Genomic DNA, 72,089 nt, shown 5'->3' on the forward strand with positions numbered 1-72,089 from the left:
CACTACTACTACTACTGCACAGCTGCTGCTGCTGTTACTTCTACTACTACTACTATTACTAGTACTACTACTACTAACCCCTTTCAGTATGTGACGAATATTGTTATTTTACTCTTACCACCTCCTGAAGATGTTATTCAATTTCGTCGTGGGACTCGCCAATCTGCTAGGGGGTGGTTCCCTCAGGCATGTCTCAGCATTTAATGTTTTTTTGTCTGCATGCGAAAACTCGAATTAACGCCTTTACTACGACGGCGTAATATTTTAGCTTAATTTTTTTGTATCTCCCGAGAACTTTATAAAACTCTGGAATAATGTCTAAAAGTACAGGGGTTTAGGAAGGCTGTATCAAGCTTCTCCAGTTCGAAAATAATCTCTAAAGGTAATTAAAGCAGTCGAGATACCCTAATTATAATAATAATAAAATACTACTACTAATACCACTACTACTACTACTACTACTACTAATAATAATAATAATAACACCGGTAATGATATTAATATTAAAATAATAATAATAATAGAAATAATAATAATAATAATAATAATAATAATAATAATAAATAATAATAATAATAATAATAATAATAATAATGAAAACATTGAACTGAAGGGTCTAATCCGGGTCGCCATAAATTATTAACAAGACAACTCATAAATTACTTGTCCACTGATACAGGTGTACTGAACCCATTATTCTCCACTGTGTAATCAATTTAATTCAGGTAATGAGTTGACCTGTCTGACATACACCTGTGCATTATGTTCAACATGCAAGATCAAGGCCCGTGCTCTCGTCGTGTAAGGACACTCCCTATCAGCTACTCCTTAGCGACTTATTTTCCATACTGCATATTAACATCCTCTTTTTTTTGCTTTTTATATCTTATTAATGTCGATATAGATTGCATGAATAACAAAGGAGAATATAGTAACGGTGAAGAATCAGAAATAAACCGCTAAGGAAGAGGTGATATTAAGTCTCCTAACCGCACGACACTACGATGTACCAAGTGGGAGAGTACATGAGGGAGGTGGATTCGTTCATAGGTTCGCTGCTGAGAAGGGACAGACAAATTTTAATATACAGTATTTTTAAGACATTCCCAGAGAATGTGGGTTAACGGGTCTTATGTAGAAATATATTGTGTCGGCAAATTGCGCCCCAGTAAAAACTCAGCTGGCAGTATCTGTTGTGTTGCGGGGACGGCTTAGTGTGTATATGGGGGCGTGGGTGAGGAAGTGGGTGTAGGAAATGAAAAGATGATGTACAATAGACACCGATAATGCAAACTGAGCCATGCCCGCAACACACAAAATCTTGCCAGACAGTGTGGAAATGTTATATATGGGCTGCCCTGTATACCTGCATGGATTAGGACCATCGCAGTCTCCTGTGCCAAGAATAATACGAGGCTTAAAATCGTATTCTGAGTGGTTTTGGAGATTTTCGCAGCACCTCCTTTGCAGTGATTTATTCTGCTCATTACAACAGCTCATGATCCACTTTTATGCCGCTGCTGCAAATTATGTCGATATTAGAGCGACATAAATAGCACGAGAGAGTTGAAGTGCTGTATGCAAAATTATAAGAGAGAGAGAGAGAGAGAGAGAGAGGGGGGGGGAAGAAATATTTACCAGTGTCAGTATTTATACCATTCCACTGCACTAAAGCAATCCCCTCTCACCACCACAATTACAAGTACCAATTCAGTCAGCAGTAAAGGCTCCCACCGCTGCATGATAACCACTTTTCAAAGGCAGCAGCAGAGGGAAACGGCGGGCAGCAGGAGGAGGGGGAGGGTCAAAGCAGGAAGGGGGGAAGCAGCAGGAGTACAAACAGAGCTGTAGTTGAAGGAAAGGGGTGGCAGCAGGAAGGGGTGGCAGTAACAGTAGGAGGTGAGAGCAGGAGGGAGGTGGCAACAGCAGGAGGGGCGGCACCTGGAAGAGGACTACAGCAGGAGGATAGGGGATGGTAGTGGCAGTAGGGGGGTGAAGCAGCAGGAGGGGGTGAAGCAGCAGGAGGGGGTGACAATAACAGGAGAGAGAGCAGCAGTAGGAGGGGGGGGATCAACAGCAGGAAGGGGGTGGCAGCAGAGAAGGGAGCAGTAGCAGGAGTGGAGGGGCGGCCGGAGGGGAGACTATAATTAAAGAACAGAGATCGTATTTATAATGGATCCTAAGCAATTGCTGCGGTAGGCAAAGGTCCATGGATGTTACACTATCATAAATTATCGTACTTTATCATAATTTTTCACCTAATTATTCACCCATGTTTAGTTATGAGGTGTTTGGTAGCTGCACGAGTTACGATAAGGTTAAAAGAAACGATCTTAAGCACAAACTGAACTTAAAAAGAGTTTATACATATGGCTTGACTCCCAGGCGCTTCTGAACACACAACGTGGGACGCGTCTAGATACCTCTCACCTCCGAAAATTGCCATAATCATTTTGTTTTCACCTGTCAGTTCTGGGCCACTCCCAGAGCTTCAATTCCATGTCGAGATTGCATGAAATTGATGAACCTCAGCTATGACGTAGTAATGAGTCTCTTCCATTAACAGTCAATTAAATCCCCAAATTCTAACCACACATGCCCATCAACTGAGCTGAAACGGGATTAGGGATCTACGTCAGGTCAGAGAAATGTATTATAGGAAGGAATCATCTACCAAGCGTTAAAATTGTAAGTGTTAAACAGCAGTACCCTAACTGTTCATAACTCTGTGGAAAATTATCGTCTAGAAATCTGTAGGTAATCAATAGTTAACAGACTCTTCAACTCAGCCTACCAGGGTTTGTTAGCACACCAGAAAAATACAATTACTTCTCGCAGCAGAAAATAACCAGTAAAATATAACCCGCCATGTAGTTAAGTCCACCTCGTTGGAGTTAAATACTAGGACTGTTATATACAATAACTTTCACAACACACACACACACACACACACACACACACAGGAAATACTTCACCTGGTGGCTCTAAGTGGCTCTAAGTATGCGACACGGCAGGGGGCGCGACACTAAATATTTCAGCCCATACCAGCACCTCAATTAAGCGTCACATAAAACATAGCAGTAGTCTCGGTGATTAAATTCCCCAGCTAAGTTTGATGGCTCTCCACGTCATTCAGAAGGGAAGCTAATGGGGTGAGAGGCACGTAGCTAGTCTAGTAGCAAATATGGCTAGATAATTACACTGCTCTGATCAATCTCTCCCGCTCTAATTACACTGTCCTGTTGAATCTCTAGCTCTTATTATATTAATCTGTGTAATGTCTCTCCACGTCCTGCACTGCTCAGTTCAGTCTCTCTCGCACTTTTTACAATGCTCTGTTCAGTCTCTCTCGCACTTAATACACTGTTCTGTTAAATCTCTCTCGCACTTATTGCACTGCTCTTTTCTGTCTCTCTTGCGTTTAATTGCCTCTGATGGTGGAACAATCTTAACAGTCAAGATTAGTGGAAACCGGCGACAGTGTCAATCAGTTGACAAATAAGGAACTAAATAAAAGGACATAAGAGAGAGTTGATATAACTTGAGGGACAACACACCGGTATATTCTTTTTAATATAAGAAGGCCTAAAATTATCATCTCTCCATCTTGAATCCTGAGTGGGTAAGAACAGAATAACACTTGAATATAATGTTAGTCAAGAAGTATTGCGGAAAGGATGTATGTTTTCGGCCTCTGAGAAACGTGAAATAAACTGCAAAAGGACGGAATATTTGGATAAGTTTGTGTGAAAGAGCTATACAGTAGTTAGGAAGCTACAAACTCTTGATAACGAATAATAACGCATGAATAACCTGATGACTGGACATGACCGGATGAATAAATGCATAGATGATTACACGATTGCGCATATATCTGGACACAGGAATGAATGAGGATGAGGCGGGAAATCGAAGAAGAATGTTTATAAAGGATCTCAACCGATATTTACGATAAGCAAGTGTCCATAGAGGATGATCTTTTTCAGTGGCCATTTTATTTTATCGTTTATTCACCTTAGTTTGGTCCATACACGAAATCCGAAATGACTGTGGTTTGTAATTTAAGACTCTCGACGACTCATTCTCTCTCTCTCTCTCTCTCTCTCTGCATCACCTCATCAGCACAGCATGAAGGACGGTCTATCGAACTGGTATCTGGCGGTAATTAACCCCATAAATGCGAGATACCATTCCTTAGTTAATAAAAAAAAAATCCTTTGACGAGAGAGAGAGAGAGAGAGAGAGAGAGAGAGAGAGAGAGAGAGAGGAGATTAATAGTTCTCAAAGGGCTAATGGTGATTAAGGTAGTTCTCAAAGGGCTAATGGTGATTAAGGTAACTCATTCAGTATATGAGGCCATCCTAAGCTCAACAAAATGTGGACATATAAATGAAAAAAAAAGTAATAAAAAAGAGTATTATTTCGAAAATATTATTGATGACTGCTTAACCCCTTCTGTGTGAAAGACCACTCGAATTAAAGCATTACTTGGGAGCAAAAATAAATAAATAAATAAATAATGATAAATAACTAGTCATGAAGTTGATAATACAACAGTGAACTACTTTAATAATGCCTAAGAAATAAAATAAGCGTAGGAGCACTGACTTCGCTAGAATAGGCTGATAAGTATAGCATATATCCGTTATGTCTGAGCTTTTCACCGCGAAGGTGCCGTATTTTAGTTGATTCTTGCTTCCTTATGATTTTCAAGTTAAGAAAGAACTCTCGTACTGAAAGGTTTATTGAACTATATACATCTAGCCTTTCCAGTTCTAAAAGTCTGTAACCAAAAAAAATCGTCTGGAGAAAGCAATACGGTATTAAAATTACTGAAAAGTCAAAGGTAAAGAAACCCCACGTGCTCAGGCACTATGATTTCACTCGGAGAATAATCTTTTAAAGGCCAATTAGTTTTTACTGAATCTGTTCCGCTGCCAGTAATAAAGTTTCTGGCAAATTAAAGAACTTTTATTTAATTTCCATGCTTGCCAGAGTATGCATAAATTCTACCCAGCTCTTTATGCTGTTCGTCAGGCCATTATACCAACAAAAGAATCTGTATGTATTCTGCATTGTTCCTCAGGTCAATATGGGAACACGGGAGATTCTTTGTATCTTCGCGTTATAGTGTGTTTGGTCAAGAAGCAGGCACAGGAGTCTGTATATTCTGCGTCGGGTCGAGACGTAGACACAGGAGTCTCTGTACGTTGTTCCTGAAGTCAAAGTAAGCGAACAAGAGTCTACATATTCCGCTTTGATATAAGGTCTAAAATACAAGAATAGGGGTTTACATATCCCACTTTGTTAATGAGGCCAAAATATGAGAATGAGAGTTTACATATTTCTCTTTGTTCATCATCCTAAAAATACTCGCACGTGAAAAACAGCCTACATATTTCCCTTTGTTCATCAGGCCAAAATACGCGAACAAGAGTTAACGTATTCTGCTGTGTTCACGAGACCAAAAATACGAGAACAAGAGTCTCCATAAATTCCGTGTTGCTGGTCGGGGCGCAAGATACGAACACAATGTATTCACGACTCACGCGCTACCCCGGGCATGACTCGAGCCTGGGACGGTATAAAGTAAAGCCCAATTCCGCAGCATCACGTTAGCTTTTGTCCCACCCCGAGAGATAAGGGGGTCGGAGGGGGCCCTGAATACACCTCGCCGAAGCAGGTAATGGCCCGGCTTCTGTTCTAGCGTGGGAAGCCGTGTAATCATATAATTAAACGTCAGGCTTTCCAGATATGCCAACATCACGAGGGTTGGAGAGCGGAGATTCGCAAAATAACTTCAGGTACTTTTTCCCCCTCCTAACTACTATTAATTTTACGCAGGGAGAACAGGAGACATTCGCCATTACTTACACTTCCTGGAACTTTTTTTTTTTTTCTCGTATCAGGCATTTTTATTTTGTTTTAAGATACTGGCGGATTCTGCAATCATCTCTCTATGTACTTCCGAGGGGCTGAGAGTCGCAAAATAACTACCAGTACTAATATTTTTCCTTCTCCTGGATAATGTGCTTTTCGCAAGTAGAACATAAAGAACGGGAAGACTATTCTCATCTTTTTTTTTAATGCCTGCAAAAGAAACTTACCGAACTGAAAGAGTATTTGTCATCTACGTCCTGATGCCAAGAGTGAAAAAAATGAAAATACAGGCGGATGCACTCTCCTTTCCGTGCACTTCCTGTAGACACAAACCTTGGCTACGAAAAGAATTTCTTTTATCCACTTCAAGGTGCCAAGGTGGGAACATGAGGGACAGATGGTTTCTCTACTCGCTTTTCCTTGTCTTTGCAGCAGAAAAAAATTTTTTGCTATGAGAGGGAACTGATTAGAAGTCTGAATTTACGTCCTGATGCCGAAGGTGGGCACTCGAGAGATGTTCTCGGGGAGTATTTATAATTGAGCGTATCCAAGTTTTGCAATAAGCGAGTTTTTATAAATGGAAATTATCGAAAACCATTGTGTGTGTGTGTGTGTGTGTGTGCTATATATATATAGTACATATTATATATATATATATATATATATATATATATATATATATATATATATATATATATATATAGTACATATTATATATATATATATATATATATATATATATATATATACTCTGGTTGTGAAGTGTATAAGAATTTTGTGAAACAAAAAAAAAATCAAACAAAAAACAAACAAACACACAAAAAAAAAAGGTCAGTCAGTCTTACCCACAACTTAATGTTCAAGAAAGACTGCATCTCGGCCATGGTAATGGTCGGGTTAAGGGATGACAGTGGCCGAGAGAGGCAACTCCTATGAGTGGCTTCCTTGGGTCTCAAAACTCAATCCACTGGGAGGGGCAGGATGGTGGGGGCTGGAAAGTGGAAGGTGATAACTGGAATATGGGTTGGCAGGTGGGGCTGGAAGGACGAGCTGAAAGGTGAAGTTGGCAGGTGAGGTTTGAAGCTGGGGTGGACGGTGGACCTGGAAGGTGGAGTTGGCAGACGAGGTAGGAAAGTTGATTGGAATGTCAATTGGATGGTTAGTTGGAAGTTGGGGCTGCAAAGTTCAGTTGGAAGGTGAGACTGGAAACCGGGGACAAGAAGGATCTGCAAGTGGAGGCTGGAAGATGAAGAAGGAAGGTAGGGGTAGGAGGCTGGCGATGGAGAAGATGATTAGAAGATGGAGGCAGGAAGATGGGGTTAGAGTATGATGTATACTGGAAGGGAGGGGCGGGAAGGGAGGCATCAACGTGGAAGGGGTGGGGGGACGTGCAGGAAAAGGGGGACTGGGACGTAGTCAGTTACCCTGGCCTAAGAAGTCAATTCCCTGCAAAGAGGTGCCAATCATCTTCGCAGGGCGTGATATAACCTCTGATTCAATTACCTTGGTATATCGCTAAAAAGTAAAAATATAATCGCGCTAATATAATTTCACGGCAATTAGCTTTCGGTATGAACCACAAAAAATAAGCCAAAGTATCTGACCGGCAGTTCTCTCTTGTTTCGGATAAATATCTTTGTGACCTAAAATTAACACAACCGGGATAATTGTACGGCACTTAACTTTTACTGTGAAGCAATAGAAAATACATCAAGAAACTAACATAGTATTCATCTTGTTCTGCAGATACTTTTAATGTAAACTACACTGTATCCTAAAAAAAAAAAAAAAATCAACCATCATTTTACGGTGATTAGATCTCAAGTCTAACCAATAAAAAATGCGACACGATATTTTTTCGGCAATTCTAACCTGCTGCAGAAATACTCACTATCAGTTAAAATACACACGTTACGCTAACATAAAAAATATTTACACGAGAGCGATTTCACGGGTATAAGGTTTCACTATGAACTTTAAAATACACAGATATAATTCTCGTCAATTCTCTCACGTGTTTAAGTATTTGCCTGTAAATTAAAACAAACATTACAAGGAAGCAAGTTTAGATTTTTTTTTTTGTTTTTTTTGCTCCGCTGGTATTTCATTACTGACCAGAAAAGCTAATTACACCAAACCATTAAGCCTGTAATTATTTTCAGACCCCCAAAACAGGAGAATAAGAACAAGCGTTAAAGGTCACAGCCAATAAATGAAAGTTGCAAGAAAAAAATCGATTAATAAGAAAACGCTTAACTGGTCCACGGTGCAACTAGCAAAACTTTCTTTACTGACCTTTCCAGAGTAGCGACGACATTTTTATTTTATTCCTGCTTCCCCCAGACATATTAAATCCTCTATGGAGAGATTTTTCGTACAGGGGATTAGAGCTAGACTTTATTATTTTTTTTTCACTACTATGGTCAGTTAGCTTTTACCTGACGGAAGTGGGTTACTCCTGTGGCTTGAATACTATGTTATGGTTATAGAAACAGTTGTTAGTCTTAGTTACTAGTTAAAACAATCCTCGATTCTAACTACACTTGACCATCAATCGAGTTCAGAGAGGTTAGGAATATTTGTTAGGATTGAACACAGACGCTGTAGATGTCTTTCCTGAACTGAATACAATCGCCTGACGGAGCAAGGGATGGTACCGTAATAAATAAATGTAAACAGAGAGAGAGAGAGAGAGAGAGAGAGAGAGAGAGAGAGACAGACAGACAGACAGACGCTATCGTTATTAACTCTTTCAATTCAATGAAGCACATTTAAGTTATTTTTCCTATCTATATACCTGTATGAGTTTATTCCGCTTGGGAAAGACTTTTGGAACTGCAAGGGTTCAATATAGCCTTAACTATCCCATTCAGTAGGCTACTAGTTTGCCAAATTACATCGAATAATCTGTGTAGTAGCCATAATAAAAGAGAGGGAAAAAAAAAAAATTGGACTGATGGAGTTAAAAAGATTAATGATGAATGCTACTCATCCCTTTACTATGGACGGCCTCCCTTAACTAATTAAATATCTCCTGTCAGAAGAAAAAATAACTTAGTTAAGTTGCAATCGTACTGAAGGGGTAAAAGGATGACCTCTTAGTGACTTCCCAAGCTTCTGTAGGGCAATGAAAGTGGCGGCAGGTTTCACTGCCTTATAAGCCAACAACAGCAACACAAACTGATTCGCTTTACAGCAGATCTAATACGAACGCTTCATGATATTAGTAAGAGATAACGTTGAGGGTTTAATTATTTTAACTACTTGGGTCTGCGAGGTGGATCCCTGAATTTCTAAAGATGACAATTAAATGACTGTACAGCGTCATTTGATAATGTATTTTTCTATTTTATCCTTGCTCTCTCCAGGCGATTCTGTTCAGCTACGGAGAGTGCCACAATAATGAGCGGGTTAATAAAGGCTTGAAAAGTGTCCCCGAAGCGGAATCAAAACTGACAGGAATGGCAACTTTCTTATGAGGATGTCACCATACTAGGGGGGAAAGGGGGTTAACAACAAAATTAATTTTTGCTATGTCCTAATCTTTTCCTAAAATACGAACCGCAATAACTGATTTTACATCCAGCTTCCCAACTGTACTGCTGGATGACCTGTGACAAGGAAGAAACAAACTTTGTCCAACAGTCTAACCTGCTCGAAAATCACGATGAGACAATGGACGCACAGCCCAATTTTCTTGACCACCCTGTTGACCGTTCTCACACTTCTGTGCTTCCTACGCTTATTTCAGAATCTCTAGATAATGATGATGATGATGATGATGATCTGGGTCTGGTATTTTCATCTGGATATCACAGTTCATCGTCATGGTTCTTTTATTCAAGTTTCGCCGTTGGACAGTACAGTATACACATTTCCTCCCTCCCCCTCTCTCCCTCCTCCTGGTGTAATTCCCACGTTCCCTAGTATTATTAAAACGATAACGCTGTCGGCTCAATTACGCTGTATATCAGCGTCTGGAATGTTCACCTGGGAGCCATAACGTTTAGTCAAGGCTCTCTTCTTTTCATTTTCAACATCGTCTTAGTTTTCCCTTCATAACTTTTTTTCTCTCCTTTTCCCCCTTCCTAGTTAGAGAGAAGCGCCCTTGGCACATATTTATAAAAGGTTTCAATGACTCTTCAGGATGTATAATTCTCTATAAGTTAACTGCTATCACAGATCATTTAATTTTTCGTATTCTGTCACTTGAACACTCACTATGGTTCGGTCGTGAAGTATTTGTAAATCGTCACTGTACTATTAATTCTGGTTTGACTGTAAAGGGTGTGAAAACTGTAACGGTAAAGACAAACGTGCCTACATTCAATCTTATACATAACTTATACTTGGGAGACTTTGTAAACACAGGTCCCTGAGGTGAAGTGTCTGTAATTCGGCACTTAATTATTCATTTTGGTTTGAGTGTAAAGTGTATAATGGATGTTATAATGGATGTATTAGTAAAGACAAACATAAAGCAATCTTATACACAACTTAAGCTTGTGAGACTTTACAAATACGGAGCCTTGACGTTTATCTCGACCCACCGAAGCTGATGGAGTCGTGGGCCCCGCTTCTCTCCCGCCGGCGTCATTTCTCCAGCCGAGTGGAAAAGCCAATTACCATAACGGCGGGGCTGGGGAGCTGGAGGAGGCCTTAGAGTGGACAAAAAATGCCAACACCGACATTTTGGTCCAAGTACAAGCCATCTACTCTGGGTCTTCGCTTCATGTTAGGCAATTTTAGCATTAGGATTAGACTGTAAATCGTCGGAAATGCGAGATCAGACAGTTTACGCAGGCTCTTCCACTAAAATTTAATGACAGCCTATATTCACCCTGGACATAGACCTAAAGGACTGAACATAAACAGCATGAAGAGGAATAGAAAATGAAAATAAAAGATATAAATGGAAAACATAAGAAAATTGCCTTACTTTTTTCTAGGAACACACCATCGGCTGCTATTGACACATCTCACTTGAAGGGGGACATTGCGGGAAGGACTGGTATATATACATTTATCCACCTGCACTTATTTTATCTTTATAATTTTCGTAATATCTGAATTATACTTGATATAGATTTGATGGTAAGATATAATATTCACTTAAATAGTATATTATCTGCCTGATCCCATTCAATTCTGAGTACAAAAGTGTAGTCTCACCTTTTGTTTGGGAGTGCAGTTTCATGAAACTTTTCCACGCACACACACACACACACACACACACACACACACACACACACACACACACACACACACGCACGCACACTTAACCCTAAGCTTGAGAAAATTTAATATGTGTGTGATAAGGAGTTTTTAATCCCGTCGTTAACGCAGCCTTGGTTATGGACGCATTTCTATGTCTTATTTTCCCCAATGAAGCGATTTCATTCGGCGACAGTAATCAGTCAAAGGATGAAGGTTATATTAGGAGGTCACTCTTAAGCTGCATAAATTCGACAGGCTGTAGCAATAATAGAATAAATATGGTGTCCTCATACTGAAAGAGTACGGGAAATTGTTCCTAGCTGTTTCACTGTCGTATAAGTAATTATATATTTCAAGCCAACCATAGTGTCCCTTTTAACTCGGCGGAGAGACTCAAATGCGGCGTTCATTCGGGAACGAATCCTCCTCTGTCTTCCCTGCACCTCTGCCACAGAGAATCGGTTTATTTCGAGGGATCTCCCTGCAGGTGAGGTTGCTCGCTTGCGATTGATGGGTCTGCTCGGCCAGATAAACCAGAGTTAATCAACAACAACAACTTCACTTAAACCAAATTATTTTTTTTTTTCTACAATGGGAAATTCTTATTGGTTACCTAACGTTTGACAGGGAAATATTTAACATTTTTCTATATTCGCAATGTTTTAATCAACGTGGAAAAATCAGTCACCACGAAAGTGGTTTAAGACTAAGTTAATCTTTGTGCTGCGAATCATGTACATACCGTAACTATCTTTGCTCCCTGTACACCATTTTATGTATCCCATAGAAATCTTTCGCAACCAAAGCGTTACCGGGAAAAACTGTATTATTCCTATTAGTGCTATAGACGCATTTTGTTATTTTATTTTCCTTACCGTCACAAGGTTTAATATATGGTAGTTGAGGGAAATTCTTATTAATCAAGAGGTAGGTTAAAATATATAATTTACAGCTCTTTACTGCCCTCGATGCTCTTCGTTCTTTTCTCGTTGTCAGATTTTAAAAACTGAAAAAAAATCTTACCATTCGAGTGGTTCGTACCAAAGTATGATTAGTGTTTCCTCGTTTCATAATGCCTTGGTTCCTACAGCCTTATTCCTTCCAGTCTCTGTGCATCTGGATCCAAAATGTCGGTGATGTGAGTGTACAAGCGTGTGTAGCCTGGGTAGGGTTGAGAGGTGAGGTGCTCCCCCCACCCCACTTTACCCACTCTATTCTCGCCCACTGTGTGTTTTGGCCACGCCTGCTGGTCACGCTCGCTCACCCGCCCACTCACCCATCCAAACGCCTTCCCACTTACTTTCCCACCACCCACACACTCCCATATCCACTCATCCTCATTTCACTCACCCACACAAGCACCTACAGAACCATTTTCCCACCACCCTCTCAACCACCCACCTACCTACCCGTCAACCCACAAACCCATTTTCCCACCACCCACTCACCACCAAATCCACCCATCCACTGTCTCTACAATCCACGCTTCCTCCCATTTTCCAGCCTAGTTGACTATTTTCCGGGCCAACTCATTTTTTTTTTTCAACTCCTATCCACACTTGCCAACCACACTAATTTCCTCATTTACCCACCACCCATTCTCTCGCTCTACCCATCCACCCTCTCATACCTCAACTCACTTCTTAACCCTCTGCCTACTTTCAATCTGCTCTCCCATCCTTCCACCCACCCACTCTCTCTCATACCCCATACTCCCTCTCTTTCGCCTACCCACTCTCTCTCTTCCTCCACCCATCCTCACATTCCGTCCACACCCCATCCATATCTTACTGTTGCTCTCTCTCTCTCTCTCTCTCTCTTTCTCAGTGCCTCTCTTTCCACCCCACGTCCCGCCCTCGTAACTCGCCATCTCCGTCACCATCAGCATCACCCCTGCCCGAGTTGTAGGCTGCCCGGCTGTCTCGCATTTACCCCGGCACATGTCCCCCCAGGTACCGCTTCGACACCTGCCCCGGCGCTAACGAACCCCAATAACGACGTACTGGCCGGCAGACCCAATACGTCAAGTTATATTGTCCGTGGCGGGAGGTGCAACGATGGGTGAATGAGAATGTACTAAGATGAGAATTAACACACGGAGTCGAAAAAAAGAATGCAGGAACTTGAGAAACAGAATGAAATTAATGCGATCTAATACGTCATGTTATTATATTCCCAGGCATTAAGTATGAGGGTGGACGAATATGGGCTGTGTAAAATGAAAGTTAATGCCCTAAGATGAAAACGAGCGCATTCAGGCCAAAGACGTCAATTAATAAATGCTACCATCAACCTAACCTTAATTTCCACCACACATGAGGTAGGAATAAGAATACACGATGCCGAATGAAAAAGCAGTCAATTAAAAAAAAAAAAAAAAAAAAAAAAAGTCACAAACTTGAATAAAAATGTACTTGGAATGAGATCTAACAAGTCAGGTTATTTTGTACGAGGCAGATAACGACGCTAATTGAAGACTGTGCTGTCAGACGATAATTAACCCACAAAGGTACAGAACGCACTCTTGACACGGAAGGAAGTATGATATCGAATTTAAACTTACTAATACATCTGGTTATTTTATATCTAGTGCGCATAAGGAAGCCGAAGAGGAAAGTGCTTAGTCAGATGTGCATATCAGCCAAAAAAGAATACTCTGAAAATAAAGCAGAAAGCACGTTATCGTCATTTCATAGCCAAACTGAATAAGTAGATACCAAAGCAATATTTCTCGTAACATAATACAAAGCCTAATAATAGCGTATCATGGCTATAAAGGCATACAATACGAGAGTAATCAGTAAATCAAGTTAACCTCTAAATAAATTCTACTTTATTCTTTTTTTTTTTTTCGGACGATTTTATTCGGTTAAAGAGAGACTTTGCAAGCGGAAGGCGTTAGATACAGCCTTTATCAACCTCTTTATTAACATACGAGTATGTCTCCATTATGCCGGATACAGCCTCCTGGAAGCCGCAAGAATAAAACTAGAAATCTCGAATTCTTCTGCGGATAGTCACCAGTCTCCACCTACTGTTTCTTACATTGACCTTGACCCCACTGGTGAGATTTGGATTTTTTTCTATCAGCAGTGACCCATACCAGGACAAATAACCTGGGCCATTTAGATTCTTTGCACAGGTTGTACTGAAATCTCCAGTATAAACAACCACCTTATCTCGTTCACAATATAATTCTGATATGGCTTTCTGACATGACCTTCCACTGCACGTAAAAGATTTGGATTTTTTTTTCTATCAGCAATGGCCCATGCCGGGATACATAACCTGGGCCCTTTTGATTCCTCACGCACTACCTGATTCTTCTGGAAACGTTGCAAGACTTCGAGGCGGGAATAATAATAAGGGTACCAGCGAAAACAATAGTCTCCACCTCAGCAATAGGTGGAGACTAATTACATCATCGTACTGTCCATCTATAGCCAGACTCCTTAATCCCGCAAGGGACAGCCTCAGATGAATCACCTCCATGTCACCCTACTCTCCGCTATCTGGCTGCTCTCTTTCCAGCCCATACCTCCCTTACTCATGTATTTCTCCATCCCTTCCCTCCCTTTCATCCTGTCCTCCCCTCTCCCTCCCCCACCACCTCATTCAAATTTACTCTCCTTGTCAGTCTCATTCAGCACCCTCTCCTCATGACCAAGCAATCTTAAGATGCTTGTAATGCTTTCCATCACATCGACATCAACCCCACAACGCTCCTTGACTTCCTCATATGCCAGCCTGCCTCTCAAAGTAACTCCACATGACTTGCGACCTAATATGAACAATAATACTTTCCATGGTACAGCTGCTCTCAACACATTCTTTTTACACTGTCCCAGAAATCTGCCTAAACCCAATGAGATCCTGTCAGACTAACCTGTAATACCGAAGCAGGCTGGAGTGGGTGTTACCTGTATTTGGTTTCACTGTTTCAGAACCCACCTTGTGTTAAAGGATTACTGATCGCATCTGTACATACGAGATCCAGTGTGGTCTTGATTTCACGGTGCAGCTAATTAATTAGGTGGATGGGTTGCAATGCTATATATCTGAGAACGCACAAGCCTCGACACCTCTAAGCAATGCTATGAAAGAGTTACTGCACTGGAGAAGTAAATAAAGGTCATATCTCTCCGTCTAGAAAGGTGTCTAAGCAAGAATATAATATTGGTTGAGACAATAAAAAAACTCCCGGTGCGATGATACAGTTTTCATGAAATTCATTGCTTCCCCCAGACAATGTTATTTTGAACTACAGAACGGCTCTCATACCGAAATGGTTAATACAGGTTATGCCTATCATCTCCAATTAGAAAAGTGTCTCCTAAGCTAAAATAAGCTGTCTGGAGACAGCAATAATATAGGTTGAGTATTTCAGTACGATTGGGTATTTGTTTAAACCTGAAACAAGACGATTTTCTTTAGATAAAGGAAAAACGGGAACTGGACTAGTACCACAACTGATCTTTGGCTGCAGTGGCACATACAGGTATTTTATCCAAGTAACTAGTAGACGATTCCGTGTAACCCAAAGAAATCCTGTCAGTAAAAGAGATTAGAATTGAACAATAAGCCCGCATTATTTTGAAACCCCAGACAAAACTCAAGCTTCCAAGCAGTGATAAAATTTTACTTATACTTCTCCTTAACAAAAATAAAAAATCCAGCTGAGGGAAATAACTCTAGATACCTATTATTGTTGAAAGAGATCCCGAGAACAATGTGAAGCCAAACATTCCCTTATCACTTCACACAATCTCTAGACTGGGCCTTTGGGGGATAAAAAGACGGGAAGGAGAAAAGGGAAAAAGCGCATTCTTGTGACCGAACCAACCCTGGGCCGTATTCTCTTTGACATAAGGCTTCGCAACACCTCCTCCTCGAAGACTTATTCTGCCTGACACCCACCAATATCCTCCAGCATGTATATGATGCGACGTGCAAACTCTGTCGATATAAAACAAGATACAAATACAAGATATTATCCAAGTGAAATAAGTAAAATAATTCGCCCGAGAAGAGGTACCACGAAGCCTCCTTCTATATGAGTGTGAATATTTCTACAGTGCTTTTACTATAACCTGGCCCAGATTTTTATATCCTTTTGCAGTTTATTTAACGTAGCTCAGGGGCACAGTAAGACCATAATACAGCCCAACATCATTATCACAATGCTTGCCTAGCACCATACTGTAAAGTTAATCTGTTCTTACAACTCGGCATTCAAGGTGGAGAGATGGCAATTTTAGGGCAGGTTTGTGTAAAAATGAGTATATCTGTCCTCAGCCCAAATTAATTTTGGCCCAAAACTGACTGGCGACCTGCGCTGGGTTCTTGTGTATCTCGACTTCATTGTCACGACCACTTGGAGCTGCCCATTCCAAGTACAGTACAGCCATGAGCAGAAGTTCACTGACAATGCCCCTCCAGTATTGTGTCCTGCTTCAATATTTCACACTCTTTCCCACACAACAGAGAGTATCATTCCATCTTATAGTCTTTTGTTGTGTACTTTATTTATTTTTTTATGTAGTCTTTCGTTGTGTACTTAACATCTGTCACATCTCTAAGTGGAGAATAAATAGGAGCCGAAGTCTTTCTTCATTCCATTTTTTTTTTTTTTTTAAAGCAAATAGGCCTTCATGGTTCCTCGCTTCATTACCTCCAAGCAATGACCAAATAACAACTGTAGTCTCTCTCTCTCTCTCTCTCTCTCTCTCTCTCTCTCTCTCTCTCTCTCTCTCTCTCACAAGCAGGCCTCCACATCTTCTCTCAAGCCCGACGTACAACAATCATCATCCATTTCTCCTGCACTGTGGTTACCTGAGACTACGACAGGTAATTAGGCTCTTGATGTGGACGGAATGAGATTACCTGTAGTGACTGTCATGAAGGATGCGAACCCCGGGCCCCGTGGTTATTGTAATGTGTCCAAGGAAGGATCAGGGTGCTATCTATATCGTCGTCTCGCACACACTTGCTAACTTTATAATATTACAACTCTGTGAATTTCGTATTAGATCTGTTTTCTTTTTCGTTCTGTCACTCATGCTTCCATCACACTCATAGGTTCAAGGTGCTATCAGAGCCTCTCACTCACTCACATTCACACTATCCCTATATTCACAGCATCCTTATACACATTATTCTCATACTCAGTACATCGTTATACGTACACTATCCTCACATTCGCATCACCCTGTCACTCGCATTCACACCAAGCTATCTCTGACACTGAATTTCTATTTCTACAAGTATACCACGCACATTATATCCCATTTCCATCATCTTTCCCTCCACTATTTCCCAGTCACACTAGTTTGTTGTTCACGTTCATTTATTCATTCATTGTAAGTGGTAATTCACAGTTCACATAGTAATTCATTCATGTAATACGACATTGTGTATTTAACCTACACCACACACACTTTCACACTATTGTCCATAATTCACACCTATTTCGCACCCACGGACCCACTAGTACACTACCTACTCGCTTCGGCTGTTCACTAATACTGAGATGCGGCCTTCCCACTGACAGTAACTAGATTAATATACAACAAGGCACACAGAACAAAATTTGTGTTCATTGCTCTGGGAAAGTGCTAAACTCGGGAACATACTTCTAACACCAGTCGCGATTAATACCAGTTTCTGCTTGATACCAGTCGCCTATTCCTACCAGTTCCCCCAAATCACCAATTTCCCTTCCAAACCAGTTCCCCGCAAATAGCAATTATTATTATTCATAAAGTCTCCTATTCTCCCATTCCCACAATTTTCCACATCACCATCCCCAACATTACAAGTCTCCACCACCACCAGTGCCCCACTCCCATCGATTTTTCACTTGGTATAATTTTTAGCCACATCACTCCACCAGCTCCATTTTTCTCACTCCTAAGCTTAAAAAAGAAAAAAAAAATCCATCCCACCTTTCTTTCGTATCATTTTACCTAAGCCAGTCTCCTTGCTGCACTGCTTTCCCTCACAGAAAAATCGCCTACACAGCCCAACTCTTCGCGTAGACCAATCACTCACTCGCCACTTATCAGGTGTCCTTTGCACATACTGTCACCAATCTGCCAACAACCACCTTTGGCCTATCGCTCCATCAGTTCCATTAGCCTACACTACACGCCAAGCCTCTCTTCCTGCTGAATACTCTTGTCCTCCCTATTTGTTCATTTAATGTTATCACACTACGCAAAACTTGTATTCACTTTCTGCCCATGCGCTGATTATTTCTTAAGTAAAATTTCAAACACACGCTCAATAACTTAAAACCAAATCTTATATAGTTGTATGATAAGGCAATAAAATAGAAGACAGCATTTTCTCGAAGTACTTTTAGATATTCTACTGAATTTCAGAATAGGCTATATAAACAAGAATCCTCGGCAGTCGTAAAGCACAGAAAAAAATTGGATGTGGTCATTCTCATGGAAATTAAACTAATTTGCATTCGCCAGATAAAGTAATGTCCGATAACCAAGCTACTGTCAAAGGTAGCCTAAGTGGTTCACCTTTGTGATCATCAGTACTGTTCGCTTATGCCACTTAGTTTTATTCTACTGTCTCCCTTGTTCAGCTTACGCCAGTTCTTATGGATGCTCAAACTCGTCTAGTACGTGTTGCATCATGCTTCTGATCTCCTCAAGCTGTTCTTGGAGACTCAAAACCTCTGAACTGTACGCAGCTCACTTCAACTTATATCACATTCCTATGAGCTTCCAACTTTTTCCTCTCTCCTTGTCTACGTTTAATCACATCACACTAATTCCCCTGGACTCTTCTGCCTCCACCATTTCTATACCCAGTTGAATTCTGCTCCTTCGTCACTAATGTATGTGCTCTCTCAACCAATACTCGTACAAAATTGCTCGGCCTATTTCTCCTCTCTCCTTGTCTACGTCTAATCACATCACACTAATTCCTCTGGACTCTAACCTTCTGCTTCCACCATTTCTATACCCAAATGAATTCTGCTCCTTGGACACTAATGTATGTGCTCTCTCAACCGATACAATATGTTCGTCCTACTGCTTACTTTTCGCGCACTACTAACATCTTTTTAACAACCAAATATACTTTCTAATCACCTGTTAACTTCTTTATTTGGTCTAAACCACTTCTAGCTACTCCAACTAGCGTCCAAACCTCCTTACACCAAGTCACGTCCAGCCACAGACACTGGTAAAAAGCGACACAAATTCCTCTCACTCATACCCATCCACCTCCAAGCCTCTTTTCGACCTCTCCTTGGCCAGACCATTACCAAAGGGAAGTGACAAAAAGGCTCAAGGTAAGAACAGTTAATTCAGTGATGGGCAAGAAACGCTATTTTTAGTGTGCGACGGAGATCTTTATCTGGGGGACACCGACGCGTTCGGTAGGTGGGGGGAATTTCTGAGGACTTGTCAAGGTGAACGTTAAGCCCTCGTATGGTCATTGTCGGGGCAGTAAAAACAAGGAAGCAAGGCCACTCCACCTCTCTACGTATTGGCCAGAAGGAGGAAGAGGGGGGCCACGGGGAGAAGTAGAAAAAATTATCTTGATTCATTATACATTTTAGAACTCCAATACTCAGCCTGGAATACTGAATTGGTACATAAAGCAGGCAGTGATTAAGGCGCCCTTGGCTTATAATGATATGCAGCATCAGAGTTTAAGATAATAATGGCGATTGTAATGGCAGGCTGGGGATACTAGGGGGTCACTGGGGGACTAGGAGGAAGGAGGGAGGGGCCTAATGAGGGAGATGGGTGCTGATAATAGAGAGGGAGATGAGGGAGAGAGAGGAGATGTTAAGGGGCTGGTATGGTAGGGGAGAGGGGAAGGAGGAAGAGAGAGGGGTGTGTAGGGGGCTGGTATGCGAGAGGGAAGGGAGGGAGGCAGGTAGGGGGCAGGGGGAGTTAGTAAGGGAGAAAAGGGCAGAGGAGATAGAAGGGGGCTGGTGAGGGGAAGGAGGGAGAGGGTATGCAGGGAGCATGTATGGGAAAGGGAGGGGAGGAAAACGGAGTAGGGTATGGGAAGGGCTAGAGGAGAGGGGAGGGAGAGAGAAGACAGGGTGACTGGTAAGAAAAGAGCGAGTGTGCAAAGTACAGCGGAGTACAAAGGAAAAAACACAAAAGACCTACTGGTCATACTGGGGATGCTTGTTACAAAGATAAGAAAAAGGGGATGGTAAGGGAGGGAAGGACAGGAGGAAGAAAGCGGAGCGGTAAGAGAATCTATCTATCTATCTATATACCTAGGCTGCTTCCCCCAAGGAAAGGGAGGTAGCCGAGACAGGACGACTCACTCTCCATTTACTCATCCATTCAAACACATTCATTCGCATCTTAGCCCCAAAGGGGAGAACGGACAGATCCTCACCGCATCACACCGCACAAGGGTCAACTGCGCAATGCAATCAGTGACATCCGCAGCAGGGCCCGACAGCAGAACTGGTTTACCCCTGCTACATCATAACAGACCCATCCCCTTACCCGCACCTGACCTGACTAGCTGATCAGACCAAATGCGGGAGAATATCCCCTCAGGGCTGCGTCATCACTTATTCATTCACAATTTCTCTCCATTTATTTCTGTCACGCACAGCCACTCTTCCTTGCTCGACAGACATCCCTCTCGCATCCAGCGCTCTCTTCACACTGTCCATCCATCCTATTCGTGGTCTCCCTCTCAGCCTTACACCTCTCACATCAGATCTAGTTATCTTTTTCACCAATCGTTCATTATCCATTCTCTCCATATGCCCAAACCATTGCAACACCCTCTGCTCAGCTCTACCAGCCATCTCCCGAACAACTCCAGTTCTCCTTCGCACTTCATCATTTCGCACTCGATCCATACGCGTCACTCCACACATACTCCTCAGACATCTCATCTCCATTACATTCAAACTTTTCCTCTCTGCTACACCCACATTCCATGTTTCAGCCCCATATAATGCAGTCGGTACCACAACACCCTCATACAGCCTTCTCTTTACAGAGAGAAGAGTAGAGGATGGAGAGAGGGGTAGAAAAAGGAGATAGGAGAGAGAGAAGAGACGAAGTAGGAAAGAGGGGTCAAGGGGAACTGTAACTGAAGAGGGGACTAATAAAGGAGTGAAAGGGAGGAGGCAAGGGGGAGGAGGGCCTACTTAAGTGTGTTTAAAGAAGACCTTAAGTTAGGATTCTGACAAGTCCAGCCCGCCCCGCAAATACCAACTTTTATGAAGCCCCCCGCCGCCCCCCTGTGTTCCTCGGGCCATTTATGACTCTCCATGCTCCCTCCTTATGTCTTCATCGCTCGCCTGTGTCGTGGGAAGGTCTCTCTCTCTCTCTCTCTCTCTCTCTCTCTCTCTCTCTCTCTCTCTCTCTCTCTCTCTCTTTTGAGTGCTCTTGTGTATAGTCTACATGCACGTGTGTGTGTGTGTGTGTGTGTGTGTGTGTGTGTGTGTGTGTGTGTGTGTGTGTGTGTGTGTGTGTGTGTGTGTGTGTGTGTGTGTGTGTGTGTGTGTGTGTGTGTGTGTGTGAGAGCCTACATTTGAATTTTATATCTTTCCTTTGGCTGTCGATAAGCGGCTATCATCATCATTAGAATCTGAAATTAGTGCAAACAAGTGCAAAATACGAAATATCAATAAACGCACAGTCACGTACAGAGTTAATTCCTAACCCCTTCAGCCGGCGGACGACATGTTAATTATATCCCTGCTACTGCCACTCGAAAAACACGCACCATAAACCCTCTTACGGTCGGGACAACTCTCATATAAGTGCTAGCGGGCAACATAATACCGAGATAAGAGTGCATTACAGGCATGAGATGATTAACGCACTCTAACCATCCCAGCAATGACGTCTTATACATTTTCTATTTTATTGTTATCTCCAGGTAATTAAGTTTAAGTGAGATTTTTTTTCGATCCTCAAGGGGTTCGGTACTGCCTTCACTATGCGCTGTAATACTAGATCCTTCTGAGTAATAAACAGAGTGGTCCAAAAATAACGCTCCACTAGAAACTCCTCTGGTGGTACTGTAAGTGTTGCGGGGATGACTCAGCCTGCTCGCGTGGACAAGTGTGCGGCAGTGGGAGTAGGAAATAATTAAATGATGCGGCATACACTAATAACCGCGACTAAGGCGTCCCCGCAACACACGTGAAATCATCCTGCAGGGTGGAAGAGGAGCTTTATGCATGTAGGCTATGTGGAACCCCCTGCGATCTTCGAATGTGATCAACCTGTACCCCATAGTTCAGAGTGCAGTAGTAGTAGTACGGTAATCGTTGTTGCAGCCCCAGACTCTCCTGCCATGTGAACCCAATGGACTGCAGCCTTGAGCTGTTCTCCTCCTGCAGTCCACCATCCTCCTTTGAGGGGATAGGGAGGGAGTTTTGGGGCCTGTGTCTAACCAGGCAGCTCCAATGCCCAGTTATATCAGTGCCACCATATGAAGGCGTTCCTCTCCAGCATACCATACAGAGCGAAATAAGCAACAATACACCGAGGCCACACACGCTTTATCTTCAAAACTGTCGAAAAAATCATGTTTCCATTCCACTTCTCGATTCAGGCTTTACGTAGACGACAGTCTGGGGTGCCTTAGTAGCTTAGTTTTGGGTACTGTATTGTAATTTTCTTCTGCTTCCTGACCTCTGAATAAAGTTTCTCTCTCTCTCTCTCTCTCTCTCTCTCTCTCTCTCTCTCTCTCTCTCTCTCTCTCGGTGTTATGGGACCGCCAAGTATGAAATCCTTAGTCCTGTACTTTCCCTACACACCAAGAGATGGGGTTCCTGCACGCCATCTCTCTCACAGACATACCATAGGTGACTCCATGGTGGACGCTCCATAGGTAACTCCTGTCCACATCAACAGATGATTAAGCTGTATTTTCCATATTTCTGGGTAAACAGAAGCATAACACCGTTCAGCAAGCAATTGAATTTATGTCCAAGAAATTTTCACACGACGATTTTTTCTGTTTTAAAAGTGATTATGTTAATACAACGAAAATTATCGATGTCGATAATTTGAACTTCCTTGTAGCCTAAACTCGCAAGTAATCAATTAAAAAACTATATTTACACCAGATCACTGTCCACTACTACTGTCTTCTAATTCACGATCCGTGCCAAATAATTATCGTTCTTGTCCCCCAACTAACTGTCAAACCCCCGCTATGACTTCACCTTTATACATTTACAATCGCTTTAGTCACTGCTACCTACCGCTTACCTTGAGAGTGGGGATTCATTTAATTATAGACTACGGTTTACTGATGCCATTAGGGGTATTTCTGTGTCATGTTGGTGGGTTTATGTAAGGGAACCGAAATTATTCGACTTATTGAGCACAATTATGTCTAACATCTCGCCTTGATACACAGGGATCAAACTTATAACTAGCTTGCGAGGGGAGATGTACAGTCGGCATCAAAAGTCCTGTCACCTCTCTCTCTCTCTCTCCCTCTCTCTCTCTCTACGGGATTCGGAAATCACTGTGGTGAATCAGCAGTAACCAACACTGATGACTGGCCCTCTGTGGGTTGCTGCTGATTCACCACAATGATTTTCAAAGTCCGTTGAATGAGAAGTAGGAGAGGTGGCATTATTTTTGTTACTGACTGTACAGAGCAAATTCTATCAATTTTTCAACTTCAAAAGAATGCGAACTAAACTATACCTACGGTTATAATGAACAGTTTTATGGAAGGTACAGCATGTGGAATGGAAATGGGAATTTCGAAAGCCTGAATTATAAGTGCATCGATATGCCTGTATATTTTAACTGCCACTCTGTTGGTTGCTGTTGCACTTTATTTCTTCTAATTTCTGCATTCTATCCACCCTGATAATGTTAAACTAGGATAAGTAACGATGAAATAAATATATCAAATACCAAGTACGTTATGTCTGTAAGTCACTTTGGCCACGTTATTGGACTGGTCACACGCATTTTTCATTTACATAGCGTCCTGTTACTGGTATATGTATCACAATACCGGATACTTTCAGACACAGCCTCAAACAAAATAAAAAAATTATAATAGCCGTGTATATCAATGCAGTTTTCATGCACAGTCAGCATAATACCGGTACATAACAGAGGCGCAGGATCTCTTCTTGGCTATCAAATTCTCTCAACCACTGTACCCATCACAATAAAAATCCCAGTTCAACTAAGCACTCGTGTACTCACCATCACCAGCACCGCCCATCTGAGCCGACCCTTCACTTCTTGCACCTGTGGGAGAGAAGAAAAACACACACATAATAAACGAGATCATAAGTTTAAGTCCGTCTGCTCCGGGTCTTTTCGTCGGATCCTCCTTGTGTCGTGTACAAATCAGAAGGGACGCTGTCTGGATGATTGGACTTGATGTGGGTCGACGAGAAAGGCTGATGAAAAAGTGAGACTGTGCAGGTGCGACAATGAGACGATGTACTAGAAATGAAAAGAGGGTGTAAGGTGGTGAAGGAAAGTAGGGGGCGAAAAGGGTGAGGAAGAAGAAATTAAGGAGGGTGGGAGATACAGCGAAAATGAGTGGAATGTGTTAAAAAAAAAAAATACAATACTCGCACTCAACAAACTGGTTTACGGCCCGAACATCTGACTTTGCCTTGTGACCTCTGACCGACTGTTATCAAAATCTAATTACTTCCAGCTGCCCGACCCTTAACTTTTCCATCAGCTTTGATCCCAAGTTGATCAAAACTGTCTGAGCTGGCCCTGATCTTTGGCCTACTGTTCTCAAAGTCAGATCACTTCGTCCTTGGCTGACCGTCGATCTCTACCATATTTAGTCTGAATCATGTAAAAACTGTTCGAGTTATGGAGATGAATATCTAACCCTGACTTATGACACTGATCTTTGATGGAATGTCCACAATATCGAATCCCTTCATCACTGCTTTATCCTGAACCCTCCCACAAAGGTTGGTCTAAATCGGATCTAAACTGAGTATGATAACTTTGCCATGTTATCGTATCCTTTGACTTTTCCCTGGGATTTTGACTTGCGACTATTTTTTAAATCGAATTCCGGTCGTCTCGCCTTACTCTCAATCCTTCCACACAGATGGATCTAAACAGGATAAAGCCCGTTTAAGATGACCTTGTCACGTGACCATGATCAACTCCTTGGCTGAATCTTAACCCTTCCACCAAGTTGGATTCGAATAAGACCATCACTAGTTTAGTTATTTTATTCACACATAGAAAGTTACTTTATTCACACATAGAAACACGAGTCTAGTTTTGACTTTGCCTGTGACCTTGACTTTTAACCAAGTCTTTACAAATTTGACTTCTTCAATCTTGCCTTACCAACAGCTCTTGTTAGGTCAACCCTTGACCTAGCCCTGTGGCTCTGACTTTTGTCGCATTGCTCGTTGGCTGACCCCTACTTCTTCCACCATGTCTGGATAAAATCTGATATAAACTTCACAGGTTATTTTCTTCACACACACACACACACACACACACACACACACACACACACACACACACACACACACAATGCAGACCCAAACAATGCTCCTCTCTCGCTTCACGAGCTCTAGGGTAAAATGGCAAGAAAATATGTGGGACTGTGAAAAGAAATGCAGGATTGGAGATAAACGTAAAAAAGCTGGTGATTAGAGAAGTGGAAGCAGTCAGAAAAGGTCAAAATAGAGTACATGGGAAGGAACAAACAAAAGGAACATATAAGGCTTAAAAAAAAAAAAAAAAAAAAAAAAAAAAAACTGACAGGAAAGGAAAGACGAGGGAAAATGATGTAGCGGTAAAGAAATGAGCCTGAATCTCTCTCTCTCTCTCTCTCTGAGGATCCCAAATAGATTGCTATAGTACAGTAGAGTAGATGAAAATTAATGTAATGACAGTAATGACAATAATAACAATACCAGTCATAATGATGATGATGATGATGATAACAGTAATACGTAAGCACCTTTCACCTTTCACCGAGCAATGCCTGACGGTAAAGAAATAATGAAGGAGAGCACAGACGCAGACCAAGTGATGGCGAAGGGGAGAAACAGGGGAGGGGGAAAGAGAAAGCCGAGGGACGGAGGGAGGGAGGAGATAGGGAGGTCTGTTGTGGCGACTATTTGGAGCAGCAAAAAGTGCCTTAATGCTGTTGTTGAGGGGAGGGAGCAAGCTGGGAAGTGGAGAGAGGGGTTAGGGTGACGGAGACTGGGAAGGGGGAGGAGCTAAGTGAGAGGGGAGCGGGTGGGGAGAGGAGCTGGGGAGCGGGAAGGGGGAATGAGGAAGTGAACAGATGGGAGGAAGTACTGGAGAGGACGGGATATGGGAAAGGGATGGGGGGAGGAGAAGAAAGATGAGAGTGGGAAGTGAACGGGAATTGGGAGGAGGACTGAAGAGTGGAGAGAATAGAGGACGGGGGGGAAGGAGGCAGACGAAGGAAGATATGAATGTGCAGGATAGGGGATGTGAAGGAGAGCAAGCGGGAGGAGGGGGAGGGGAAGGAAATAGAGGGAAGGAATGACTGAGAAAATAGTTGATGGAGAGCAAGAAGAGGAGAAGGAAATGAGCTGGGGGTGGGAGGGAGGGGAGAGGAGAGGTGGCAGAGGGGAGGGGAGGAGACTGGATGGGATATGGATGGAGATTGAGTGTGAGGCTCATGGACAGTCAGACAGACGAGAGGAAAGACGGGGTTTACGAGGCTATTACCAGGATGGAATACACTCACTGATGATGTGATAATTAAGTGGAGGCTGTGGTGTTTGGCGTCACGAGAGAGAGAGAGAGAGAGAGAGAGAGAGAGGTGGGGAAGCGGGGTAGTGTCGAACACAAATCACTATGACTGACAAGGAAATTACCAAATATTACGGGGCTTGCCTTCAACCACGACATCGTCAGAAGGGAGGAGGAGAGAGAAGGTCTACATGGCAAGGAAGTGACTTTTAGGGTCAGTAATAGGCAGCAGAACTTATGCCGACATTCGTGGGCAGTATTATGTGGGGAAGAGACTGTACATAAAAACACAAACTTAAATGGCACAGAGCGCACTTAAATACTCGTAGGTCTCTGTTGAAGTTGAAGGTATAATTGGGAAAAGAATTGTGTAAACGTTAAGGAAGGCCTGGAATTGTTTCGATGTCTTGGATGTGAGCCGTTTAATACCCTTATAGTACCGCCACAACAGCACATCAACAACAATTAACGAAGACAATAAGTACTAAAATTAAAAAAAAAAAAAAAAAGTGAAAAGAAACTGCGAAAGGGGGGAGAGAGTTTAATTATGCAAATACTGAATTTATTCCAGCAACTGCCAGACAGTATTAAGAAAAAAGTAAATGGAAAATGGGACGAGGAGAGAGGAGAATGGGCGTTCAACTAAGCGAAAAATAAAAATATGAAAGATGAAAGGAGACTGGGACGGTAGGAGAGGGGGGAAGGGAGTTCAACTATGCAAACACTGAATACTTCACCATATGGCACTAAGCAATACAACCTAACCTTTACCCTTGTACCTCCCCGCCCATTAACTCCCAGGACAAGACGTATCACCGCCATATCAACACGACTCTGATTAACCATATTTATATTCACCTCGTCGACGACACACAACCGGCCGCTAATATACGTGTACCCAGGGCCATAAAATCATATACAGACCAAATACACCTCAGATACCTCGAGAGGAAGTCGAGTGCTTGGTGTCAAAAGTAATTCATAGTCATGGGGGCGCTGGCTGGAAGGTATATGTGTTGAGGGTAAATAGAGAAGGACATCTGTTGCTGCTAAGAGGTCGCTAGGGGTCACTTAACCATGCACTGTCACCTCTCTTGCCCCCTTGCCTCTTTGATACCCCCCCTCTCATACATCCTCAACTATTATACACCTTCATCTCTCATGCACCCTCACCTCTTACGCACCCCTACCTCTCAAGAACCCTCCCCTCAAACATCATCCCTTCATATACATCATCCCCTCATTAACATTACCCCATCATACGCATCCTCCCTTCATATACATCTTCCCCTAACAAACATCCTCACTTCATATACATTCTTCCCTCATATACATCCTCTCCTCAGATTACATCCCCTCCTCATTTACATCCTCCTCTCACATATATATCCTCTACGCATAAACATCCTTACCTCAAATACATCCTTACGTAATATACATCTTCACCTTTTATATAAACCCTCACCTTTCATAATGCGCTCTTACCTTCATGCATCCTAACTCACCCGTTGTCTTCATACTCCCTGCCCCCAACCTCTCCCATCCATCCCTTACTCCCACACCCTCTTACTCATTCGTTTACACCCTTCTCACCCTCTCCCACCCATCCCTTACTCCTACACCCTATTTCTCCTTCGTTTACACCCTCTGCCCTCTCACCTCCTCTCTCAACCTCTGCCATCAAACCATACTCACTCTTTGCTCTCACAAAATCTCAGTCACCCTTACCCGGTACAGCTTCTTTCTTTCACTCCTCATACAACCATTACCCCTTGTATCATCTTACTCTCATCCCTCATACCTTCTCATTCATCGTTTCCTTTCACACACCTTCTCATTCATTAGTTGCGTTCACATCCTCTCACTCACCCTATACTCTCACACTACATCTCTTACTGCCTCTTACTGTCCCCCTTCTCAATCTCTCATTCACCCTTTGTTTTCCTGGACCTTCTCACTCACTCTCTGCTTTATCACCCCTTCACTCACTCTCATCCCTCTCAATCACTATCTTGCCATCTCACAGTCACACTCATCCTCTGTCCCTTCATCCAGCCTTTGTTATTAGATCTTCTTATCTAATCCTTTGCTCTCATACCCTCTCCCTCAAATCCTCCCTTCACATCCGCTCAGTCTCTGCCTTCTCACCCCTTCACTATCTCTATTCCTTCACATCCACCCACCATCTGCCATCTCACCCTCTCACTCACCCTATCCTCTAACCCTCTCACAATTTCAACCTCTTTTGTCTCACCTTCATTCACTTCTTCCTTCACTTCCCCCACACATTCTGTTTGTATGCTCTCTCTCTCTCTCTCTCTCTCTCAATACTCGCCTGTGCCTCTTCATCCACATGCCAACCCTTGCCCCACTGCTTCCATATTCACCCTCTACCCTCACACCCTCTCATTCACTCTGTTCCCCCATAATTTCTAACTAACGTACTGCCTTCCTTTTCTTTCTCTTGTTCTGTTTTCTCACGCTTTGCTCTTATGCCCTTTACACATACACACTACACACTCACTCTGCTCTCATTCACCCACCCACCCTGTGTTCACACACTCACAACACACTTACTTTGCTCTCATATACTCATTTGCCTTGTCTTCACATATACTACAAATCTCACTGGTCCCAAATACTCACTCGCCTTCCGTCTTCACACACACTCATTACACACTCACTCCGCTCTCATACACTCACTCTGCCTTAATAGCCTCACTCGTCAGTTGTCTTCACGCACGCACTCACTCATCTGCCATTCACACACCCCACACTTTACCACTACAACCATACCTTCTCATTTACCTTCAACCTTTACTCTCCCTCATCTTGCCCTGTTTGCTCATCTCATGCCTCTACATCTATATGTAAATTCAGTTCCCATCCTCTGACTCCTCTGCTACCCTCATACCCATTGATTTACATTCTACTTTCCCACTCTTGCATCTCCTCACACCCTCTGGACGTCTGTAGTTCCTCCACACGCACCAGTCTCTTGTCTTCCTTTTCCAACAACCTTTCCACATCCTCACTTTTTCTCTCAACAATCGTTTCATACCCTCCTTTTATTTCTCCCTCCCTTTTCTCTTTCCCCCACTGTTCCATACCCTCTCTTGTCTTTCAGTCTCATTTTCACCCTCTGGCTTTCTCTCTCATCCACCGGCCGTCTCTTCATCCCAGACCCTGTCATTTCTTTCATCACCCTTCTGCATTCCCCCTTTTACTCTCCATCACCCTTCAACATCTATTATCTCCCTTCCTTTATTATGCCCATCCTTCCCCATATCACCTCAGTCACCCACTCAAACACCATCTGTCTCTGTCAATTCTCTCTCTCTCTCTCTCTCTCTCTCATACACACACCATATGCTCTTCTATCAACTCACTGGCCTTCTGTGTAATCCGCTTATCTATCCACTTCCCTCTTAGCTCTTATCTGATCTGTTCCTTTTCCACCTTGTCTTCCACGTATTCATCCATCTGTTTCTCTTCTGTCTTTTCTTCCATCTGTCCCTTTTCTATATTATTAGTCTGATTTTCTTCTATATTAAATTCTTCGTCTCTTTCTTTTTTCATTCATCTTTTTCACTTCCCCGTCCCTCTGTTTTTCTTCCATTTCATTTTCATCTCATTTTCCTTTGAATTTTTCATCCACCCACTTCACCCAATCCTGCTGCTTTTCATTTACCTATTTCTCTTCTGTCTCTCTTTCACTTTTTCATCCACATCCCTTGCCACCCGTTCCTTTACCTGCCCTCTTCAGCCCTCTCGAACAGTTGCTTTTATTCTCTCTCTCTCTCTTATAATCCACCTGTTTAACTGGCATCTGCTTGTTGCATATCTGCTCGCAACTTTTCTTGCATCGTTTCAGTTCATCTACTCGTCCACTTTCTAAACCAAGCTCCTATTTTTCTCTTCCTCAGACCACCACTCCAACGCTCCTATCACTACCACCCTTGCAAACAAATCCACCCTCTCTTTAATTTTTCCTCTACACTCCCATTCCTCTCCATTTCTTCCACGTTTGCATCCATCTGCACCTCTTCCACCTTCTCAGTTAAGCTCCACCTGTTACACCTCTCTCAGGCTACCACCACCACTACCACCACCATCACCCTTGTAAACAAATCCACCCTTTCAATTGTCACTTACTCTTCATTCCCATTTATTTCCATCTCGTCTATATTCGCATCCATCTTTGTTTTTCACCTACTCAGCCAAACCTCCACTTTTTACCCCTTCTTCCTTACTACCTTCTCTCAGACCATCCCCTGCACCACCCATACACCCTTGCATTTAAATTTACCTCCTCTTTCATCTCCTCATCTTCCTCCACATTCCTATATAAGCCTCCATTTCTTCTGCATTCTCATCCACCTCCTCCTCCTCCTCCTCTTTCAGCTGCCCACTGAACCTCCAACTTTTAGCCCTCCTTCCTTATACCCTTCCATCACCTTACCACAGCCCTCTCTCCCCAAATAACAACGAAGTCATTCATCCACCTCCATCTCCTCTACATTCGCTCCCAATTGCTAGTCTTGCACCTCAACCAACCTCCACCTTTTACTTTTACCCCTTCTTCGCTACACCTCTCCCTCACCACACTCCAGCACTCCTACTCCCACACCCACACCCACACCCACTCCTACTCCTACTTTGCTCCCTTCCCCCTTCCCACCTTTGCCCTCCTTGCTCAAATACATCACGAAGCTCCCTCTAAAAATTCCCCCCTCGTACCTACACCGAGAGGCAAAATTCACACTGATATACCTATAAGTCCTCATGCCGGTCCCTTCGCCGTCTGTCAGCACGAGGAGTGTTTGTGGCTCAACTCAAAAAGCCACCCAGCCACACGGCCAATCGCAGGGGGAGTAAACAGGGCGGTCGAGCTTCGGAATTAATGCAGATCCTTATCATCACCTCTGCCGGGTGGAGGATGTGGATGGAGAGAGAAGAGGTGGGGGGGGGGAAAGGGGAGGGGGAAAAGAGAGGGCGAGGGGGAGGGGAGCGAGGAAGGGTTAAGGGAGGGGAAGAGCGGCGTGAAGTGGTGTGATGGGATCTAGACCAACCACTGAGAAAGGTGAGGCAGCGGAGGTGGATACGCTGCGGTGGATGCTTTTGTGATCTCTATGGCACCATGTTTGATAAATAATAATAATAATAATAAATAATAATAATTAATAATAATAATAATAAATAATAATGATAATAATAATAATAATAATAATAATAAAAATATTAATAATAATAAATTCCAATAATAATAATAATAATATTAAAAGTAAATGAGGTGTGCCTTCCTCGGTGATGTGGGATGCCCACCTTCCATTCACCTGATGCTGTGCTATCATTTTAACAATTCTTTGAGTGACAAGCTAAATGGCTTTTTGAGGCCAAGAAAACCATTTAATGCATTTGTTGATAAGCATATAACCAGCTGGACTGCCTGGTGGTCTTGTAAATCAAGAAGCTTCAGCCACATGGATCCCGTAAGAATTTACATCAAAGGGATATCTAGGGTTTACTGCCAACATATTGCCACTCGGGGATGAGCGACTATCATGTCTAAAACTGTATTAACTGCCTACTCCGGGGACAGTACTTCCATGATTGGTAATAAGGAATTCGACGATAAACTGACCAATGTTAGCGCTCTGGTGCAAAAGAATGTGGCATGTGGTGAATAAGAATTCGACATCTGGTGCAAAAGAATGCGACATAGGGTGTTTAAGAATACGACATGTGGTACAAAAGAATGTGACATGTGGTACAAAAGAATAAGACATGTGGTACGAAAGAATGTGACGTGCAGTGCAAAAGAATGTAACATATGGTGCATAAGAATACGAAAGGTGATGTAAAAGAAAACGAAACATGGTGCAAAAATATGACGTGGTGTATTAGAATATGTGGTGCAAAAGAATGTGACATGTAGAATAAAAGTACTGTATGTGATATGTGGTGCGTGAGAATGCAACATGTGGAACGTACGAAAGACATGGGTGAGTAAGAATGCCACATGTGTGCTTAAGAATGGTGCGAAAGAATGCAAGAAGTGATGAAGAGGAACAACATGTGGTGCGTAAGAAAATATTGGTGAGTAAGAATGCTTTATGTGGTGCAAAGGCCGGTGGAAAAATTAAGACTGTGTGATTTTCTTAACCCGATGCAGGATGTCACCTAGATACATATTTGGTTACTGGTGGGCAATTACACTAAGCCGAAAAGACAACTCACCGGCAAAGGCAAAGAATCTGAAGGCATATTTTTTTTACTATGATTTCATGGTGCACGTAAATAAAAAAAAAAAAAAAAAAAAAAAAATCGATCTCTTCCCTCCCCAACTATGTAAAAAAAAAAAAAAAAAAAAAAAAAAGGAGAGAAAAACACGAAGAAGGGAGAACTACCAACAGCATGCCTCGTGAAATGACCGACACGTAATCACACATCAATCAAACCTTTGTAATCCTGAATCTATCTCAACGGCCTAACCATCCTTCCCCCCCCCACACACAAACATATATATATATATATATATATATATATATATATATATATATATATATATATCCCGTACTCGTGTATATATATGGGGAGGGTATTTTTCTTTATGGATGTGCTTCGCATTACCTGCCATAGAGAAACAGTGCGTCGGCCGACAAGTAAAAAGGAAAAACGAAATAAGAAAACAAAGAAAGAAAGAAGACCGACGCTTAATGGATGAGGTGGAGTGGGTGCAGCTACCTGGGTCGCTGCTGAAGGTGCTATGTAGCAATCTGAGGAGCGAAACAGTTCCTGTCACGATCTTACTAGCATAGATAAGATACTGAGGAAGGGCGTGAACGTATTACCGACCTGATGCCCTCTGAAGGGATGAGATAGGAAGCGTCTTATGCATAAAATCATAATCATCACCTGACTCTGAGTGCGTCGGCAATGTAAAGTCCATAAGTGTCTGTTTTAGATATATTCAAAGTGCAATATAATCAGCTACACTTAATCCCTTCTGCTTCTTTTCAAACGCCTTTTGATTCTCAGCGTCATTTCATATCCTGCTTTTTCTCCCACGTCTTTTATCCTTTCTGCTCATCCCAAATTCTACTGTAATTTATTTCCCTGACATTTATATATATGCGATCTCTCTGGTTTCTTTTCATACTTTCTCTCTAACTACTTTTACTTCATTCACTAATTCTCTAAATGCTCATTCCACCTATTCACTGACAATCTTTGAGGTTGTCTGCTTGCAGCTTTGCATAGTCTTCTGTAGGTAAATGTGACGCTAGTTATGACTGTGTCAAGAAGTCTTAAACATTTGGCTTTTTTAAAATACTGACATTACCGAAAATAATCATGTCGTAATAATCATAACTTAAGATTTAACTTCAACAGTAACCTCTTTTCACAAAGTTGAGCTCACGACACAAGCACGATGCCTCCAGTCACTATAATCATAGAAAGCAGGGCGCTCACAGGCAAGATCTATTAACTCGACAAGCTGCGTGGTAATGTTCCCACAGCAACTGTTCTCTCTAACTGACCAGCCACATTCTTGTCTCATTTCGACTCTGCATGATTAGAATCGACTCACCTCCCTATGTGTGTTTCGTCTTGCCTCACATTCTCTCCATCCTTCTTCCTCCACTTTCCTATTTCTCTGATTTACTCTCTCCTGATTCTTCCTTCCTGCTCATCTTCCATACTCTCTCTCTCTCCACATCTCTCCTCCCGGTCCTCCCTTCTTTCTCTTCCCACCCTTCTCCCCCACCAACACCCCATCTCCCTCCGCACTCTCATCTTGGCCCTGTCTCGGGGTCGTAGGGTCACAGAGGTCTATTAGTGAGGAGCGATGCTATCTGGGCCTCTAAACGCCAGCCACCCTCCACCTCACCCTATCTGGAGCTCCCATAATGTAGTCACCACCCCCTTCGCATCACCCCCACCTCTCCCCTCTCACCCCTTCTTCCCCCTCCTACCTGCACCTCATTCCCTTACCCCCTCATCCTACCCTCCCCCACTCCCACCACCTTTCTAACCCCTCATCCCTACAAACCCATCCCTCCCATCCTCGTTTCCCTTTTCATCTGTGTTCTTGATCTAGTTCCATGTACTCCACTATTACGCTTCATCTCTCCTATCATAGATCCCACATCTCCGCCTCTCTCTCTCTCTCTCTCTCTCTTGTAGAAGAGTTAACTATTTGAAAGGCTCAACTTTTTTTTTTCAATAATCGGCTACCACTTCAATACGTGGATCTTCCCTACGCTACACACAATGAGTTAGAAAAAGACAAAGAAAAAAGTAAGAATGTATCCCTCCTCGGAAGAAAAGGGTAACCCCGTTCAATCCGAAACCGTGTGCTTAGGTTTTTTTCTTGTTACTTCCAGACGATTTTACTGTTGCGGAGAGAATTTTCGAACTAATGTTAAACAGAGCCTTCAGTTTAGCCCTTGGATTTCTACTTGGCTCTTAAGCTGAATAAAATCGTCTTGGGGAATTCAATGCAAAATCATTTGGTAGAATTCACTGTAAAATCGTCTGGAGGAATTCAAGGCAAAATGGTCTGGAGGAATTAACTGTAAAATCATCTGGTGGAATTCACTGTCAAATCGTCTGTAGGAATTCAATGTAAAATCATCTGGAGGAATTCAATGTAAAACAGTTTGGAGGAATTCAGTGTAAAATAGGTATCAGAGGGGAAGGGTTAAAGGAGGCCAACAAGAGATCTCCCAAAAGCTGAATATAATCGCTTAGTGCTGGTAAGAATTAAATAACAAAGACTTCTTACTGAATGGCTATTTTAAATTTATGTGTCTCCAGTTCTGTGTGTGTGTGTGTGTGTGTGTGTGTGTGTGTGTGTGTGTGTGTGTGTGTGTGTGTGCTTCCTTGTCTGCGTGCGTACGTGTATAATTCATCACTGCTAATAATACCCATTCCACTTTTTCCTCAGCTTAAATCACGTCCTCTTAATTCACGCACGCTGTGTTCTTGCCCACATTTCATCCATTTGTTTTTTGCCCCTCCTCTCCTCCGCTCCATCCACCGTTTGCCCTTTATCTGACCTTTCATTATCCACCTTTCCTCTTCAGTTATTTGTTCTTTTCACCAATTCAGACAAGAGTGCTCTGTCGTCAGCTGAATGAAATCGTCTGGTGACTGCATGAATGAAACCGAAAATAAAAACATATTGTATGGTTTTAATGGGTGAATATGATATGGATTACAATAATCTTTTTACTCTAACTTGGCCTACAATTGACATCTCTCCATCTTGAATGCTGGGTTGTAACAAAACATTAAGACTAAAATATGAAACTAATCACGAAGAATCTCTCTGGACAAGATGTAGTGCGTATTGTATTTTTTCTTTCCCTGAGCTACTTGAAGAAGGCTGCAAAGGGACGAAATTCTGGGTCAGGTTGTGGTGAAAGAACTATAGTATTCCCTTTGACACTTAACCATGGATCACCTTGGTTCTTTAGCTGCGAATTGCTTGGTTTGCATTAAATAACGACCAACATCAGACAATTTAATACGCCAAAGAGAAATCGAGGTAAAACTATTGTGTCATAGCTTTGGTGGAGAATAATGAACTTCGTATTTCTAACCCAGCTTCCAACAAACCATTTTAATAAGATATACGAACTTACTACAATGGATGCGTTGTTCCCTTTGCTGCGATGGCGTATTTTTCATTTCAATCTTCAGACAGTATGATTCAGCTTAGGGCAGATCTTGCAAACCGAAGGATGCAAACATAGTCTTCGTGAACCTCCTCCATTACACAGGATCCACCTTAGTTAGAATAAAATCGTGTGCCGTAGCAGGAATAAAAGTATACGTCCTCGGGCTGAAGGTATTAAACAGTACTCGTATATCGTAGCTGTATTTCCCTGAACATTTTACGATTCGATCTCTTTCGCCCTGACCTTAGCCAAGAAAGACCTTAATGGATGATCCCAGGACCCAGACTCTGCTTGCGATAACAGTGATGATGATGATGATGATGATGATGACGATGATTGATGACTGATGATGATGATGATGAATCCTTGTTCCTTGTGAAGTACATCAGAGGTACGGTTACTAGCCAATCTCATATAATCTCTTTGGATGTGTTAAGAGTCCAGGCTACGCTACCGTAGTCCGGAACGCTTAGAAAAAGAAAGAGACTGACATACGCTACACAAATACACAATAATTTATGCTTTGTAGATAGAATACTGGACCACTAACATTTCTCGTCATTTTACGATAGATTTTGTTTTCATATTACCAGGGTGTTAATGTTTCGACGTAAATACAAAAAATTACGGTATCTTAAGTGTTTGGTTTACTCCTGGTGTGAATAGCTGTACATTAATCTTGAGACAATTATATACTGACATGTTCCAATCACCATCTCCTTTCTTGTGTCGAGGCTGACTTCATCCTGTCAATTTACCCCTCCTCCTTTTTCCCCTCACATTCCGTTTTCCCACTGCACCTTCACTGTAAATAGCCACAGTGCAGTGTATCTCTCCATAAACACATATATTATTTGCACGAATGGTTATTTCATGTATTCGTTCTGCACCAATATTACGACGAATAAGTCCATTAATGTTTTATTTTACGTTCTGTTTGGACGATTATACTTATTCTTTGTAATAATATGCTCTGTATTCTTTATGCATCCACCTACTTGTGTTTTCTGTGATATAATTTTTACATATGGCCTGATAATGTATTTGTATTATTTATCTACATGGACTTAAAATTTCTTTTAAAAAGCTGTCCTATTTCCTGTTATCATTTTATTGCAATCCCCAGTAATATACACTACGTAATTAATATACAATTTTTTTTTCCAATATTTAATTATATGCTCTTGTATTTTCACTTAAAATATCCTGGGATTTCCCATTATATTCATACCTGAACCTTTTCCCAAGCTATTTCACCACATTTTTTGTGAATCTACATTTTTTCTTTCAGTAAATATTACTAGAGTCAGTAATATTTTTGTTTTTCTGCCCTTGCATTTCCACTTCATATGTTCTTGAAAAATTATCTCCCGACCACTGTAATATATTGTGTACTGTCTTTCTACTGGTATGTCCGTGTATTTTCAACTGTTAAAACTGCACTTAAATTTTATCTTCTACATATTCTAGTCTCCGTTCTTGGATTTCCTTTAACATGTCCTTGCATTTCCAATTACTAAATACTCTCGCCTTCAGCTTTTTCCTCAATGGCTCTTGCCTTACGTGACCTTACGACAGCTGACGTAACTGCCTGCCTGCCAGCTGACCAGGAATGCACTTCTTGTCACCACCCATCGGAATGCGAGGGTGGTCTGGCCGGGAGCTCCTGGTGACGGGGCCGTTTCAAAGGTGAGGAGGTGGAGAGGTGAAGGTGATGTGTAGGTGTGGAGAGGTGAGGCAGAGGTGAGGGTGGGAAGTAGGGGTGGGGTGAGCTGTGGAGAAGTGATGTAGGGTGAGTTGGAAGGGTGAGAGTGAGAGGTGAGGATAGAGTTAGAGAGGTGGGGGTGAAAGAGGTGAGGGTGGAGTTAGAGAGGCGACGATGAAAGGTAAAAGGCAAGGAGTGAAGAGGTGAAAGTGAGGTTAAGTGTGACGAGAGAGGGAGATGAATGTGAGAGGTTGTGGTGGGGTAAAAAGGAGAGGACAGAGATGAGAAACGAATGAGGTTAAGGGTAAGAGATGTAATGGAGAGAGGTGAGCATGAAAGATGAAGGTGGAGGCGAATGTGAGAGGCTGGGGTGAAATTGAGAGGTGAGGGTAGAGAGGTGAAGGTGAGGTGTAAGTATGGAGTGGTGATGGTGACAAGAAGAGGGAAGCGGACATAAGGGTTAAGATGGGTAGTTATGAAAGGGTGTAGGGGAGAAAATGACAGGTGAAGATGGAGATGTGAAGGAGGAAGGTGTGGAAAAGCACAGGGACAGAGGACGAGAGTAAGGCTGTGAAGTTGAGAAGTGAGATTTAGGTAAAAAAAAAAAAAAAAAGTGGGGGGGAGAGTAGAAGAGAGAATGAAGGTGAAAGGTGAGGGTGGAGAGATTAGGATGGGAGGTGAGAATAGGGTGAGGCTGAGAGGTGGAGGAAGGGAGGTAAATATTATAGCTAAGAGTGAAAGATGGAGACAGGGTGAATATAAGAGATGACGTGAGGTGGTGGGGTTGCAGGGTGAAAGTGCGGTGATGAGGTAGAGAGGTGAAGTGAGGCTGAGAGGACAGGGTGGTGAGGATGAGGATAAGCATAGCAGATGTGAGGGAAGATAAGAGACATGAAGGTGAAGCTGAAACAAGCGAATGAACATGGGGGTGAGCATGAGGTGTAACTTGGAAGGTGAAGTTTGGAAATGAAGGTTAAGGGTAAGGTTGAGTTATAGGCGTAAAGCTTGGAAGGGAGAAAGAAGCTGAATGTTAAGAGTGTGAAGAAAGGTGAGACGTAAAATTGAGAAATGAAGGTGGCGAGGTGAGGGCAAGAGGTGAGACTTAAAGGTGACGGTGAGGGATGACGCTGTGAGATGAGGATGAGTGGTGAGGATGGGGAGGGAGTACAGGGGGTGAGAATTGAGCTTTAAGTGAGGTTAAAAGGTGAGAGTTGAGAGGAGACGGTGTAAGGTGGGGGTTAGGAGGAGAGGGATGTAAGAGCAAGATGTACTGTAGGCTATAGGTGGGGGTGAGAAATATGAAGGGATGAGAGTATGGACTGAGGGTTGAGAAGTAAGATCGTGAGGTGATGAGTGACTGAAGTGATGTAAACAGATGAGAATGAGGTGAAAACAAGGGATGAAGACTAAGGTGTGAATATGGTGTAAGGACTGGTTGAAGTACTGATAAGAAACACATAAGAAGTGAAAGCAATGGGTTAGGGTGGAGAAGCGCGAGTGTGTGGTTAGGTGTGGTTGAAGTTTTGATAGTAGGTGAAGTTTAAGTGGAAGTAAGGGGTGAAGATTTAGAAGCGAGGGGACGAAGTAAGAGGTGGCTGAAGTGGTGGTAGGAGATGCGAATGAGGTGCAAGTTAGGGTTTATTACTAAGACTGCGAGGTGTGGGAGGGTGGACAAAGACTGCATGAGGTGGGGATAAGGTAATGAGTAGGTTAGAGGTTAGGAGTCAGTGTGTGAGGTGGGTGAAGGCTGAAATGTTGGTGAGATGATAGTGGGTGCGAGAGGGGAAGGCTAAGAGGTCAAAATGTGACAGAGTGGACTGGCTGAAATATGACAAATGAAAACTGGGAGGTGGAATCTTGGAGTGCAGGCGAGAGGTGAGGTCGGAGAAGTGAGGATAGTTTGTGAACGTTTAAAAGAAAGGGACAAAAAAATTTGAGAGGATGTGAGTAAAAGGAGAAACAAGGAAACGAAAATTCGACGTACAGAAAAGGGAGAGAGAGGAATTAGAGTTGTGTCTGTGAAATATGAAGGCTTGAGGTGAGGGCTACACTGAGGGTAGAGAGGTGAGTGTAGGCACTGTAAATGAACTAGCAATGGCGACTGACAGGAGTTGGAAATTCACACTTTCAGACTGGCACACTCACTCTCGGAAAAAAAGGGGAAAAAAAATTGTCCTGAGTTAGCCGGAGAAGAATACGAGAGTTGTCCTGACCATGAGAGGATTAACGGAATTAGTAATAACACCCTCAGGCTCCCTCTACTCATTCTTAGTCATATTCAATAACCTAACAATAAGTAAGGAATGAAGTAGTAAAAAATTTGAAAAAAAAAAAAAAAGTATGTGCGAGAAATGCAAAAGGAAAGGACCGGAAAGGAGGAAAGTTAAGAGATTAGTAAAATATGAAGGACTGAGCGAGAGACACGAAGGAAAAGGACCTGAGTGAGAATTAAGAAGACAGGACCTGGAAATGTGTGGTGATGGAGAAGGAGGGAGGTAAGGATGAGAGTAATGGAACATGGGGGCAGAAAGACCATGTAAGGTGAGACAGAGGTGAGAGGTGAGGTTGATGGAGTGAAACGGGGTGACGAGGCTACATGGACAAGGGTGAAAAGGTAAGGTCTTTGAGGAAGATGGCGAGATGGGAGGCCGAGATGCGAGGAAGAGAGAGGAGAGAGGTGAAGATTGGAGGAAGGAGCGGAGAGGTGAAGGTTGGAGACAGAGAAGAGAGAGGAGAGGTGAAGGCTGGAGATGAGAGAAGAGAGAGAGAAGAGGTGAAGTCTGGAGATTGAGAGAAGAGAGAGGAGAGGTGAAGGCTGGAGACTGAGAGAAGAGAGAGGAGAGGTGAAAGCTGAGAGAGGACAGGTGAAATCTGGGAAATGGGAGGGGAATGGGAGACGAAAGAGGAGATGTGAAGTTTGGGCAATCAAGAGTAAGGCTCGTTTTCTCGTGGTTCAGGATGCTCCTAACACCTTTTCCTGAAGATTTATTTTGTTTATTACACCTAAAGGTCTCATTCTGTTACCTAAATCTTTTCGATATCGCCATACTTTGCATAAATAATGTACAAAAGGATACTAACCAGCCATATCCAGTAATATATCGCTGAGGAAGAGGTGTTAGGGAGCCTTCTACCCACCGAGAACACAGACCTAAGTACTACGATGCGTGAAGAGTGAGAGGGGAGAGGTGAAAACTGGGGAATAAGAGTGAATACTGAAATGCGTGTAGAATGAGGATTGGAACCGCTGAGGGGAAACGGGGGTGAAAGGTGTGGGCTGGAGGACATTGTAAAAAAAACAGAGTAAGTACTGAGATGTGAGGAAGAAAAGAGAGGCAAAGCTTGGGCAAGAAGGGTGAGTACTGAGGTGCGTAGAGAGTGAAGGCTGAGACTGCTGAGGGAAAACGGGAGGTGAGAGGTGAGGGCTGAGCGAATGAGATGGAAAAAATGAAGATAAAAGAGGGTAAAGGGAGGAATGTGAGAGCTGCTTGGGTGAGGTGAGGGTTGGAGCAGAGGAAGGTGTGAGGTGAGGGACCATGTGAGTGAGAGTGAAAGATGAGAGTGAGAAGAATTTGTTGAGCAAAAATATGAGGTCAAAAAGATGAAGCTTGTGTTGCCATAAATGAAAGACTCGCATAAGATAGCAATGCAGAGAATAAAAACAACAAAGTGTCAAACAGGAAGATGCAGGTAAAACAGGAGTGAAAATACCAGAGGATAATTAGGTAAAAAAAAAATGTACGTTTTAACTAAGTAAACATAAGGAAAATAAACCGGAAAACAGGAGTGAGAACAACAAACAGAATGAGCTTAACCCCTCAGTACTTGCACTTTATTTGTATTATACGTGTTTATCGCGAACGAGATTGTTCACCTCGGTATGAACTTTGGAACAGGAAGGATTGCACAAGATATTCCTTCAAAACCTCTTAATTAATAAAGATCCTTCCTTAACGAATTCGTCTGAAGGCTGATGGAAACGTCCTCTGGCTGAAGGGGTTAACTGAGTGACAAATCTGTGTGTGGCAGAGAGAGAGAGAGAGAGAGAGAGAGAGAGAGAGAGAATGACAATGGTATCGTGGGATTTTTTTTTTTTTTTTTTTTTGGCTACCTATAAACGACCTATTTTCAGCTCAGGTGCCACTTCTCGTAGTGAAGGGACTGGTGAAATCTACACCAGACCCTTTTAGCTGGAAAAATCTCTCCGAAGCTGAATAAAATCGCTTAATGGTAACATGAGAAAATAAATGGAGGAGGAGGAGGCAAATGGAGCAACGTGAGCAGCCTGGAGCGCGGGTGAAATGTTACTCTGATGAAGGAAATTATCAAATAGGAATGTAAACAATGGATACAGCGGCTGACTACATCGGGGAGACAACCTGGTAGAGTATCTTATTTCGTCGGTCAAGGAGGCTCCATATTATCTCGTCTTTATCTGTTTAATTTTATATATGCCATGAAAATATTCATTGTGTTGTTTATGCAATGTATATCGATACTGAAATGCAGCCAGTAATACTCAAGACATAGAGGTGTAAAACGTACAATAAATCGCTAAGGAAGAAGTGCTATGGAAGCTCCTGAACTGTGGGGAATACGACCCTTAAACTGGCAGGAGGGAGCGCAATTGACAAGACGAAGAGGCAATGGAGGCATTATTATTATTATTATTATTATTATTTTTATTTTTTTATTTTTTTTTTTTTTTTGGCTATCCTGGATTATTTTTTTCTCTCTAATGCAAAAGATGGCACCAAAGTCAGAGAGCCTGGAAGAAACTGTCCTTGCCAGAGACAGGGTTTATCTGGGACTAAATACACACACACACACACACACACACACACACACACACACACACACACACACACACACACACACACAATGCTCTCTCTCTCTCTCTCTCTCTCTCTCTCTCTCCAGCCCCTCGGAAGGCACACAATTTGTAAATGCGGACCTGCACTCCGTCTGCGGCATCCTTCGCGAGACAAACTACTGCTCTTTAATGACAATCTCAATCTCCTGAATTCTCCACAAGCGAACCCACGATAAAAACCACCATGAAACCACCACTAATCCCTTCCCTATGAGGACGCTTCTTTTTTTAGTTTGTTCTTGCTATCTTCATAATATTTCATTCTGCTTTACTTTTTCCAACTAGAGGGAGCAGCTAAGTAATTCATTAATCCTTTCAGTACTACAGTGTTTCCTAGGTTGAATAAAATCGTCTAGTGATGGGCTGGATTATAATTAGAGAAAAAAAAATAGGGCTAACGACGTTATTGCAAGGCAACGAGAACAAATGTAAGAAGATGTCACTGTGCAGCAAGGGTTAAGAAAGGTTTGGCAGGGCTAATACGAAAGTCACTGGAAAGCGGGAATAAACTGAAGTAAAAAACAAATAAACAGAGAAGCAAACACGGAGTAAAGGGCAGAACAAGGATGGGGTGGCAATAGGGAAGAGGCAGAGAGAGTGTTTTAACAGGTAAGAGAAAGAGATCTATGAGGTAACAGGGCAATGAAAAGGCTGATCAAAATGGACTCAGCAGACACACCGACGACCGAGGGATTACCGGTTGGGAAGTCAGGATAAGAAGGTCACGATAGGGAAGATGTGAGTAGGATATTTCGGTAAGAAGGAAACTGGGATCAACGGTAAAAAAAGGGCAAAAGAAAGGCTGGTAACATGAGGAATTCGACCATGTGATACCAAAGTGAGACAGGCAGAAGTAGCAATGTCATGACTGGGAAGAGAAAGGTGTAAGCTGGGAGAATACTTAATACGTGAGGACAAACAAGGGCAGAGAAGGACTGAGGCACACAGGTGGCAGTAGTACAGGAAGAAATACAGTACAGCCATATATGTAGGCCTAATCGTTTGGACAGGCAAATCAAGGGTACCGGTAGGACTGTTAACTCTCAATACCAAGGTACTTTGTTACGCTACATAAAATCGACTGGTTCGCAGAAAAAAAAAAAAAAGTCTACCTACCAGCCTATCACTTAAGCTATCCATCTATAAATCTAACACTGGAGAAGTGGCCCTTCCCTACACAATGCTTCACAGGTCAAGATGTGGATGGCTTTTGGAACGTAAAGTTAGACAGTGTTGTTAAAAATTTGGCGTTGTGTTGGAGTGGGTGTGCTTGTGAATGAGTCTATATGTCACCAAAGGAATCTTCACAGTGGGCAACATTGTAAGGATGAATGAAAGGACATATTACTGCACAATGTTACATTTCTGCCCCGCGTGGTATCGAACCGACTCAGGGTGATTTGCAGATGTACACGCTTCTGACCCGACCACAGAAGAGTTCTAAGGTAGGGTAAAATGTTAAGATATAGGTACATTCCAAGGCAAAGTAAGTTATGGTAAATGGTGGAGATAAAATGTGGGGAGTAAGGTAAGGTAAAATGTACGTTAATGTAAAGGGTAAGGTAAGACTAAACGTACGATACGAATAGGGTATGACAAGGCAAAGTAAGGCATAGAAGGGTAGTTTACGATAAGGTAAGGTACAGCAAGGTTAGGTAAGGTAAGATAAGGCATAGTAAGGTAATTTACGATAAGGTAAGGTACGGCAAGGTTAGCTAAGGTAAGGTAAGGTAAGGCAAGTTAAGGTACAGTAACGCAGCGTAAGGGAAGCAACAGAAGGGAAAGGTGAAGTAAAGTAAGACAAGACAAGACAAGGCAAGGCAAAGTAAGGCAAGGCAAGGCAAAGTAAGGCAAGGCAAGGCAAGGTAAGGTAAGGTAAGTAAGGTACAAGATAAGGTATGGCAAGACATGACAAAGTGTGAGAAGAGAAGGGGGTAAAGCAAGGCAGCGGAAGACAAAAGAAGAAGGAGAACAGACGACTAAACCATGGGATGATACAGGGATCGGGTAGAGTATGTCAGGGCAGTTTAACCCCTTCAGCCCGAAAACATATTTTTCCTGCTACTTTTGGACGCATTTTCTTTAACTTTGGAAAGGCCTCCCATACTGAAGAAGCTGATGAAGGATATCTTTAACCCCTACAGCTTGAAATGTTTACACTAAGCTAGTTAAAATCGTCTGGATGTACTGAGAATGAACATTAAAAGAAAAAAAAAGGGCATCCACGGACTGATGTGGTTAAGAGCAAGGGCAGGGACAGAGACATGTAAAATAAAGGTGGGGCAATACCAACAAAGTAAATCAAAGCAGAGAGAGTAAATTGCAAGGGCGAAACTCAAGGGCAGAGGTTTTGGCAGGTGTTGGTTGGAAACAAGGGGCAAGGCAGAGAGAGGGGAGATCAATCGGAGTAAAAAGAGTAGGACAGGGCAGGGAAGTGCAGTAAAAAGGGCAAGACAGGGCAGGGCACGGAACAGGACCAGCAAGAAAGATATATCGGACCAAAGGGCAAAAACAAGTAGCGGTGGGAAGGGCAAGGCAGGGCAAAGAGCAAGAGAAAAAGCAGAGTAAATGATGGGCAAGAAAAGGTAAGGCTCGACAGGGTATGACAAGAAAAGGTAGAGATGGGCAGGGCAGGGTAAGAACAAGAGGCAGGAGGGCAGGGCAGGGAGGGCAATGGGCAAGAGCAAGGTCAGGGCAAGAAAGGGCAAAGCAAGCCAGAGTTTGGCAGGGCAAGGCAAAGAGCATGAGTAAGAGCAGAAGTAGAGACAGAGCATGACACAACATAGCTGGAGCAAAGCATACCAGGGTATGGCAAGACAGCGGAAGGGGCAAGAAGAAGGGCAGAGAAAGGGGAAGCGTGAAACAGTATAAGGCAGGGCAGGGCAGGGCAAAGGGCAGGAGTAAGAGTAGAGGCAGGGGCAGAGCAAGACAGGGTAGGGCAGGGTGCAGGGCCGGTTATCAGATTGACCCCGGGTAAGGCGTTAACAATGTTCCACTTAATGACGGGCTCCGACCCTGCGACCCCGGCCCCGCTAATGGCCACTTGCAGGCTCCTGGGGGCACCCAACCTCACTCACCATTCCTCCTCCTCATGCCTCTCTCTTACTACCTCAGTTTCTCCTCCTGTTATCTAGTTCTTCCTTCTGTCTCTTACTTCCCCATCTTGCAGGCTCCCGGGGCATACAGCATAACACTTCTTAGTCTACCTCTTACTACGGTAGTCTACTGCTGTATCTTGTTCTTTCTCCTGTCTATTACATCCACAACCTCCTCCCTCACCTTTCCTCCCTCTTCTCATGCCTCACTCTTACTACCTCAGTTTCTCCTAATGTCTCTTGTTTCCCTTTCTGTCTTTCTCTAACCTTAGTGTCTGCTCTCTCTTGTTCCGGCTGTGTATACTATCTGCTCCTGTTATATCCTTTTTTCCCTCTGTCTTAACTATCTGTCCCTCCTATCCCTTGGTCTTCCTGTTTCAACAGCTGGACTTTTTCTCTCACTGTTGGTAGTTTTGTGTGTCTCCTCTTCCTACTCTCACTTGCTTAACTTCTGCTATCTTTTGTCCTACTACTATTGTGCTCTCTGCATGCTTTTTCTGTCGTGCTTATGCTTACTTTCTTCTCCAACCCACCCACAACGCCGATCTTAACAGAGTATAATTATTCTCCCACTATGTTCCATCACCCACCGACAACTCTGACCCTTTTCTATCCCAATAGTGTTGAGAGATCTCAATGCACTGGCAAGAAGCGATCCTCATCAACAAATTTGACTTAAGACATGTTAAATACGGTTGGCAGTTAGGCATCTTCCTCATGTTCGTAATTCTGGACAAAACCCCTCAGTCCCCCTTGCGTGAAGCAGGTAGGAGTTCGATGAGCATCCTGTTTTACCTGGTCTTGCTGTCTCCTGCTCTAGCTCATACTCTCCTGCGCTTGCCATCTCACAACAGCTGTAGCCTTTAATTCTGTTCTTGAAGCTCATGCTTCAGTCTCCAGCATTATTATCTCTCGTGTCTACTGACCTGTCTAACCTCTGGCTTTTGTTATCTCTTTGAATCATCTCCTGCTCTTTCTGCTACCTTTCATGCAGTCTCTTATCTCTCTCTCCCTGCCATACCATACCTGGTTGGTTTATCTTTGTGTCTCAGTATATTTCTTAGTATATTACCTCCTGCTTGACTCTACCGTTTCCATCACTTCTCCTTTATCCTGCTTTTTAACTACCGAATCTCTGGCTGGGCTGTTTCATTCATGATGTGTGATACGTTATTAGCGGGGGGTGCATTTATGATAATTATGTCTTGCACAAGATTAGGCATGTGTGTTAACGAAATTTATATCTACAAACTGTTCCTTGCCACCCGCCTGGAATCGATTTCGGGACAAGAAGAGCCTACCACTGGTCTATCTAATTCATTACTACCTCTTTTTTTATTATTTAGTTCAATCCTATCCACTTAATCTCTAATACTTTCCGTCCTTTCTGTCTACTTCCACTTCCAAGCCACTGTCGCACTCCTTTATATCTTAACTTCTTTTTTTCTATTGAGACAGTCCCTCCGCCTCCATCACTTTCGATACGGTTGTTTACAGTCGCACGCTTCAAATAATATCTAATTCGCTTGCACCCTTCGTATTTGGATGACAAATTCTCCCTTTTGAGTTGGATTATTATTACGCACTCTTATTAGCGGAGTTGGTCTTGTGCTTCATCTTCTTAATTGCAATATTCTTGTGTTGCCTCTTCTTATTGCATTATTCTTGGATTCCCTCTTCTCGGTTGTATTATAGCTACATTACTCTATATTTTAGTTACATTATTATGTTGCTTTCTCTTATTACTTCGAGTTATTTTTGTGCGCCCTCTTCTTAGCCGAGTCATTCTTGTACTACCCCCTTTAGCTGCATTATTCTTGTCTCTCCCTCTACTTACATTACTCTTGCGTTCTCTCTTCTTAGCTGTCCAGTTATTCTTGCGCACCTTCTTCTTACCTGGGTTATTCGTGCGTTCCCTCTTATTAACTGAGTTATTATTGTACTTCCTCTTCTTACCTGTATTATTCTTGGTCTCCCCTTTCTGTTTCGAAATATTCCACAACCACCCATGAGCTGCGTTATCTCTCTGTCTTTGTTTTCATATACTTCTATTCCCTTGAGGTTTCATTAAATTGTCTGTTGCGTGCGTTATATTTCTACCGCCTCGTCCTTGCTCCCGTTATCCAATTTTCCTATCACTGTCCATCAAGGTAATAATGCTTCAGATATTAATTATGGAACTGGCCTTGCAAAATTTACGCTTCTTACGCAACGCACTGCCCACACTCCGGATCCCCAATATGATTCCGCCATTTTCGTTCCTTAGAAACTACCCAGATCCAGTTTATCTTCACACTACGACCTATTCTTGCCCTCGTGTACTCAGTCTCCCTTCGGCTGTTGATGGCTTTGATTAAAATTCGGCCACGGTTCCTCCCACCCCTCGAAAATCCTGTTATTATCTCATATTATCAGTTGCTTCTGGTGCTGCTGCCGGTCGAGGTGAGAGAGAAACAGAGAGGACCAGGAAGAAACTGGTTCGCAGGCACTCAGGTAAGACTGTGTGTGTGTGTGTGTGTGTGTGTGTGTGTGTGTGTGTGTGTGTGTGTGTGTGTGTGTGTGTGTGTGTGTGTGTGTGTGTGTGTGTGTGTGTGTGTGTGTGTGTGTGTGTGTGTGTGTGTGTGTGTGTGTGTGTGTGTGTGTGTGTGTGTGTGTGCGCGCGCGTGCTGCTTCATTCATGCATAAGGGATGAATAAGAGGAAAGCGAAACCTCTCAGCCTGAGGTTAGGATGTGCATCGGCAATTTCGTACCTCAGGCAGAAACATGAACCCGTCTCAAATGATAAAAACTCCCGGGGTAAATTAATCCCGTAACTCTGGTAACTTTACGATAGGAGGATAAACACAGGCCTGTTGATGAAGACCAGTAACTGATGATATTAGAGTCCGGTGATGTCCGACAGTGTTTGAGTGAACACTGTAATTTCCTTGAGTAAAAAACCGGTGGCTGATCCTCCCCTCCGTTCAAGAAGTGGGCCCCTCCAGGCAGCTTGGATGAGACTGCCAGGAGGACGGCCTTGTTTCATGACCTAGGACAGACACAGCGTTCCACACCAAGGTCTCTAGTTCTGACCATTTTCAGATTGTACCAGAACAGCGATTTCAGGTAAGCTCTGCGTTCAACACTAAGGTCTCTAGTTTTGACCATTTCTAGACTGCATCAAGAACAATGAAAGGTTACCACCGCGCTCCACATCAAGGCCTCCAGTTTAGGCCCCATCTAACCTGCGCCAAGAACGGTAAGTAAAGGTGAACAGGTTAAGTAAACGACTCCAGGTTTGTCTGCTTTGTAGCTATTTGATGTAATTTTCTGCCCAACTCTTACGACCGTCGATTCCTTATGAGGGTGACGTCCCCACTCTGCGAAGGTCAGACAAGGGGCAGCGGTGAACAGCTGACTAGGGCTCGTGTAGCCAAGCATTTCCTACCATCACCTGCCTCCTGACATGTAATTTTCCATACTGTGTGGAACTGGTATTGCACGACGTCCTGTGTGTGTGTGTGTGTGTGTGTGTGTGTGTGTGTGTGTGTGTGTGTGTGTGTGTGTGTGTGTGTGTGTGTGTGTGTGTGTACATGGTTCCTGTGTGTATGTCCCTATCGTTATGTGTGTATGGAGTTACGTTTACGTTTACGTGGTTGTGATGTGTGTGTGTGTGTGTGTGTGTGTGTGTGTGTGTGTGTGTGTGTGTGTGTGTGTGTGTGTGTGTGTGTGTGTGTGTGTGTGTGTGTGTGTGTGTGTGTGAAGACTTTGTAGGTGTGCGCGTACTATTTCTGCTCGCACGTCTTTGGGTGTAGGTTACCTGGTTAACATGTGTGGTGGTGAACGTGTGAAAGTGTACCGTACGTCTTGTTACTTTGTGCACGGACTTCGGTGAGCGTGAATACCTTTGTAAATGTGCGAGGAAGTGCATAATGTTTTTTTTTTTTTTTTTGAGTGAATGGATGACTGGCCCACATCACAGAATTTTGGTGGTTCCCTTACATCTGTGACTGCTTGCTCCTGTAATTGGATCCCTCTAAACCTATTCAACAATGGGAAATAAGGATGGCAATAACTACGATGATGGTTATTTTCGTTATAAAGACGGTGGTGGTGGGGGTAGGGGTGGTGGGGGTGGTGGTGGTGGTGGTGGTGGTGGTGGTGGGGGTGGTGTTGGTGGGGGTGTATTCGGGATGACGGTGGTGGTAGCGGAGGAGATTAAGATGTTGATAGTGAAGGCGTGTATTTTGTGTTATGAATGGTCTGCTCTGAAATATGTGGGTGAGACAGCGAACCTTTGGAAACACAATGATGTCAGCGTCCTATCTGGTAGTGCGTGCTGGTGTATTCATTCCTTCATTTTTAGGACGCCCATTTTATTTTGTTCGACATATCACTAGATTTTTACATTTTCTTATACCAATTTAACGCTTCAGTCTGGTGACGTCTTTCCATTGTTCTTGCTGCTACCAGACGGTTTTGTTCAGTACTGACAAGCTCCCACGTACAGATGGAGTTAATGACAGCTGTATCTTACTCCTCCATTTCGAAAACCATCGCTAAAGCTAAAGGGATATGCGACCCTAAACATGCGTGCTGACGTGAAAACAGGTATCGGAAAATATCGTCTGGATGTGGGTGTATGGCTTTGGAACAATGTAGAGTGTGAGGCTTGTACAGTGCTGGTATGAATCCTTAGTTTTATGATGGTGTGGGTGTGTGTGGGGGTGTTTCTTTGGAGGTGTTTGGGTGTTTAGTCTCAGGATTAAGTGAGAGCGAATGCAAGATTGTGATATGTGTACCAAAAGGAAAAAACGTGTGTGTGGGAGAGGGGGAGGGGGGTAAGAGTGCGAGGATGCTGAGGTATATGGCTGTGAGTGTGAAGGTAATGTGTACACAAGTTTTCTTACTGGTGTGTGTGTGTGGTGTGTGTGTGTGTGTGTGTGTGTGTGTGTGTGTGTGTGTGTGTGTGTGTGTGTGTGTGTGTGTGTTTCAGTGTATGCTTGTAAGTACTGAGCAAATTTTGAATGCGAAAAGCTGAAAATGTGTGAGCGAGTGTGTGCGAGTTCTGTTGCTGCTTCTACCAGTCAGACACTCAGGAGGAGAGACCTGGAAAGACAGAGTGGCAATAAACACATCCAAACACCTGCCGGGCCATCAGGTGAAGTGGAAAAGGGGACGCTAAGGAGGCGAGGCGGCCGAGGAAGGACTGAGTGGACGGCAGAGGTCATGACACGAAGGATGGAAGTGTGTGGAGTTGACAGGAGTTAAAGAGGGAGAAGCTGACATGCGAAGAGTGTGTGTGTGTGTGTGTGTGTGTGTGTGTGTGTGTGTGTGTGTGTGTGTGTGTGTGTGTGTGTGTGTGTGTGTGTGTGTGTGTGTGTGTGTGTGTGTGTGTGTGTGTGTGTGTGTGTGTGTGTGTGTGTGTGTGTGTGTGTGTGTGTGTGTGTGTGTGTGTGTGTGTGTGTGTGTGTGTGTGTGTGTGTGTGTGTAGTCGCAAAAGAAAGATGACGAAAACACAGATCCCAGAGTTATATTCTATTCTTGTCGGTTTAGTCTCTCTCTCTCTCTCTCTCTCTCTCTCTCTCTCTCTCTCTCTCTCTCTCTCTCTCTCTCTCTCTCTCTCTCCACTTTTTTGGTGTGATATCTGTAACAGTTTGATACCGACATAGATAAATATTGGAAAACAAAATATTAACGAGCAGACTGCAAACTCACTGGTAATGAAGAGGTGACATGGAGCCTCCTTAACTGAGGAGAGAACGCTTTCCAGTCACTTATACATACCTGTATAAGAAGAGCTAATCCTATCACACACACACAAACCTCCTCCGCCCCGAGATCCCCTGAACTATGGACTACACGCCTCCAACACTGCCTTCTCTTGATCCTCCTCCTGCCTTCAATTTTTTTTCCTCTCATCTTCTTCCTTCACATTTTCCTCCTCCTCCTCCTCCTCCCGTTCTTAATCTTTTCCTTCTTCTCCTCCTCCTCCTCCTAATGCCTCTCTGTTTTTTCAATCTTCGTTCCCTTTCCTCCTCCTCCTCGTCCTTCACTGACCCTTCCTCCTCCTCCAAGCTAATCCCCATGCAGGATTTAAGACCCGTACAGAAGAAGGTGTGCCCCTAGGGCTTTGCGTCCACCCTATTGGGGAGCTGTGGCCAAACAGCCGTGTATTTAACCTAGCTAACGTCAGGGTATTCTCGAAAAGTCATACTCGCATCAGAAAATATTCAATCTTCCCAACAAAAAAGAAATACCTATACGAATGTAATTTTTCCACCTGAACAATTCATGGCACTGTAAAATTAAAACACGTCTGATTAATGTATTCGACTTGGAAGACCCATCCCTCCCAGTAAAGTGATTAATGAAGATTGTATGTAACCCCCTTAGTTCGAGAAGTCACTCCGAGGCTGAATGAAATCATTTGTAAAGAAAAAAACAAAGGGTGTAAAGAGGTTGCAACTTATATTACAAAATGGAATGCACATCCCACAATTCTGACGGATATCTATGGAGCTGGCATTGTTATTGTAAGGCTGCATCCCATAACAACTGCTTTCCTTTTCTGGATATGGAGGTCAGTCAACAGCGATATACTGTAGACCTAACACGTTCCTTTTTCGTCGTTACTTCAAAAATTGTAATCCAAAATTTCGGGATACAATTTCCCCTTTGCGAGTGGCGTAATATTTAGTTTATTTTTGCCACTTTCAGAAAATCTTACTGAAGAAAGGTATCTCGTAGTGGACTAATACATAAAACCTGTATCTAGCTACCTAACTTCCCCGGTCCGTATAATCCCTGACAAGCAGAACACAGTCGTACGGTGATAGCATGAATAAAATACCCAGTACATCCTCGGATTGAAGGGGATGAGCATACGGACAAATGATCCAAAAGTATCTTACTTTATTTTTTCCGCTCCCAGGTAAGATCTGCCTTTGTTGCGAGAAAAGATTTTAACACTTAATTTTTCCCTTATAGGGATGAAATCAAGAAAATATTTTACGCTAACTATCTCTCTCTCTCTCTATGGCTCACGTAATGCCACGCAGGGATGAGTGAGGCTGGTAACTCTCTTAAATGTCAGGACCAACTTGCCTAGGCCCGGGATCCTACGGTCCTCATGGGGCAACTTTGGATTGGATGATGGATGGACTGATGGATATACAGTATATACTTATATATATATATATATATATATATATATATATATATATATATATATATATATATATATATATATATACAGAGAGAGAGAGAGAGAGAGAGTAATGTCAGTCGAGACAAGAGTTTGTGAAGTGGGAGACGTGGGAGACGCCTATGACGGGTGACTGACGGATGAGAGGTACTTCAAGCGCGGCCCTAACCTCTTACCCAATGACAAAAACACACATTTTTTCCTCCTTGGTGGATGGGGATGCCTTATAACCTCTTGACTGGGATCCCAAGATGGCGTTAAGGGGCCATGCTGCAATTTTGGTACGCCAAGAGTAATATCAGCGTTAATTTCTATCATTATTATCATCTGGTTCTTAATCACACACTTTCATCACTATCATTTATTCTCCCACACGTCACTCAGTTCCTCTATAGTTATCATTACCCTCGTCATCAAGCTGCCAATAATACACCTGCATCACATCAGTCATTACTATCTACTTCCCACACTCTTGCATTACCATCACTACTGTCATTATCATTCTTTTATCCATTATTACTCTTAATTCCCTACACTACTATTGGTTATATTAGTCATCACCACTACCCTCAGCATATATTTTCTCCATCATTACCAGCAACTCACACTTGCCATGATCACAGTCATCACCACTACCATCTCCATCACCTTCAGACCCTGTAATACTACCAAATCCTCATAGGAGTTTGCCAAACAAGCATCACCACCATTATGAACATCACCAATTTCCATCTTTGCAGTTAGATTTCCACGCTACTTACAGTCATCACCACTACCAATTTATCACTCATCTCCTGCATTACTGTCGTACTACCAGGCATCATCAGCATCGCCACCACTTTCATTATCAATCATCTCCATCATTACCATCAATTCATTATACTAACTAGCCCTACTTAATCCAAACTATCATTACCATCTCCTTCATCACACAGCTGCCAAGTCCTCGATAAAAGTGATACAGCTAAAATCACCTACATCATCACCATCATCATTACTAAAGTCATAATTTTGGGCCTCTTCCCTACCATCATCATCATTCCTACTGTCCGGTCTTCGTTACCTCACAAGTCCTCCATCATCATCATCATCACAAACAGGCATCTTTCAATTATCATTTCCGCTACAGGCATTTCCTTAACATTATTCCCATCAAGTTCATAGTAACATACCTACATCACCACTCCTATCATTATCATTTCCCCCTCACTACCAACATAATGACATCTTCATTAGTTTTTCAATACTCTACTTGAATAATCAGATACTCGATAAGTTATTTTTTTTACTCCTCCAGCAGTAACACCTCTCCAGTGCTCAAAATCATCATCCTCATCATCATCATCTTCATCGTTCTCCTTATTATGCCTTACTGGTGCTCGTCTTCATTCCTTTTACAATTATCATCAACATCACCTTTACCGCCAACCTCACTATCACCATGACTTACCACCATCACCAGTCATGCAGCAAGAGTTCAATTTCAGTTTTCCTTGATCCCCAACACCCTCATCACCATCGCCACCCAAATCACCAGCATTGTTGCCACCTTCACCAATACCATCATCACCAATACCGGTACTACTAACATCGTCCAATCACACACCTTCCCACTCTCATCAATCACTCCGCTTCGCCCTCCTCCTATTCCTCCTCCTCTTCGCCATCTCCTCCCCATCCTCACTCGATTAACTTATCCTCAATCTTCCTTCCTCCCTCCTCCACCTCCTCTCCATCCATACCATCATCTAATAGTAGTTCCTCCTCCTCCTCCTTTCTCTTTTCCTTCTTTCTTCTCGTACTCCGCGCCACCCCTCAAGCCCCCCAATGCCCAAGTAGCACCCCGTCTCGTCCCTCAGTCACGTTCCCGCCCTGGCCATAAAATAATAACAATAGCCTACCCATACTACCGGAGTTATGTGGGGGAAAGCCGGGGGCAATCTCTCTCTCTCTCTCTCTCTCTCTCTCTCTCTCTCTCTCTCTCTCTCTCTCTCTCTCTCTCTCTCTCTCTCCAGTATCTGTCTATCAGTTTTAATCTAACTAATTAAGGTTCGACATCACTTGAACCCAAAAATCTGTGTGATCTACGTAATTCTTTGTAAAACTCTCTCTCTCTCTCCAACATCACTCCCACTCCCCCTTCAGAGGTCACAGGTGAGAGTTGACCCCAGGATGCCTAGCTTTATAATTGACCCCACCGTGACCTCGATTCAGCGTAGTGTGTGACCCAGCCGCGGCCGTAAAATGCAACCTCCCGTTGGGTTGACCCGCGACACAAAAATAGCCTAGACAACACCGCCATCTTGGTTCCACATTCATCTCTTTTCACCCCAAAGAATTCGATCATGTGTTTTATATTTCTCTTTCTGCCACCATACTATTACTTCTACTTACAGCAAATCTCCAGAATTGAAGGCGTTAATGAAGGCTACATCCAACTCCTTAAGTTTGAAATGTCTCATCAAAGCCAGCCAAAATCGTCTGGTGGTAGCATGAAGGGATGATAAACACATGTCGCCTAACTGAAGGGGCTAATCTTTTCACTGCTATTGTAGGAATTCTATCGACTGAATAAGAGTCTTGTATCTGCCCAAGTATGCAAAATTCTTCCGGACATTAACGACGTGAATGGGGTTACTTGCACGAGACTGTTTTTAAATATCGACTGCCAATGTTTCAGCGCAGCGAATGGCCCACCAGAGGCACAACTTCTGGGAGGCGCTGCCAGCGACTGAAGTGAGTTTCGACACTACATGTCATTTTTGTATGGAGCTACTCCAGTGCAACATTCCACTCAAATATCAAGGCCCTGGCTTCACAACCTTCGGAACCTTAGCATTTCGCGAGAAAATAGCCGTGATTTTAGTAATTTTCACCATTTTCCCAGTCGATGACCTTTGACCACTGACCTGGCCAATGTAGCACATATGTGCACAATAGAAAGTTGTAGTACTAGTCAATGTCTATAAACATGCAAAGTTCCATTCAATTCCATCAAACAGCTGGGGAACCAGGGGGGGGGGGGTTGAAAAACGGTACTGGTTGCTTGGGATACTGAGGCCATTCTTCGCAGGGTTGCCATTCGAACACTAGACGAGAAAGAGGAAAAATGGATGGTACACTTCCGATTGGGAAAGACCTCAAGATTACGTCTCAGGAAGCCAGAACTTTCTATGCGCATTAGTAATGCTTCTACAGCTCAAAACGTGAAATGTACGAAAAAAGCGGGTTTTCGGCCGTTGCTATGGAACTACTCTTTGCCTAACAACCGAAACCTTGCGGACACAACTGGGTCATAGGCTGGTCATTGTGTCCGGGTTTGGTCGGAATTGGTTAATTCTGAAGGGTAGAGGTGCCTGCCACATTAAACAAGACTACAAGAAAAAACGCGACTAACAATAAGGGCAGCATGGAACTGGCCAACAGCACCAACAAAAGGTCTAAAGGTGAGGTACTCCTTTAAACCCTTTATAGAATGAAGCATTTTTTCTTTCTTTTTTTTTTACAGTTTCTTGCTACTTCCATACAACTTTACTCCCCGCACGAAAGACGCTTCTACATGGAGGGGTTTGACAAAGCCTTAACTAATCCATCATTCCTGGCATCACTCAAGATTTAAAGTCACCCACATTCAATATTCGCCTCGTGATTCCCCACCTAACTCTTATACCACCTTATCTGCCTTAATACGTGCTAGAAAAATTTACAGATCAATGAGACAGGTATGCTAAGTGTTCAGCTCCCATGCATCATATTCATGGGGTCTCACTCTCTCTCTCTCTCTCTCTCTCTCTCTCTCTCTCTCTCTCTCTCTCTCTCTCTCTCTCTCTCGTACTTTTACCCAAAACCAATCAACTCCTCAGTCCCGCCCCTGCATCCTCCACTTCATACCGATCAAAGTTCTTCATTTCACTGTCATTATCCCATATTATTTTATTTACGAGAACGTCCAGCACAAAGAAGTTATAAAATTATATGACTGTCACTGGCCCATTCACCACAAACAAAAACTCTCCCCTAAGATGAATAAAATCGCCCGGAGGTAGCAAAAATAAATCCCTGATCCAATGGACTCGGTATTCAGTCCTTAGTTCTCAAGAAGGCAACGGAAAAAAGAGAAAAAGACAGAAAATCAGACCATGAAATCCTTTTGTTCAAGATCCATAAGTTAAGTGCCGTATAATAGCTCTGAGAATGTTTTTATTTTTATTTTTATTTTGTGATTCCCAATGATATTTATATACTGTAAGTGGGTAAAAAGTAATAAACAGGTTTGGATAAGAAAAATAAAACTTTCAGTACATGGAAATCATAACTCTTATTCTTGCAACTTCCACGTGATTCTGTTAAGACTGGGAGTGACTTTCCGTCCTCAAAGGGTACCATTTATGAGTGTGGGGTGGCTGGGAGAACAATAGGTGCATCTACAAGTACGCTGGACTGACGGGATTAAAGAGTGCATGAGGGAAGCTGGTATGCTGTGCGAAGAATAGCTGTTATGCTCGTACAGTAGAGGTTACTAAACAGGACAGAAATGTCCTGTTTAGTAACCTCTTCTCAAGGCCATCCCTCACAGGGTATATCTTAAAAAAAATAAAAATAAATAAATAAAAAATAATCGTAGTGACTTAGCATCTGTTTTCTTCCAAACTTCATCCCTCAACTACAAACATTCTTACCAGCTTAGACTACAGCTTCCTAATTTTGCGTAATAACTCAAAGCCAATTGCTAATACTTCCCTTATTTCGTTCTTTTTATCGGTTATTGATTTCCTTTTTAATCATCTTGTATATTTCTCTCTCTCATCCCTCTTTACATGTTGTGACTGTTCTTTTCACTGTAATTTACTCTTTCAGCCTCATCTGCCACTGTTTACCTTGCTTCCTATTTTTATTTGTCCCTTTCATTGATTAAGAAGTTTCGTATCGTATTTTTTTTAATTACATATCTTTCCCTTTCAATCTCCTCTTGTTCTCCCCTCTGAATCTGTGTCTGCCACTTTCCACTCTGCCAGCTTGAATCGTCCATGCACTGCCCTTGTTTTCGCCTCCTCTCTTAACCCTTATCTCAATAACATGCTTCTTTTCTTCATGCCTTTCTCTCCTCTCCTTTCCTCCCTTTTCTTTTCATATATTGCTTTCATACGTAAGTGCTTTCCTGTTAAAACTCAATACTTCTTCCTCTATTAATAGTTTATTATTTTTTCCCCTCTCCACTCCTTTCTGCTATCCTCTCCCCTCCCTCCCCTCCCCTCCCAATCTCTTCCCTTCTCTCCTTCCTGTGTCTCCTCTCCTCACCTCTCCCTTTCTCTCCTCCTCTTCCCTTCCCCTCCCTTCTACCCCCTTCCCCTCTCTTCCACCCCCTCCCTATCTCACCCTTTCTCTCTCCTTCTGTCCTCTCCACCCTCTTTCTCCCCACTCCATGACCCTGATACCTGCGTGCGTCCCTCTTGTTGAATGTTAATCAAAGGTGTCCGGAGAAATGCCTCACATCGCGTGCGACTATCGCTCCCATTTTAGGGCTCAGGACCATCAGGGCAAGAATCCACGCCATTCCGCAATTGCATATCTCAACCTGCAACTTTGGGCACTAATATCCTCGCAGATGGGGGGATGTCGAGAGCCCAGCGGCGGAGAATGAGGCGTGTGTGAGGTGAGTGTGAGGTGCCCTAGTGTTCGGGGTGTGTGAGGCGTATGTGAAGTGTGTGTGTGTGTGTGTGTGTGTGTGTGTGTGTGTGTGTGTGTGTGTGTGTGTGTGTGTGTGTGTGTGTGTGTGTGTGTGTGTGTGTGTGTGTGTGTGTGTGTGTGTGTGTGTGTGTGTGTGTGTGTGTGTGTGTGTGTGTGTGTGTGTGTGTGTGTGTGTGTGTGTGTGTGTGTGTGTGTGTGTGTGTGAAAAATGTAGTGCTGAGGTCTGTGTGTGTGTGGTGAGTGTGACATGTATGAAGTGTGTGGTGTACTTAAGGTGTGTAAGGTGTACTACTGAGGCTTCGAGGTGTTTTGCACTCAAGGGACCGCAAGGTGGGCAAAGACTTAACTGATGTGTAACGTAGAGTCGTGGATAAATAAACATTCACACTTTTTAGTCGAATAATTATGAAGCTTTAGCACAATATCATGGAAATAAACTATGCTGGGTTTCTTATATCACATCAACGGGTGAATCAGTATTTATCCCCCAGTTGTATCACATCTGGGCATTCTCTCTCTCTCTCTCTCTCTCTCTCTCTCTCTCTCTCTCTCTCTCAATGCCAACCTCACAAGCTACCCCGTCCAACCCCAACCCATTCCTTTCCACTCTTTCTCCTTCCTATCCACTTCTGATTCCTCTTTTCTTCATCGATTTCTACCGTGTCCATAAAAGCACACCCATTCCACTCCCAACACTCTTTTTTCAACCTTATTTAATGTTCTTTTCTTCCTCTTAACCTCCTGACCCCTTGCATGTTGCCCAAACTTAGGCTTCGAATTCCTTTATCCACGAACACACCCAACTCTCCTTTTTTCAGACCGATCGTAAATATTTTCTAAATATTTTCTCTTCTCCATTTGGCGCTGGGGAGGGACGCCTTCATGTGGTGGCATCGATATATCCGGGCAAGTGTACTACTTGGTTATAAAAACGTCCCTCAGCTCCCGCCGCTCAAAATGTGGATGGTGGACTGATGGAGACGAACAACTTTAAAATGCAATCCACAGGATTCACATTTCAGTTTTCAGTTGTGCCTGGGACAACAACTATTAGTGCTGCCATACTCCTCCTCCTCCTCCTACTACTACTACTACTACTACTCCATTCACCCTTTAAGTGCAATAATGTACAGTCTTTTTAATATTATTGTTACTTCTACCAAACGAGTTTCCTTAGCTTTGGGGAAACGGATTGTAGTGAAGAAGTTAACGGACGCTGTATAAAAAACCTTTACTTACATAAGCCTCATCTAAGCTGAATATAACCACCCGATGGTAGAAAGAATAAAGCAATAAATACGTTATAGGATTACATATCATTACCTACAAATTCAATCAAACTGAATCTATGCGACAGGTGCCATTATCAGTTTCGGTACCTCTGGTAAATGGCGCCTGGTGGTCTAGTGGTTTGAATGCCCCAGATGAGTGACGGCCTTGCATAATTTCGATACTGAATAGACGACAGAAGATTTCTCGCTTACGTAATGCCATCAGGGGAAGCAGGTTTGTCATCTACCCTTAATATACTGGACTTTAGGTAGTCTATCCTTGGGCCTCTGCACCTCGCTGGGAGTAATGGAATTGGTTGTTTACTACGTCTGGTAATACGGAATAACCACAAAACTAATCCGGCTAATGCCGTTTTGTTTTCCATTAATGAGTTACATAAAAGAAGATAATATACAGTGAGTGAAATGAAGCATAAAACTAAAGCAAAAATTAAATACCCAATTTCTTGTAATAAATGACGGGCAAAACACTGAATTCTTTCTACTTCAGCTAAGACGGGTAGGAGCAGCCTACACACAACCAACAGACGTCTTCCCTCAAATTCACTGACTATGAACTGCAATAACAAAACTATCTACCTATCTATCCATCGCCAGGCGCCTTAATCCCGTAAGAGGTGGCCAAAAACAAATCGCCTCCATACCCCCATGTCCCTGCGATTTCGCTACTCTCCCACCAACGTACACCCCCTTCTCTCATATACCTCTCCACTCATCTCCGGTCTACCCACCCCACTCCCCCTCCCCCCACCTCACTCACAAGACAATACCAAAACTAAGCCATAATAACAGATTCTCAAACATTGGAGAAACCGTATTACTAAGGGAATTCACACAGCCAAACTGACTCATTTGAAGTTAGGCAGGCAAAAGTTCCAGGAAAATGGTGAATAATCATATCTTCAGGAAATTAGAATGAGTTAATCTGAATCCACAAGGTGTCATGTCCCGATGGCCAGATAGCCTTTTTCAAGCTTGTGGGAGCTTTTGAGTATAATGCTTCTCTTAGTATGTTTAAAGTGGATTATGCCTAACTGGATTAAAGTTGGTTACAATCACAAATTCTGGTCGTACAAGCGACAGTTCAGAGTGCAAAACTAACAAGCCTTCACATCCGGTCAAACGAAACTTAACGAGTGTTCACGTCTAAATCTCCAGCGACCCTGGTTATTATGCAGTGATTATATCAAGGCAGATTCGGCAGAACCAACAGGAACCCTTTTATGCAAAGCCTCATGCTCTGATACACCAATCTCAGAATACAGATTTCGCCTGGGTGACGAAATTGTTCTTAATCTTATATGGCCTCGCTTAAAAAAAAAAAAAAAAAAAAAAAAAAAAAAAAAAAAACTAACTTCATTTTTAGCGTTTCTCTTCCTTGCCTGTTCAATTACAGTTGCTTATGTTTTCCTCATACTATGTACATACCTATGGCCAGAGTCAGACACATAAAAAAAAAAAAAAAAAATATCGCTGGGGATATAAGATAAAGAATAATATCCGCGTATTCCTCCAGTAAAGAATAAACAAATAAGGGTGACGGGAGAATGGGCTTGAAAGCCACCTCTTTGTAGTGGAATAAGTATATAGTGACCCCCCCCCCGCCCATCATCTGTGTTGCAATCTGTCTTTCTTCAAAACATAAAAGTTTTGGCTACATTTAGTAATTCCTTTATCTTCTGATGTCGGTATTAAAGGAATACATTGGAGCCATGACTTGGATTCCCCTAATGTGATTGTATGAGAAATTCGGTTAGGGTGATAAAGGAAAATAATAATAGCTACTCCTATTATTATTTATCATTATTAGTAACATTATAATCAGTATTATTCCCGTAGCCGAGTCATGAGAATACCTGGCTTAATACTGCTGGTGTGAATTGGTGGTGGACCACCTATGTTACAGCCTGAATATTCCCTTGATAAAAATGGGTCACTTGCAAATCCTATATCAGGATAATTGGAGAAGAATTCTGGCAGCATTTTCTACAGTCTATCTTGCCTATTTCTCCCTTTGGTATTACGTTTATCCCTCTATCAGCCGCCTCTCAAGTGTGTTCAATATAGCACTTATTTAGCTATACAGTGTGATATTCATCCTCCTTGTTCCTCCTACACATGCTGTAACCAGAGAGCACTCAGAAAGTGCATACCTCCGCCAATGTGACTGGAGGATCCGGATCCTCCCTAAAATTTAATCAATTTTTTCTTAGCCCGTGACCCACGAATCCACAAAATTTCATATAAATTCATTGAGAACTTTTGGAGAGATCGTATGGACAGACAGAGAGACAGACAAACGTAGGTGAATACATATCCTCCTCCAAACTCGTTGGCGGAGGTAACTAACGCCACTTCCTATGATGAAACCATAACTTTCAAACACCTTTACAGTCTCAGTATATACTCCTATCCAACTCTCAAAAACTACGTCCAGTCATACCGTGTCCCACTTCCTTCGCCTAATCTAACCAACAACCTAACCTATCCTTCTAACCTCCTTTACTTCTCAATTTCTATTCATATCCAACTTTCAACTGCCACTCCCAGCCATATCGCGCCCCCACTTCCTTGGCCTGACTTGAACTTTGTATTTTCATCTCAGTTCTGTACGTATCATTATATTTTGTTTTATCTGGCAATGTTTCTTACAAAATTTCCTCCATCCCCTACTCTCAGAACATAACTTTTAATTCTTCACGCCAATTCTCAGTTCTACGGCACCTCCAGGACAGTTCTCATTTTTCTTCCTCATTGTCAACCCTAACTTTATCTTTTACGGTCGTATTATTATAACTGTGTGCGTCAAAGTGTTATCAAGCTATAATAATGTTCATTTATGGGCCTTCCGTAACTGTTGGATTTAATCAGCCTGAATCCCACATTACAGAGTACAGTCAGCAGTGATACAGACGGGTCAGGCACGTTCTATCATTAAATGCTTCAGAAATAATATTCAAATACTGGTGTCTGTTCACACCCTCATGGTTCTAATAACCCTCTCCTTAGTTTCTTCCATTAGCTATATCTTCTTTGAACACTGTAATTATACTCGATGACACTGTTCTAGCTATTTACTCTAACTTCATCTTTTCATTTCTTAGTTTCATCGTGGACTCCATCACTGCATGGACTCTTCCATAAGCTGAAGAAGTAACCCTATCTGACGGATTGCTTGTAACCTTACTTGCATACATGTACGACCATAAACATGCCAGAGATTTCTCCATCAAGGCAGTCCATATCTAGACACAGTTGAAACCAGGAGTTCTTTTCGTTTCTTTTCCTTTTGTCTTTTGTTTTGTTTTTAAGGGTGATGAGATATTCATTTTCATCTACATACAGCAAAATAAAGGCTATTTGTGTTTGTTTGTTTGTTTTTTTTAAAGATACCAGCGTGTTCAATCTACTTTGTGTGAAAGATGAAATATGCTAAATTAATTTTCTTTCTTTCATTTGAAACAAAGAACGAAGAGTTTATAATGTGGCACAGTATGCTCAGCTTCAGCAATGTATACCTTCAGCCACTCACAACTTCTAAAGGTACTGTAATATAAGAGAATACGTCGTTCAGATTCAGTTCCATAAAACCAAGAGGCCACGACAGATATTTTCAAAACTATACCATTACTAATTTCTCTACCAACTGATCTACTTATTCATTCTTATAATCTCACTCAACATTACGTTCATAGCCTCACGTCTTCAACCTCACTTTTTAAACCTCACTCCCAAAGACTCACTCCCACTATCATACTCTCTCAACCACACTCAGACAATCACATTCCCAAAATCATACTCTCCCATCCACATTTAGACAATCACACTCCTCAGACAATCACATTCCCACAATCATTCTCTCCCATCCACATTTAGACAATCACACTCCTACAACCTTTCCCCATTAACCTCATTCCTTCATTCCTACTCCCCCATCTACAACCCCACAACAACGCACCTCCATTAACACTCCCACAAACAAACTCCCACAATCACACTATCGGCCACAATCTCACAGCTTCATTTTTACAGTCTCTCTCTCTCTCTCTCTCTCTCTCCAGGCCACCAAATCCCCGAGATGCCTGTGTCTGGTTGGCTAAAACTGCCGTCCATCTTGAGTGTGAGGTCTTGCCATTCCAGATCTCCTTATGTAGAGCTTGACCTGGCTATATGGTTGGTAGGGGATGGGAGGTGTAGGAAGAGAGGAAATATGTCAGAAGAGAAGACGGCGAGGAAGAGGAGGAAAAGAAAGGGAAAAAAGGAGAGGAGACAAGAAGAGGAGGAGGAGAAGGGAGAAGAGAGGAGGAGAGAACTGATGAGAGAACATTTCCCAGCAGAAGGTACTTGATTTTATGAGAGAGAGAGAGAGAGAGAGAGAGAGAGACTATGGACAATATGCAGCCGGCACCCAAACCTCGCGGCATCATGTCAGACATATTCATAATCATTCTTAAGCTACTTCCAAGATTATTTGTGTATATTCTCATCTTTACTCATACCGCCAACAGCTGCTTCATGGCCAAGGTAGAATGAAAAGCGTGGTCCAAACATATCGCTCCTTTTTCACTCAACAGGGCGTGTTCTCGTGCATTGTGGAGACGGCTCAGTTAGAGTTATCGACGTCTATCCTGCATCTATTTAATCATTTCCTACACACACACACACACACACACACACACACGCACACACACACACACACACACACACACACACACACACACACACACACACACACACACACGCACACACACGCACACACACACACACACACACACACACACACGCACACACACACACACACACACACACACACACACAACCAGCAGACCAGGCCGTCCCCGCAACACACAAGATACGACCAAGCAAACTTATATTGCAGCGCTATCCACGGATCACACTGTATAGGAGAATATTATACGTGGCAAATATGGCGAAACAATGATTTCTTGAATATTAACCCCCTCAGACCTAGGACGCGATTTTCTGGATTTCTGCTACCCAAAGATTCACTCAGCTCGAGAGAGATTTCTAACTGGAGGGGTTAGGTATAACTTTCATTAACTTCTTCACCCCAAACGCCTCTCCGTGTTGATGAAGTCGCCTGGCTGTAGCAACATTAAAATACAAGAATTACATTAAGTTAAACGGATTGGCCATTTTAATACGGTGGCCTCTTATTTTTTCTCTCTCTCTATTCTTGCTTCTGTCGAGCGATTTTATCCAACTCTGTGAGATCTGTTGTAGCGAATGGATGTATGGAATCTCCTCAAAGCCGAATATATGCCAGTGGGTGGCAAGATAAGCTACAAAATTCAGTCATCGTGTCAGAGCTCAGTTTTACATAAGGCTGCGTGTTACTACTTTCTTCGCTCGTACGGTGGTGGAGAGGGACGCCTGCATACTGTGGCAACGATATAACCGCATGGTGGGGCTGCCCGATACACAAACTCTTCCAAACTCACTCCCTAACCCCTAAACGGATGATGGTGGACTGTGGGCAAAGAACAACTTGAGCCTCAAGTCTACCAAGTATACAATGAGATGAGCCTGGGCTACAAGTACTGTCAATACTACTCATCACTCATACACCTTCAAGATACTTAACAAGGTAGTGTTTCAACAGTTAATAATATTCCCAAACAAAATGTTCTCCGAAAACAATGGAATACTATGCAGTTATCCGCCCTCAAATCTTGTTAATATCTTCTACAATATAGACACTTAATTTTTTTCCATCGCGACTTCACAGCCAAACTGAAGTTAATATTGGAGTGAATAATACGACCGATCAAAATGACCTCTGAAAATAATGAACTGCGCCTGCTTGTATCAGTCCATATTAGGTCCACTGCAGGACTCCGGACCTTCTCCCCGTAGGGAAAGTGACAGCCAGAATTTACCCTCCTCTCACGCTGTAAGCTTGACTGAAGAAGGGGTGTTGTATTGGCTATCTGTGTGTCAGTGTGTCACCGGTAGAACAGACAGGAAGCAAACATCTGCAGGCGTATGAAGGGATATACTATCAGAACCTACGTTATATATCTACCACGTCTGGGGCTCGAACCCTAGACAGGTCTTCCGCATCGCAAGACGAGGATGATAACCACCGAGCCGCCGAAGTTTCAATGTCCAACTGCTACGGAGACCTTTTGATTACAAGAACTGTAGCAGCAACAGCAACAGCAGCAGCAGCTGTGGTAGTAGCTGCAACCCTAGGCTCATTTGGACCCAGTCGACTAAAGGCCGATGATGCCCGTCTCCTGCAACCCATCCTCCACTTTCAGGTGAGAGAGAAGGAATGAAAGACGTTTTTATAAATGGGCAATGGAGGAACCCAGTTACATCAGTGCCACCATGTGGAGGCATTTCTCTCCTCCAGCACCCCCAGGAATTGTTAAAATCGTTCGCATATACTTCCCCTTTGCTCCTCATCCCTCTGCCGCTCCGATACCTCATACCTCTTTGCCGGATCTCTGTGTCGCATCTCGCAAATGACCCACCGAGATCTTATCGCCGGCATACAAATCGCGACATTACGGCGACACAAAAACACGGGATTGCCTCGCTGTTTTTAATATTTGCGGCGGACTCACTGAAGCCAAAAATTTAACCTCGACAAAATGCAACAAGATGACTTTTAATCGAAGAAAAAAATCTGTGTGTGTGTGTGTGTGTGTGTGTGTGTGTGTGTGTGTGTGTGTGTGTGTGTGTGTGTGTGTGTGTGTGTGTGTGTGTGTGTGTGTGTGTGTGTGTGTGTGTGTGTGTGTGTGTGTGTGTGTGTGTGTGTGTGTGTGTGTGTGTGTGTGTGTGTGTGTGTGTGTGTGTGTGTGTGTGCGTGCGTGCGTGCGTGCGTGCGTGCGTGCGTGTGTGAGAATCTGCGGACCATGAAGTACTAAGCAAACTTTTTCCAAGGCAAGAAGGAAAGGATCTGAAAGCACTCAATGTGAAAGCAAGGGCAGATGAAGCGGTCTTGGAGGCAATCCTGCAGAAAAGCATTCCTCGGACTTATCGATACCTCCCTCTGCATTCTAGCTTGGTGTCTCGAGAAGTATTAAAAAAAAAAAATAAAGGTGGAACCCCCACTATGCTGAACCTTTTGATATGCATGAGGAAAGAGCTCTGAATTACTCTCTGTGCTGTGAATCCTGATCTTTTTCAGTTTAATTTCCACAGAAGAACTCTCAAACCACCAGCGGATCTCCTCGCGTTTTATGCTTCAGACAAATTATAGCAAGCTGGACTACCACAAGGAATGTGGGCTGCAGACAGACGCTGTTCGAGACCTGTAAATAGTCAGTGCCCGTCAGACAGACAGGTATTAGACTAGTAATTTCCTTAAAGCAAATACTAGTAAGTATACTGGCGTTAACATATACGTTTTTAGTTCATTCACAGGCGCTTTATTAATGTAAGGAATCTGGGAGCAATCTCTTAAATAAAAAATACTGTATAATTAATTCCTATTTCCCTACGAAGGGAAAAAACACAGGGCACCGTAGCAAACAGTAACAAACCATAACCACTGCTGTGTTCAAACTGGCAACACCAATGATGATCGTTAGCTTGTGATGTGACTGTGTATATTCAAAAGGTAAATTCACTGTCATATAAAATTCCTATTTTACCATGTCAAATATAAAATACAATGGAACTCTTTTAGATCTTTAAGATCTCTTTGAAAAAAACTCAATCTTTTCACTGCACACCGTTGACTCCCTTATATCTCACGGATCTCAGTTTTGGATCAACTACTACATTGCATATTTTGTTTCCATATTCTATCATTTACTCTTTCATGCCACTGAATAAAGTACAATATTCTGGATTCAGCTTAAAGTTTTAGTTAAAAGGTTACTCAGAATACCACATGCACTGAAATACATCCAAGGCGGTTCATACGCAACTCAATTCTCAAGGTTTGCGGGTGACGGCTTCGTCAGGTTTTAAATGTGTCTATCTTTTATTATTTTTTCTTCCAATTATCCTTTTCATGCTTATTAATGTCTGTATTTATGTTCAGAAATTGCATGGATGACTAGTAAATTCAGGTAACAGTCAAAATGCAGTATCAACGCTTCTCACACCAGCATACGAGACGTCCATCACAGCACAAAACTGAGGAGCGCAATTTACGGATCATCTTGCACACATAGAGCTATCTCTCAGGTTCAATTTCAACAGGAGCTACGGGTAATGAAGTGTCACTGGCTGGCATCACTACCTACAGATGGGACGAAACCGGACTCGAGCAATGTATTACCATATGTTTCTGTATGCTTGGTATAACCTAAAATTCTCAGACACCTGCGAATAACTCTCAGCTTAATAAAATCGCATGGTGTTAGCTGTCATATAATACTCCTATGATACTATCCCTTCGCTGAATACATTTGTCTTGAAATGTCTTTAAAGAAATGCTAAAGAGGATACGACCATGAAAATGGTATCAGTATTAACACACAGACTCCTACGACTCATTGCTAGGCGCTTTTTTTTTTCTTTTTCTTATTTTACAGATGATGATCACAGGAAGGAAAACTATATTAAATAAAGAAAAATACTTGGTGTTAACTGGAATTCAATACTCCAGAGAGGTCAACTGCATTCGCACTAACGTTCTCAAACTTCTGTGACTGGCTCTTAGCTGACTAAAATTGTCTGACTTTCGCTGGAATAATACATTAGACACGATCCAATCATGAAAGAGTTAAAACTCAAGCTGATGGCACCTTGTTTTACCTACACCATTCAATGCCAGAGTCCTTAACTAAGATGGTGACTTTATTTATAATTTTGATGTTAATTCTTGATAGCACCGGACGATTTTGTTCAACTTAAGATAGATCCCTCCTCGTGAAAGGTATATTTAAATAAAATCGTCTATCAGTGGCCAGAATAAGAAAGGTCTGCAGTGTAAGGGCTTAAAGGATACATAATACACAATCATAATCTCACTCAAATCTCCCTCGCCCACAATATCAAAATGGATAGGTAAGGATAGACAATAATCGTCGTCCAAGTGTAGGGACTTAATACATCAATACACAAACCCAGTCTCAGTCAAATCCCTCTAGCCCACAATGTCGAAATGGATATCGCCGCAAGAATGTTCGGATTATTTCCCAAAGTTCTACTCGCGAAGTGCCAATAACGCCGAACGGATTAAGGGAATATTTACAATGCCGGGGACGACATTCCGGAGAGAGGATGCAGGGAAAAGAAACTGCCCCAAGACCGTGTAAGCAGACGAACTAGCTGCATATGCCTGGTGAACAAGATAAGATATTCGGGATAGGAATGCTGGGTCGTCGGCTGGGAGATGAATCGAGAAGGAAATGATAAACGCGCGGAGAAATGGAGGATGCAGAATATAAAGTGTATGTTGAAAAAAAAAAAAAAAATAGAAAATACCACTTGGAGAACACTGAGTACTTAATTAAAAAAAAAAAAAAGACTAAATAAGGAGGAAATGATTAAGACACGAAGATTTTTGGGGTTGAAGAAATGGAAAATTATCTGTAAACTGAAACTTACGAAAATAACTAAGGTGGAAACGATAAGCTCGTGGAGAAATGAGGGACAACTACATATCTGATAAATGACATAAAAACAATAGCAACTCATAAATACAGGGTGGTCCATATATAACGCTCCTCTTATACTCCGCCAAGTGCTTTCTCGTGTGTGGTGGGGACGGCTTAGTGTTATTAAAGTCCAGCCTGTACCATTTATTCATCTTACTCCCACTACCACATCCACGCCCACATCAGCCGACTGAGCCGTCCTCGCAATACATAACATCAGACAAGGTACTAGTGGAGCTCTACTTACGGGCCATTCTGTTTGAAGAGAATAAGTACGTACGAAGAGGAAACTAAGACGAAAATGACAAAATTATGGAATATGAAAAAAACAAAAAAAGCTAAGATAAATATTGCTGACTGACTGATAAACTGAAACAAAGAAGTGGTAGATTCAGGGGGAAAAATACAAATGAACAGAAAATAACTGAGGTGATACTGGCAAACTGAGAGAGAGAGAGAGAGAGAGAGAGAGAGAGAGAGAGAGAGAGAGAGAGAGAGAGAGAGAGAGAGACTAAAGCAAGGAAAAACCAAGATAAAAATGTCAGACCGAGAGAAGTGGTCGAGGTGGGGTGGGCCGAGGGATAGTGCGAGAGGCGTCCCAGTCCTGCAGAAATAACCAGGTGTCACTTGCTTCGGGGGAGGTGAGATGCCGGGCGCGGGGGGTGATGAGGGTGGGGTGAGGGGGCGGGGGTGTGGAAGGGTGAGGGGGCTGGGAAGAGGTGAGGACGGTAAGAGATGTGGGGGAGGGATAAGGAGGGTGAAGGGTAGGGGAGAGGACGAGGGATGAAGGTCAGGTGATGGGGGTGAGGAGGTATGAGGTGGGGGGAATCAGCGAGAAGGAATGGAGGATGGTGGAGACGAGAGGAGAGGGGAAGGCTGAAGAATGAGGGAGATGAGAGGAAAAAAATACTGGAAGGAATGAGGGGTGGGGGAGAGGAGGCTTGGGTAAGAGTGAGGGGTGTGGAGGTGGGAGGAAGATATAATTATGTGGGAGGGTATGAAGTGTAGGGGGTGAGAAGAACCGGGGAGTAGCGAGAAAAGAAACGGAAATATGGGGGAAGGAGGGGAATGGAATATGTGGGAGAGCGGTACGGGTTGATGAAGGAGAAAATAATTACGAAGGAAGGGAAAACTCTGTGGGAGGAACGGGAAAAATAAGTGGGAGGAAAAGAGGAAATTAGGAGGGAGACGGGAAAATATGTGGAATAAAGCGGCAAGGGTTAGATGACGGGTGGGCGGGACACTGGTAGGAATAAGGGGGGGGAGGGGTGCAAGAGGTAGATAAGGAGAGACAGGAAAGAAGGGCAGAATAGAGAAAGGTGGGAGAAGGGGAGAAAGGAGTGACAGAGGGATGGGAGGGTGGGGGGAATGATAGCACGGGAAATGAATAGGACACACAGGGAATGACAGAAGGACAAGGGCAGGACAGGGAGAGGTTGGAGGAAGAAGGGGAAATATATGGGAGGGAATAATGAGGGAGCAATTAGCTAGACAGGGATAGGCGAGATGGATGGATCATTGAAATATCTGAGAGGGTATGCAGGAGGCAGGAGGGGCTGGAGGGAGGAGTGGGAGGAGAGAGGAGTGGGAGGAGAGAGGAGTGGGAGGAGAGAGGAGTGGGAGGAGAGAGGAGTGGGAGGAGGGGAGTCAGGGAGGGTAGGATAAAATGAATACTGGTATGTAAAATAAATGGAGATGAGTTGCTAGTGGCGGAGGACACTAGAAGGAGGGGGGGTGACTGGAGTGGGAAGGGGAGGGGAAGGAAGGGGAAACATGAGGAAGGGTAGGATAACATGAAGATATAAAATAAATGGAAGAGGTGAGATGCTGCAAGGACACTAGGGTGAGGGGGAATGAGGGGGATGGAAAGGAGAGGAATGAAGACAATATGCAGCAGGATTAAAGGCATTCGATGACAGGCGGGGAATGAGATGAGGAGAGGAAAGAGAAAGGGAAACCATGAAGTGTGGTGAGGTAAGGCGCTGGAATCGTAAAGGAACAGAGGTGGGGCTAGGAGAGAGGAGGAGAGGAGAGGGGAGGATTATAAAAGGCGTAGGGAAAAAGGGAAAGCACACGAAAGGACTGAACATGTGGGAGGGAGAAGAAACAGGACAATGTGGGAAGGCAAGAAGAAAAGGGAAAATGTGGAAGTGGAAG

The sequence above is a fragment of the Coenobita brevimanus genome, chromosome 91 (genome assembly GCF_032717465.1).
Source record: "Coenobita brevimanus isolate Jiangsu-jjx chromosome 91, ASM3271746v2, whole genome shotgun sequence".
NCBI lineage: Eukaryota > Metazoa > Arthropoda > Malacostraca > Decapoda > Coenobitidae > Coenobita > Coenobita brevimanus.